The sequence below is a fragment of the Pyrus communis genome, chromosome 7, assembly GCF_041283825.1.
Source record: "Pyrus communis isolate YQ-2024b chromosome 7, ASM4128382v1, whole genome shotgun sequence".
Taxonomy (NCBI): domain Eukaryota; kingdom Viridiplantae; phylum Streptophyta; class Magnoliopsida; order Rosales; family Rosaceae; genus Pyrus; species Pyrus communis.
The window spans coordinates 1,762,606-1,833,595 of NC_142571.1; the positions used below are offsets into that span (position 1 = coordinate 1,762,606).

Here is a 70,990-nt window from a genome sequence, read left to right on the forward strand (position 1 = left end):
CGGACGTCATAAATGGAATTAGGACATCGAAAAACATAATGAGGGACCTCGAGTACGACCACGGGCCAAGATGGGTCGCTGAAAAAGTCTCTGACGCCACTGTGGATGACGATGGAGCACAATACCTTCAGCGGAGGCGCCTATGCTCCACGCGCCGGCATAATCGGCCCTTCACGCACGCCCACACGCATGCCCACGCGTCACTCACGTGCGGCCTGGGCTGGGGTTCCCTAAAGTTTGAGCCTGGGGTTCATTGGGCCGAAGGCCCGATTTGCATGGCCCAAAAGCCTAGTTTGGGTCTCAGGTTTAATGGGTTGGGCTAGCCAATTAGGTTGGACAAAGGTGGTGGGTCGGATTCGACCTGTTTTCAAGCCAAGGTTTGGCCGGTTTCTGGGCACAACTTCAAACACCTATAACTTTTTCAATATTCAACCAAATCGAGTGATTCAAAAACCAAAGTTGTAGTACTTAACAAGATGAAGATAATGGTACCTTGCATGATGGCTAACTCATCCTGGTTTGGCTAGAAAATGCCTCGAAAGTGGCGGTGCTCGCCGGAAAACTAGGAAAAGCTACTCCAAGCTATTTTCTACGATTAACACGTATGTACTACTTAAAACAAGCTTCGATCTATCCTTAAAACACATCCTAAGAGTTTCTAGAAGTTTACCTTCATCGAAAAATTCACAAAAATTGCCGAAGTTCGTCGGGTGAGGGTGCACTGTGGCTGTCATGGTTAAGGTGCCATGTTTTTTGCTAGGTTTCGAGGTTCAACGTCCAAATCTTGGGATCGTTGTAGTGGTGAGAGTGAGTTCAGAGAGAGGAGAGTGAGATCGCAGAGAGAGTGAGAGAAAGATCTCGGGGAGAGCTAGAGAGAAGAAGAGAAAGTGAGGGAGAGAGAGTCCTTGCAAAAAAAAAAAATCAAAAAAAGAAAAAAAAGGGGAGGGGGTCATGTGGCCCCTAGTGACTCACAAAACAAGGTCACTAAAGACAAAACACAAAAATATCCGAAAACGTTTGATGTTTCAAACGTAAAATCTTCGTTATAGTTCTAAATTCGAATCCATGCACGCCTATGCATTTGTGGCGATAAGTACGTAAGAATAATTTAATAAAATTAAAACTACGCGTTTCGACGAGTCGGTCAAACAAAGTCAACCCAAGGGTAATTCGGTAATTTCATAAATCCGTTAATATGAAAATACACTAAATTTGGGATGGGGTTTCACAGAGATGCTCTTAGGAAAAAAAAAATGGCTTTTAAGATATATTAAATGTAGGGTAATGCTAAAGAGACTAAATTTTTAAATCAAATTTTATAAATCAAATGATATGAATTTCGCTAGTTATTACTACAGTTTAGTAGTATTCATTTTTATTTATAAATTTATAAGTGAGAGATCTTACCTTCAGCAATCTTTAATTTTGTGACGAGTATTTATCATAAATGGCTAAAATTTAATCCTCAATTTCATAAATACCAGTTTTTCTATATAATTTCAAATTTAGCCAAAATCACACTTAAAAAGACTCAAATACCCCCAAAATAAAAAACAATATAAACTTTAAAGCCTAAACCCTCTTGGACAAAAGTATGCTACTTTTGTTTTGCCGATTCATTCACCAACAACAAAGTATGCAACTTTTGCAAGCTAATGAATGGGATCTGGATTCACTGGGTAAAAATTAAAATCGGTATATATGAACCTATTAATTATGGTCATAGTTCTTTAAAAAAAAAAAAAAAAATCTAGCGAAGAAATAAACCTCCCTTTGATGCAATACCCACCCATACCACACACAGAGCAACTGAATTTTATGACTTGTCACCGGAAAAATCGACGGCAACTGGATCCACGAAGTTGATTCGGTTTTGGTGGGAAAGAAAATTAAGAAAACCCACATCAATGATAACTCATATAACAATAGAATAATTAAATGAAATCACCAGTAAAACAAGCCAAAGAGCTCCAATCAAACTCCCATTACGGATAACTTGTATTGATTAAAAATATTTACTTAAAAGTTTCTTTAGGATTCAAAGATTTTAGTTATATTTCCATGGTGTTGAAACTTACTTTCCAGTAGTCAAGTCAGTGTTTTTCGATGACAACCAAAGAGTATGGGAACTTTAAGGATTTTTACTTGCGAATGACGTCGTGGCTTGTCATAACACATTTATACCTTTTTGGTCATTTCAAATATTCATAACTGTTTTACATAAAAGTTTACCAAACATTATCATTTGCTTTTTTTTTTTTTTTTTTTTCCCAAAAGCATTTTTACAAAAAAAGTTTACCAAACACTATACTATTTTATTTCATAGATATTTATTCTCACAGTACAGCAGAAACAACTTTTTTTTCAAAGTAAGCAATACCAAACCAACCTTCATTTTAAGAGTCGAGAAAACTCAGCATTTTAGTGTGAGCACACAAAATGGCTTCCACATTAAAGGATAAGTTTAGGCTATATAAATTGTCTTTCGTAACACTCATTGTGAAGTTAGCACTCCCCAACACAAACAGAGCCAAGATTCAAAAACTCGAATATCTAAGCCCTAATTTTCCCAAAAACCTCAGCTCTTTTTAAAACCCCAAAAACCTAACTTGGGTTCTAGATCAGCGAGCGAGTGGCAATGACGAAGGTGTATGGAACAGGGCCGTACGATTTCAAGCGCCACCATGTCGCCGAGTACCCGCTCGAGTACCCGGTCGAGGCCAAGCCCGGTTCGGCGCTTCCTAGCTCGATAACGCTGTCGGAGATTCAGCGGGACCGGCTCACGATGATTGCCGCCGATAATTGGTCCAAAACCCTAGACGCGTCGAAGCCCAAGAAGCCCTTCGAACCGGAGCTAGTGAAGGTGATTTATCGGACGGAGTTGTCAGTTGAAGAGGGTCAGAGAAGGGCCGTCCCGTCACAGAGGGTGATGATTCTGGAGGTCAGTCAGTACTTGGAGAACTATCTGTGGCCAAATTTTGACCCCGAAACCGCGACCTTCGAGCACGTTATGTCCATGATTCTCATTGTCAATGAGAAGGTACTGTGTTTTGTAATTGTAATTTTGATGTTTCTGTACTGAGATTAGGGTATCTCTGGTTGCTAAGAAGCTGTTGGCTAGAAAACTAATCCAAGTAGTTATTTTTCGGGTTAGATAGTGGAACGATTCTTTCATTTTTCTGGTAGTTGGTCCCCAAAAGTTGGTCCTGAACGTTGAAATTATTGATATGTAGCATTTATAAACTGGTTTAATGGTTATGCATTTCTTGGTAATATTGCAACTAACAATTATGATTGAACTTGTGTATCTCAACTTTGGAATTGCAGTTTCGAGAGAATGTGGCAGCTTGGGCGTGCTTTTATGACCGGAAAGATGTGTTCAAAGGATTCCTTGAGAGGGTTCTTCGGCTTAAATCGGTTTGTGCTCGTTTTATCTGATTGCCATATTTCCTCATGCATGAATAATGGTCAAGAAGATTGCTTCCTCATGTATGAATAATGGTGAAAAGGATTCTACTTTAATCCTAATTTCATTATCAAAAAAATCAGTTTTAGTGACGTGTATTTGGTGCTATGAAACTTAAGTGACAATCATAGTTTGTGCATTATAGTATTGGTATATTAATATAGTTGGAGTGGTTTGTGTGATTCCTTCTTCATGATGATGAAACTTTATCAAGGACAATATATCCTCGAGAGGAAAAACCAAAACAAACTATCATTTACCTACATCAGAAATACTACAAAACGCTTTGAAGACATATTAAGAAATAACATCATGCATTTGAAAATATAACATAAAATGAGCTCTCCTTAAACTCTGAATCTCTGATGACACTGATCCCCAAAGGGAGGCGCACAAGCAAACCCTCTCCAACAATTAAGCCATCTTCTCACCCAATAGTGCTTTTGGATTTTGGCTTGTGCTGGCATGTTCTTATAGTAGTGTCCCACTTTCTGTTCTCCTGTCTATTTTTTCATATGATTTTGTCCCAAAACTTGTACCTGGTGAGTTTTGAAAAGTGGAATGGAGAAATCTACAAAATCTCTATTGTTTTTCTAACTCAATACTCTGGTGATTCTCTCCATAAGTTTGTTGCGTTCATGCATAGCAATCACACCATGTTTGGTTTTTATATGTTGACCTTTGGTAAGCTTACCTGCTGGTGCACAATTCATATGTTCTGTATATGATTACGGACATGGTTGCCATGCTCATTGCATTTTAATCAATTGTGGTCCACTTTGTAGCTGTTTCGTTTCGTGCTTGCTTTGAGATATACACTGGTAGCTTACTTAAAGTATAAACAGTATCAAATTTGCATGATGTATGATGAACCATCTGGTCATCGAGGATTCAGAAACTGATAGATGCTAATATTTGACTCAAGGTCAACAAAGTTGCTTTATGGCCATAAATATAATGTATGTATGCTAGATTTTTTATTTTTTGTGTGTTTTTTTAGGAGAGGAGGGAAGGTTACTACGGAGATACATTTAATTTGAATGACTTCTTCAGGTGTTTTATGTTTCAGACTTAAATTGATGCTTTTATGTTTGCAGGGAAGAGAGTTAAGCATTGCTGAGAAGACAAATTATTTAGTGTTCATGATTAATGCCTTTCAGGTATGGTAGCATCCTAATGTTTGGTTTTATACTTTATCCGATATGTCTAGTTCTAGAAAGATTTGTGGGTGGGCTACTTCCCATAGAGGGGTTTATTAGTTTTTACATCCATAAGCATCAGTGTATTTATCCTTTCTCTAGTTTGTTAGTCTGGACAGTCTGTTTCGTAAGTCCAGAAACATTCATAATTTGCTTTTGTCAACTGTAGCTTGCTGTTCTTGTCTGCTTGTTTTATATTTTCAAATTATTCGTCATAAAATTTATCTGAGCATAAAAATTTATTCAAGTTCTGGTTTTGGCTTCAATGCTGACACATCTTATCTTTTTTACATAAAGAGATAAGATATCTTTTGTGCACATCATCTGTTGTTAATAGTATATGATTTGACCTTAGTAGAAGTTTAGCTCGCACACATGGTTCAGTTATCTTGACACAGCATCAGTTTTGTATATTGGTCATATGTGTAATGAGATTAATCACTGAATGTAGTTATAAACATACAATTAAGTCTTGATGCACTTATTTCGTTTAAGGATATGAATATTGTAGTGAAGTACTCAATTGATTTGGGTGATGCGGCAAAGTACTTAATATTATACAATACTGATTTATTTAATTTTTTTTTTTTGTGACAGAGTTTGGAAGATGAGATCGTGAGCGATACTGTCCTTAGGTTAGCAAGTTTGCAATCTTGGCACAGTCTGTCGTACGGTCGTTTTCAGGTAACACATATGTTGTCTATTTTGAAAATATGTTTCTGTTATCATCCGAATTTTTATGTGACCTGTATTTTATCGTGCTTGATTTTCATTTTCATTCGCAGATGGAACTTTGTTTTAATCCTGATTTGATCAGGAAATGGAAAAGGATGATCAAGAGGGAGGCCAAAGAGGCTGCAAAACGCGGAGATGCATTTGACCCTTCAACTACACTTGAAGTTCAGTTCTTGAGAAACCTCATCGAAGAGTTCCTCGAGGTTGTATTTCACACTAATAAATTCTGAGTAGTGCTTTGTGGTCTTTGATTGTCAATACTGAGGCATTAATGAAACTTTTAATTTTATTTTCGTGCCTGTTCTAGATACTTGATTCCAAGGTTTTAGCCCCGGATCCTAGTATGAATGAAGATTATCACCTTGCTGGTGCTATGCGTGTCGATGATGCTTGTGTTTTGTACTGTGAGAGGTTTATGGAATTTCTTATTGACCTCTTAAGCCAACTACCAACAAGGAGGTATATTTTGCAAATATGTTCATTTCCTTCCCCCTCTCTGTTTGATGCTCAATTTTTGAACAGATAGTCAGTTTTATCCTATTGCCATTATATGTTTGGATCATGAGAGTTAGAGCTGTCAGTCCTTCATGCCCTATAGTTTTTCTTCTCTATTTATTACGTTGTTTCTATCTTCTTGTGATTGTACATTGTTTCTATCTTGTTGTGATTGTAGGTACTTGAGGCCGCTTGTTTCTGATGTGGCTGTAGTTGCCAAATGCCACTTGAGTGCTCTGTATAGACACGAGAAGGGGAAACTCTTTGCACAGTTGGTCGACTTGCTGCAGTTTTATGAAGGATTTGAGATTAATGATCATGTTGGGACACAACTGACAGATGATGAGGTGCTTCAATCTCATTACGAACGCGTGCAATCTTTCCAGCTACTTGCATTTAAAAAGGTTCCTAAGGTCTGTATATAATCAGAGAAATAAAGAGACTCTGGTTTAAAGGAGTTGCTGCATTCTTTTCTGTGTTTTCCTCTATAGATTGGTGCTAGCGTTCTGAATATTTCTCCCCTTTTTGCTTGTAGTTGCAAGAGCTTGCATTGGCTAACATTGGTTCGATTGACAAGCGCAATGATCTCTCAAAGAAATTGTCTGTTCTTTCTCCTGGTGAATTGAAGAATTTGGTTTGTTCAAAGGTATGTATGACATTGATAGGCATGCTAGTTAAGATTCCATAGTTTGAAATTTTTTTCCCTGGATTGGTATTTATTTCTGCTAGTGAGTACTCAAGTGAAGATTGTCTGTCCATACCTTTTCTGTTTTGAGGACATACATGTTGCAATCTGTGTTTTCCTTTGTCTCTGAATTAGCTAATTACTTGCTTGAGGAATGTCAGCTTTCCAATTTACTGTTCTCCATTTTCTCTCTTTTCTTTTCGGGTGTGTGCTGAGTTATGAACTCATCACTATGGATATTGTAAACTTCTGTTTTACTGATATATTTTTCTGTTTTGCAGCTGAAGCTGGTTTCAAGGGATGATCCATGGTCTGAAAGGGTTGATTTCCTTATTGAATTCATGGTTTCCTTTTTCGAAAAGCAACAGTCTCAAAAGGAAAAAATAAATGCCCTTCCACTGTACCCAAATGAGCTCATCATGTGGGATGAAAGCCTTGTGCCAAGCATCAATTACTCTGGAGAAGGTTGTCTGGCCCTTCCAAAACTGAACTTACAATTTTTAACATTACATGATTATCTCCTCAGAAATTTCAATCTCTTTCGTCTCGAATCAACATATGAGATTCGTGAGGATATTCAGGAAGTTGTTCCGCATCTTCATGCGTACATTAATAATGAAGGAGAAACTGCTTTTCGTGGTTGGTCAAGGATGGCAGTGCCGATCAAAGATTTTAAGATCAGTGAGGTAAAACAGCCAAATATTGGAGAAGTCAAGCCAGCTGCTGTGACAGCAGAAATTAGTTTCAGCATTTCTAGTTATAGAGGACAGATGAGATCAGAATGGAATGCTCTTAAAGAGCATGATGTCCTTTTTTTACTTTCTATTCGTCCTTCCTTTGAGCCTCTAAGTGCAGAAGAGGATGGCAAGGCAAGCGTGCCCCAGAGGCTTGGTCTTCAGTATGTACGGGGTTGTGAAGTCATCGAGATTCGTGATGAAGAGGGAATTCTAATGAACGATTTTACTGGAAGGATTAAACGGGATGAATGGAAGCCTCCAAAAGGAGAACTGAGAACTGTGACCGTTGCTTTAGATACAGCACAATACCACATGGATGTCAGCAACATTGCTGCAAAAGGCACAGAAGATGTTTATGGGACATTCAATATATTGATGAGGAGAAAGCCCAAGGAAAATAACTTTAAAGCAATTTTGGAATCCATTAGAGATCTTATGAATGAATATTGTATTGTTCCGGACTGGTTGCACAACATTTTTCTGGGGTATGGTAATCCTTCTGCTGCACAATGGACTAATATGCCAGATCTTTTGGAAACTGTGGATTTTAAAGATACTTTCCTTGATGCAGACCATTTGAAAGAATGTTTTCCAGATGATCAGGTTTGCCTATATACTGTATTTATTTCTGATGTCTCTGGAATTTTTTGTTTGTCTGTCTGTTCTCCTGGAGGGTGATCTGACTAAAGACTTTCTTGTTTACATGTTCACTATTTAGGTTTGTTTTATTAGTCCAGATGGCACAGAAAACTTGAATCCAAGGCCTCCTTTTCGAATAACACTTCCCAAGACGATGAGAAGCAACACCAATGCTCTTCCAGGGAATAAGAAATCTACTAATGATGTCCCCATGGATAATTCCAATAGTGAGAAAGAAAAAATTGTTGTTGAAGCATACACACCTCCTGACCCAGGTCCGTATCCCCAAGATCAGCCAAGGAAGAACTCTGTTAAATTTACACCCACTCAGGTAGTTATTCCTTTTTTTAACCTTGTGCTGCTATATATTATGATCATGTACAGTCTGTTTTCTTTTATTGCAATATACCAACTTGTAAAATTGATGTAAAATCCTTGGATGAATAAGAAACCATTAATAAGAAACTACATTATTAAGGTATAGGTAATTAAGCTTTTTTACAGTTTCAATGATTCTGTTCAAATCACATGGTAACACCATACTAGTAATATGATATATGAATTTGTAGGTTGTTCTACTTTTAGATATTTTTCCCATCTTTTAGTTGTGAAGTTAAAGTAACAAACTTTTAATTGGGAAGCAATGTTTGTGCCATTTAGTCTCTGTATTAATAATTTCTAATCATCCTTGTTGTGTAGGTCGGAGCAATCATCTCAGGTATTCAGCCAGGACTAACAATGGTCGTGGGTCCACCTGGTACAGGAAAAACTGATACCGCTGTCCAAATTCTGAACGTTCTTTATCATAATTGTCCGTCTCAGAGAACATTGATAATTACTCATTCAAACCAGGCTCTAAATGACCTTTTTGAGAAGATTATGCAGGTTCATATTTCTATCTTTTAGGGTGTTAATTCCTGCCTATAGCTATTTTCTATGTTGTCACAAGCTTTTAATATTTCCCTGTTTGCTGTTTTAGAGGGATGTGCCTGCACGATATCTTCTTCGACTTGGGCAAGGAGAGCAAGAGCTAGCAACTGATCTGGACTTCAGCCGACAAGGCCGTGTCAATGCCATGCTTGTGCGGCGCTTGGAGTTGCTAAGTGAAGTGGAAAGGCTGGCTAGATCACTCCAGTTGCCTGAGGATGTAGGTTATACATGTGAAACTGCTGGGTACTTTTGGTTGCTTCATGTTTACTCGCATTGGGAGCAATTCCTTGCTGCTTGTAAGGAGAATAAAGATAAAACATCATTCGTTAAAGATCGTTTTCCCTTCAAGGATTTCTTCTCCAACACACTGAAACCAGTCTTTACTGGTGAGTCATTTGAGAAAGATATGCGGGCAGCCAAGGGTTGCTTTCGTCATCTGAAGACCATGTTTCAAGAGCTTGAAGAGTGTAGGGCATTTGAGTTACTGAAGTCTACTGCTGATCGAGCAAATTACCTGATGACCAAGCAGGCAAAGATAGTTGCCATGACATGCACTCATGCAGCTCTAAAGAGAAAGGATTTCCTTGAGTTAGGTTTCAAGTATGACAACTTGCTCATGGAAGAAAGTGCTCAAATTTTGGAGATTGAAACTTTCATACCAATGTTGCTCCAGAGGCAGGAAGATGGTTATGCTCGGCTTAAACGCTGTATCCTGATTGGTGATCATCACCAGTTGCCTCCTGTTGTTAAGAATATAGCATTCCAAAAGTACAGCCACATGGATCAGAGTCTCTTTACTAGGTTTGTACGTTTGGGCATTCCTTATATTGAACTTAATGCCCAGGGTAGAGCCAGGCCAAGTATAGCCAAACTGTACAACTGGAGATACAGAGATCTGGGTGACCTTCCATATGTAAAGGAGGGTGCCATATTTCATAGAGCAAATTCTGGATTTTCCTATGAATACCAGTTGGTGGATGTGCCAGATTACAATGGCAGAGGTGAATCTACACCTTCACCTTATTTCTTCCAAAATGTCGGGGAAGCAGAATACATTGTCAGTGTCTACATTTATATGCGTCTACTTGGGTACCCTGCAAGCAAAATCTCCATATTGACCACTTACAATGGCCAGAAGCTTTTAATCCGTGATGTTATCAACAGACGTTGTGCTCCTTATGACTTCATAGGCCCTCCCAGCAAGGTAAGAATAAGATCACCACTTTCACTATGCAATTTGCAGATGTCATTGACCTTTAAAATGCGTTAGAATGCGAATGTATCAAATTGAACATCAGGCACACTAATGAAATACAAACGTAGTAGATGTTAAAGAAATAAGAATTGAACAGTCCATTTGTGAAATCTAAAGGTCTGTCAACAAGTTGGTGTCTCTGTAGGCTAGTTTAGTTCTCGTTGATCCCTCGGAACAAATGGCCAGGGACCTGTAAAGTGTCTTATACGGTATTGTTAAGGCATTTTGGGCTTTCTGACAGTTCTGTCAGAAATAAGTTTCATTCATCCTTACTCATTAGCTCTGCTAACTTTGCAATTTTACGCTGTGTGATCGCTTTAGTAAACTATTGTTTCTGTTGACCTTTGTGATCTCGTTGGTAAAATAATGTTTTAATTGTGCACTGTTATCAGGTTACAACAGTTGATAAATTTCAAGGTCAGCAAAATGATTTTATACTGCTCTCTCTTGTGCGTACTCGCATTGTGGGTCACCTTCGTGATGTTAGGAGATTGATTGTTGCAATGTCTCGTGCCCGACTGGGTCTTTATGTGTTTTGCCGTCGTTCTTTGTTTGAACAATGCTACGAACTTCAGCCTACATTTCAACGTCTACTTCAGAGACCTGATCACCTTGCCCTTAATTTGAATGAGATTACATCAAACACTGAGCGTCACGTTGAAGAAACTGGTCCTATTCATCTTGTCAGCAGTGTTGATGAGATGATTGGTATCTACCAGCAGCTTTATGAGGTATGCTTTCCTGTGGTGCATTCAATTTTCCTTTTTCGTCATATTTTGATTTGAGGAGCAGATGGTGAGCGGGTAAATATTAAAAATATCTTGATTAGTGGAGTGCCCTGTGGACCTGCGTAAGTGTATCATCAGTAGTTATGAATTTCAATCCCATGCAATTAAAATCAAATTATAAATTGGTCTCCTAATATGAATTTCAGTCTCAAGGTTTCTAAGCCTTCACTTTCGTATGTATTCATTATTTAAACATCGCGGTCATCTCCCTATATCTGATGCCCTTAAAATTAACTACCCTCCAAATTTTAAAATATATTATTTAAACGTTTCTAAGCCTTCACTTGTGTCTGTATTTGCTAAATTTCAACAAATTTGACTTGCCATCACCGTGCCATTTTTTATTTGTGTTCAGTAGAGTGAAAGGTCCATGCGATTTAACTCAAAATTTACTAATTGACTGGAATTTTCTTAATTCTTTTTTTCAGGTTAAGTTTCATCAGTACATGCCTTCTTCAGGTCAAGTAGGTGAACTCCTTCCGATTGATACAGATGCGCACCATCCCATGGATACAGATATGCCTTTAACTTCCGAAGGGGCACCAGAGGATAATGCCCAGCATGGAAGCAATATGGAAGAAGACACTAAAGGCGATGTCGTTGCCAATGGCCAGAACACAGAATCATCATTCGAGAACCATTCAAATGGGGAGACAGATGCTAAAGCTAGCGTGCCACCCGAAAGCAATTCTGATGAAACAGAATTGGAAGGGTAGTGCTCGACAGTGGTCCCATTTGGATTTTATTGTGTAATCTTCAAATCTGCTAATCTACTCGAGTCAAGTGCAGTCCTTTCGTTGTATGGATGCCACTCATGAACGCCGCAATACACCTCAGATTATGATGCTCTGGTAGCTAGTGAGCCTGCAAGTGATGACTAGCTTGTGAGCCAGTAGTAGTAAAGAAGCATAGTCTCTCTAAACGTCAACGGCCACACTTGTGCCGTGTGGGGATGTTTGTTGGCGCTTGTCGGACGAAGAAGTGGATTCTGAGGTTTGGAAATTAATTTGAGAGTTTTTCTGTAGTGTCCCAAATGTATGCAGAAACCATAGGAACTCTACGTGTTTTTGGCTGACTGTTTCTAAATTAGGTGAAATCCTTCTGTAGCATTGACACAACTGTATCTTTGACGATCCTTACGATATATTAGCTTGCAACTGAATGAAGATGTAATGTTGTGGGATGGACGTCATTAGTTGCTTAGTTACTTGATTACAGGTTGCGTTTTAGTTTCTTGATTACTCGTTGCATTTTCCGGCAGCTATTTCCGGTCATGCTATTGCCATATGTTCGTTATGGTCAAGAAATTCATGATGCTACAACTTGGACCACAAACCAAACACAGGAACGTAACCCGAAGCACAGACGAAAATATAGAAACACCATATTTAACATGGTACTTAGGCATTAACAGTGCATCTTTCTTAGTGTTAAAACAAAATGTGATTTGGCTTTGGTAAACAGAAAGATTCCTAGATATCAGGTGCGGCATCATCTGTTAATAACGTTAGAAAGCATGCAACTTGCCTTCTACAATAGAGTTTTACACAAGTGCAATTGCATGTGGTGTCTTCAAAATAGTGTGGTGTCTCGCTATCCCAATTTCTTAGAACTCGACAAATTTGCCCTCATTAAGAACTCTACTAAAAGCCAAAACCATACCCCAAACAAAAAAACTGATGAAGAGGTAACTGACATAACAGTAATAGACATAGATTATACCAAGCAAATTTTCACAAATCATAACAAAAGAATCCTTATATACTCTTAGTTCTTCATATGTAGAGGAGAGTGTACAAACATTGCTTCAAAAACAAACTTTTGGTTAGGAATTTGGTCATATATATACTCTCCAACTTAAGCCATAAACCAGCTGTAGTAGTCTCATCATCCACCTCATGAAGAACTTTGTTAGATAGTGACAACATGATTACACTATGTCCTCGGTCTAAAGCGTCTTCTTCTTCTTTATGAGACCAATCTTTTGGCAATGCTTCCAAACCCTTTAGCACCTTAAGCAACCCTTGTTGAACTAGCACATTTTGTATCTTCGCACACCAAAGGCTAAAAAATCATTCATAAAGAGTCACTTGGGAGCAAACCAAGGACCTGACCGCTAGACCAACAACTCTTAGGTTTCTCTTAGTACAACATTTCTTAGTGATTATTCAAGGAAATTGAACACCAAACCTATCTCATTTCTCTATCATTACCCCTCACCCTTCAATTCCATCACCAATTAGGCTATAACATTTGGAGGATCCAAATAACATTTCTCTGTAATGTTCTAATAACAATTTGGATACTTTTTTTTGTTTTAAAAACAAAAATAACAAAATATCTAGTTGGCAATAAACATATCATATTATCATATTCTAGTGCATGTCAACAGAAACAATTGGCATTTTTTTTAGAAAACTTTAACGACAAGCTACTCGTACTGTTCATTTTAACGAAAAATCACATTTTTATACTAAAAAGTTAATCATGGTACTATTCACTTTAGCCTTTATTTTGCCCTTATTGGTCAATAGAAACAATTGGCATCTTACTAACTATTCTTTCAATTTTGCACCATCGAAATACCTTCCAAAGTATTACAAATAGTTGGGTACATCACGTGTCACAATACAAGTTGTTGAATACTTGAAAATTTTTTTTGCACCATCGAAATACCTTCCAAAATACTACAAATAGTTGGGTACATCAAGTGTCACAATACAAGTGGTTGAATATTTGAAAAAAAAAAAAATTCAACCGCTTGTTCTATAAGACTTGGTGTTCCAGGCATACCGAAAATTTCTTTTACAGGAGAGCAGTTAAGTGATGACATGTTCTGTTGGCGCCACACAGACCTAAGGTAGAAAGAAAACAAAAATCATAACTATTTTGAAAGAAAAATTAAAAATCAATGTAAAAATGAATTAAATGTCAAAGCCCTGACCTTACAGAGTTACTCGGCGACACCAATTCGCGGTTGTCAATCAACCTCTCCAAGATTTGGTAGTGAGTACCAATCGAGTTTCCCGCACCATTTCGGTTTCGATACGACCTCACGCACGAGGTGGGCGCGGGCAGATGCGTTGTATCAGGAGGAAAGGCTGAAGAGAGAGTAGTACTGTGTCGACGGGGGTTGCCGGGTTGGTGGGGGTTTAGAATTTTCTTTCTTTTTTGTTTGTTTACGGATAATCATTCTGGTGTCTTCGATCGAGAGCAACTTACAAGGAATGAGTTCAACGTCATGTGGCATTTTGTATCTAATACTGAGTTGTCATATACAAATTTCTTTTTACATAGTAATGTAATATTGAATCGAGACGCCACGTGACAATAAATTTGTTTTAAAGGGCATACCAAGTCAAAATCACCCAATTTCTTACCTATTTACAACATTGCCATTCTCCCTCAGCAGAACGCAAATGCGTTAAGCGTACTCACATAAATTACTGTAACAAACAAAACACAACGAAAATTTGCAAAGGGAGTCCAAGAAAACGTACACAACAAGAAACTAAATGAAGCAATGTAATTCCAATCTGAATTCATATAATACACAAATGTGTTAAGCTGAGCCCGACAGAGCTTTAAAAACTACGTAAAACGAAGAAATAAACGAAGTCGATGATTTCAAATTACGATTGGTTAACACATTGAATGTCTAAAGTTTTGAGCAAACTTGAATGCATAAAATTGCTCTCCATGCCAATCCTTCAACACCAAGCCTAGCATGATCACTATAAATAGAAGTCATGAGGTGAGGGTTAGAGCATCAGTTCTGAACAGCCTCGAGCCGAAATTCTTAAGTGGAATTTCTCCTTGACACCATTCACATATCTCTCCCTAAAGTTTATTTCTACAAGGAGTAGGCAAGAGAGAACTACGTCGGTTTGATCCATGTGCTAGGGCACATGGTACGTAGGCAATCTAGCTGGGCTAGAAGCAACTGAGTCCTACAAGTGGTGGCACTCGTGCTTACAAACAAAGAACGCTCGTAAGAATGAGATGGTAGTCTGGGATTCGTTAATTCCACTAGGTATAACCCTATAAGAATTCCATATTATATGCTTGATTTTCTAACATCCTATGTTAAGCTCCTTGAGAACAAGTCAAAAGAGAAAGGTAACTGGAAAGATATTACCATAGAATTTCATAACAAGTAGACAGAATAGTATTTGTTCAAAAACATAAATGTTTAGCCAGGCTCGATCTCAATGATGAGCCAGAATGGAACTTAATAATGACATAAATCCACTTAAACCCTAACTGAAGTTGAAATAAAACCACCACCAATTATCATACTAAATAACAAAAAGCACTACGGATATCACCACAATCCTTCATCTGCTTATATATCTTCACAAGGTCTTGACTGTTGATCATCCAAAGGAATGTCCTCTTAGCACAATATCCTCATTCAGAATGATAGATCAATCTGTCCAGCCCGTTTGTAATCCAGAAACGATCGCCACATCAAGCTTTTCAGGATCAGATAACAATGTAGTGTCCTTCAAGAAATAAAAGATGATTAAGCGGCCAGTGTTTACAAAAGATACAGTGTTGGATATGATATGGAGGGGGAATAAATACAAACCTTGGTCAGGGCTGAGAATTTTTTGGAGCACTTCTCCGGAGCAGCAGTTGTAACTTTGGTGCAGGCTTTTTCACCCCCACCTCTTTGTGACCCAGATCCAATAACCACATTAAGCCTTTCGGAATCAGATGATAATGCAATGTCCTTCAAGATACAAAAATTGATAAGAGGACCAGTCATTACAAAAGACTTAATAATATGATGTAGAGAAAGAAAAATTATAAACCTTGGTCGAGCCTGAAATTGTTTTGGAGCACCGCTCAGGAGCAGCAGCAGCTGCCACTACCCCATGCGCGCTGGTGCAGGCTTTTTCACCCCTGCTTTCCTGCACGAGCATTGGGGAAAAGTTCAGTAATTCCTATTCTGAATCATAAGCAGCCTCTTCAACATCGTAAACTTCTCCATCCTCATCCACTTCATCATCACCAAACTCGTCAAACGACCTTATATCAAGCTGGTAGCGGAGAAGCCCTCCAATACCCCCAAAACCTCGACAGAATTGTGACCCCTCTTGTGATTTGTTGGTGACAAACTCAAGAGCACAACCAAAACGCTTGTACTCATCAGCAAACCATTCCAACAGTGACATCTTCACCTGAATCTTTAGCTCTCCTTGGCTGGCAGGATCTTGAAAGTTGCTCATATTTTTTTCCTGCTCCTTGTCGAAATATTTCACAACAATCTCATCAGTCTTTGAATTCTTTAACACATACCTATCAATCTCCAGATTTTCCCACACAATAAGTGTCTTAATTGCTCCCATCTCCAAAGCCTTTAGCGTGTCCTCTACGCCAACAACATACTTTCCTGTATCCTCATTAACCTCTTTAAAGTATTTCCCTAATAAGATCTGCTCCTGTATAAATTTCACATTGGACAGAAATTCAGCAGACAGCTTAATAGCCTGATTGAATCCATCCTCTCCTCCATAAGAAATATCCACCACTTTCAGTATTTTCGCCTGCAGACGGGGATCAAACTTAACCGACTCACTAAGCTTAGTTTTGAAATCAGCTGATCCAGCCAGTATTAATCCTTTAACATTGGGCTGGTTAGTGGCTGGATTAATAAACAAACTTTTGGCAAGCTCTGCTGTCTGGATAACATGGTTGTCGCGTGCTTCCTCTCCAAGGCGAGCAAATCGAAGAGCTGATTGCCCACCTCTTCCGTGTTTCTTTGGCAGGTCAATGCGATACTTCTGAAGAACCTCCCTTACGTTACCACTCAATGTCCCGAAAAGAGTCCCCCTACCATCCATGATAATGAAACCAAATTTTTCACCACATTCTAAGAGTTCATTCAGAGCTTCGGTATGGAACTTGTTGTCACAGAGGTAAAGAGACACATTGATCGGCTTCAAGGGCTCGAAATCAAACGTGACCTTCTTTTCATTGCCATCTTCGGTAGCAATGATTCCGGTAAACAGAGCAAGGCCATTTGGAGGAACCTTGTTATAGAGCTTGAGCCGCTGCTGAGCTGATGTAATTGCACCTTGAACAGACTGACGATTCACCCTACTTTTGATATTCAAAGCTGATCCTAATTCATCACTAAGCATCTTCGTAACTCGAGGTATTTTATCACGGGGAGGAATGATGAGAGAAATCATACTGGTGCCATTGCCCTTTGCAGCTTCAAGTCCCTTGATCAGTTTCTTAATTCTCCATAGCTCAATGTTCTTATCAGGAGTCTCATGAGCATCGGCCATCATGAAGATGGATCGAGTACGAAAACAGTTGGAGCAAACAATTAACAGCCTGACCTACAACAAAACATTATACACACACAATTAGCACGACGACTTCAAGATCGAACTGAATTTATCAGAAGAAGATAAAGTCACCAAAAACAAAAATTTGAAAAAGTAAAAAACTCAAATACAAAACCCGTACGGGAAGCCAAGCAATTAAAATTGGAAGGAGAGAAATAAGCATTAAGCAAGCAGCATATAATTATATACATGAGACTATTAGATGATATTCACAATCCATCCCTACAAACTTATGGATGATATCTTGCCACAAAATTAGGTTATACTGATCCAGCCAAAAATTAAAACAATTATAGCCATGAATCTTGATTGCAAATAAATTCCTGATCACGTCTACCGCACCCATTCTCGAAATTTATTGCATTCAAAGCCGGCCTTGATGGCAATCGAAACACTATGTGAACATGTTGTACACAATGCTTACTGTTTATATCTGTTATATGCCATGCATGTCGACCATACTGTATATATTTTACTTTCGACAATGTTATTTTTTAGGAACAATATTAGAAAGTAAGAAATTAGACTGCTGAAAAAAAAAAAAAATCCCTAATCAATAATTCAAACCTACGTACATAATCTGAAGAAGAAGAAGAAGAAAATCCTAAACAGAACGACGAAACACAAGAAAATATGAGTAAAAAGAAGAAGAAATTCGAAAAAAGCAAACTGACCGGACGGATACTGATACTAAACGGCGGCGGCGGAGCAGGGAAGAGAGACTCAGAACAGTGATGATACAGACCCAACACCCCTCTCTTTCTCTTGAATTTCTCAGAGCAGTTACGCTCGCCAGAAGGTGTCTCACTCTTTCCTTTTTCCACTCGGAATCCAATTACTTGGTCGTCAAGTCACGGCTGTCACGCGGTAGGTCTCCAACCAAAAAAATAATAATAAAATAAGTCCACGCGGTTGGTTTTCATGCGTGATCCGATGGGTTTTTGGGCCGAAACTGGATGGGCTTTAAAACCTCGGGCCAGTCAAATAAACCCATTTCAAAGAGCTCACTTTTTTTTTTTTTTTTAATCTAATTGGAAACAATTTTTGTTTATTTATTTTAGATCAATCTAAACTATTTTTTAGTTAATTCTAAATTTTTCATTAATTTCTTGCCAGGAGGATCCTCGTCGGATCCTTATTGTGAGGATCTCGGGGAACCTCCAATTACATCCGTTCATCGTACATCGTGTGATCAGAAATCGTTATAAATTTTTTTTATTTAAAATTGAATATAAACAATACTAACAAAAACTGGCTGCATGATGTACGATGAACAGATGTGATTAGAGGATTGGGCGAGGATCCTCTCTCAATTTTTGGGGCTACTCAAGACAAGTTGGTCATGTTCTTGCCAACGCGAGAGTTTTAAATTATTATTTGATAGAGTTGGACAATTTCGGGGATTAAAGGGAGTATATATGTAATTAAGCATTTAGTCTATCTCCAAGTTTGAGTTTCAGATAGTAAGTGAGATCAAGTTTGAATTTTAGAGAGATTTAGCCTTTAGAGTATCCACTCATATGTTCTCTTTTAAAATCAAATTTTAGCTTAAAATTTAAATTTTATTTTGGATGTAGAAGTTCCCTATAAAAATTTTAAGGCCATCGTGCCATTGAATCTAGGGACTAATAATTTTGTTTTAAATTATTATTTTTAGTTCAATTTGATACTTCTTAAAAACTGAAAAATCTTCGATTATCTTATAAATATTTAACACGCATTTCAATAATCATCTAACTTGTACCAATATTCAAGGATTATTGAGGTGAAAATACTTGATTCATAAAAGTCTTGACATATTCTACTTGAGTATACGACAGTTAAAAAACAAGAGTAACTTCAAGTCACACCTCCTACATAAGTACATACGTGCAACGCACCTTGAAGTTGTGACATTTGTAGACACCAAACTTTTACAAGTATGAATCAGAAGTTCAATTATGCAAAAGAAAGTCAAATTATTCTACAAAGAGATAAGTGGATCTAAAGCATTATCTCTTGTTGTGTATAATTGTAACTAACTTGTGAAGAAAGCTCCAATGTGCATACAATTGGGGTACGAAGCTTCAAGTGGGTTGCTCACACAACTTCTGATTAAAAGCACCGGGAGAAAGAAAACCAATAAGAAATTCCAAAGCTCTGCCAAATTGCATTACAGTTTCCAACTTTAGTTTCGTCAACTTCCTCCAGCCACACCACAAATTCAAAAAGCACTTTCCAGATTCTTTATCATATTTGTGAAAAATTATCAAGCCCCACTCACACGAGCTAGTTCCTTACCACCAAAACAAAATTACCACATACCACATAAAGTAATCTTGTGATATCTGTTTGATCAAAATCAAGCTTCTACATCCATTGATCACACAAACATATTTTGGCCTTTCCATACATTTTTAGAGATCGCATTAGAGGATTAATTCTTGTAAAGAATTTACCCCATAAATCGCAACCCTATTCACTTGTTAGATGTAAAATTTTTTATTTCGTACATGTATTTTTCATTAGTTTTCAAGAATTTGCGTGTTTTGCAGTATGTAAGGATGTGGAAACAAATAAAAAAAAATTAACCAAGATTTTCTCAAGCCCGTACAAGATAGAAAAAAAACTAATTAAGAATTGGATAAAAACAGTATTAGTGGTAGTATGAACTATCAACATAAAACTACCCCTTAATTAAAACAAAACCTAATTAATAATTCACGCCAACTGAGGGGAAATCAAGATATTATTCCAGCAGCTCATCAACATCTTGGCAGCTCTGTACCGAATCTGGAACGTCGTTGCAATCATCAAACAATGCCGTCAAGTAATTAGTAAGAAGATCATCGTCGGACCCATCAAAATTAACGTCGCCAAAAACACCCTCCGCCGCGAAATCAATGCTGTCGGCCAAGAAGTTATCGATATCATCAGCAGCGGCAGCACTAACTGGATCGATCACCGTGGAAGAAGTGGAAGATGTAGAAGTAGATTGTTCTGAAGCCTCCGGCATAAACTCCTCGATATAAAACATCACGTCATCCTCAAAACCCTCGAAACCCTTGCTTGGTTTCGACTTCTTGAACGATGTTCGGTGATGCAGCTTCGTGGAACTTTTGGGTCGACGCGGTTTCTGTTCGTCGCGCTCTCTGTTGGACGCTGACTTCACCATTATCGTCGGATCTTCACTCTTCCGTCTACCTACGTACGCAGACAAATCACGAAACACGAACACGAAGAAGTCTGAACTCTCAACAAGCAGAACGAGTTGCCAAGTTTTGCAAAAGTAAACAAAATAGATGGATCGTGTAGGTATATATATAGGAATTAGTAAATATTCTTTTAGGTTTTTTAGATATTTCCACGAAATTTGAAAGACAGTTTCTAATTTGTCTACATTTTTTCTTTTTAATTTCCTAAATTTGGTAGGAAAGTGTTCTTATGTCGTTTTGAAGGAAACTGCACCAATGTCCTTATGTCGTTTGCCGGATACTTATGACGTGGCTGAACTCCATTACTCCAACAAATATAGAATGAGTAATACTATTCATACCATGTTTTTTGTATCACATTTTCATACCACCTTAGGTGGCATTTGATGTAGATAACCACATCATTTGAATTAATTAAAATTTTAAATTTAGCTCATTACTTAATAAACTAATAATTAAGAAAAACTAGTTACTTAACTAATGATTGTGGTATACGAGAAATCTTTTTTCTTGATTTCCTTGGATTTTGCAAATTTTCAAATGATGTGAAACCTTTCTGAGAGCTAGAATAGCCCATGAACACACACTTGGTTGCTTGAGGTTCCAATTTGTCTCGGTGAGCAGCTTGAATATAAACAAAACCAATGCATCCAAATCTTCTAAAGTGTCAGAGATCAATGGTTCTTCCTTTCATGACTTCATATGGAGACCTAGAGTTCAACACACTACTTGGCAAGCTGTTAATTATGTAGGTGGCTGCAAGCATTTCTTGAGACCAAAACCTTTTAGGCACATTCACTTGAAACATTAGAGATCGGGGTTTTTCCAATAAATCTCGATTCTTCTTCTCGGCTACACCATTTTGTTGTGGTGTACCCACACAACTGGTTTGGTGCATATGCCATGTGTGCTTAAATAATTTGACATGATATTGGATGTATACTTAGTGCCATTGTTTGACCTTAATGTGTATTTTAGTAGAGAAATGATTTGTAACTAGCTTGTGAAAATCTTTAAAGGCATCAAACACTTAACTCTTAAACTTCAAAAGATACAACCATGTAACCCTAGAGTAATTATCAACAAAGATAAGATAGTACCTATAACCCTCAACTGATTCAAGCCTAGAAGGACCCTATACATAAGAATGAACTATTTCAAATAACTTGCTAGTTCTAGACTTGGATGTTACAAAAGGAAGCCTAGTGGCTTTTGAGAGTTGACATGTTTCACAATCATGGGAATCTTTACAAATATTTGGAAACAAAACATACAATATTGGTTACGAGGGGTAAGCTAAACGTTGATGCCAAAGTTGGTGTTCTTGTGCAATGCTTAAGCTGACAATAGACTCTTGGACAACATTGACATCCTTTGATAGATAGTACAAACCATTCAAGTAGAACCCTTCACCAATCTTCTTCTTGGTTCCTTGATCTTGAAAAACAACATTGGGTGAAAATTGCAAGGCAATCTAGGGTATTTGTGATTCTTCCAACTGACAGAAGTTGGAAAGGGAAAAAAGGAACAAAAAGTTCAGTTGACTTCACCCTATCACCCATTAAACTGATTTTCACTTTGCCTAAGACACGCTCCCCCTTACCATTAACTATAGACACATGTCTAGCTTCTTGTAAAGGCTTAAAATCATGCAAGCTAGAAGATTTACAGGTCATTTGGTTAGTGGCAGCAGAGTCTATAATCCAACAATCATGAAAAGTATTTACATTAAGAGCTGTTGAGAGAGCACTTATAATACCTGGGATATCTCCTTTCTGCACACTTTCTGAATCTACCAAAAAATTGGCAAACTGGCCAAGTAAAGTTGTCGGATTCTTAGTTGCTTTGTCTTCACTCTCAAAACTTCCTCTCTTTCTTTGGATATAAGCAGCAAACTCATTAATTAAGGCAGCTGGAATTGAGGTGAAGTTTACCAGTCCATCAGTTGGTGTGCTGGTTGCATGGTATGCTTTGGGTGTTGAGGGACCCTTGGCATCTCTGGAGAACTTGTTCTCTTTCTCAAACTTTGGTCTCAGTTTTGGGTGTAAAATCCAGCACTTTTCTCTCACATGCCCACTTCCATTGCAGTAGGTGCACTTCCATTCATGCCATTCTGATCTTTTTCCTTTGAACTGCTGCTTGTCTCCAAGCTTGTGGTTGACAGAGAAAGCTCTAGCCTTTGAGTTATGCTTGATATCAACTTCCATCACTTTCCTGCAAGTTTCATCTCGTTGGACAGCATAGCACACACTCACAAATGAATGAAGCTCATGAGTCATTAGGAGATGGCGGCGAAGGTTTTCATATTCAGATCCCAAACTAGCTAGGAGTTGGAAAACCTTGTCTTCATCAACTCTCTTTAAGAGTATAACGGAATCAGTAGTATGTGGACGATACAGATTGAGTTCATTCCACATAGTCTTCAAGCTCCCAAGGTGTTGAACAAAGGCTTGATCACTTTGCTTCATACTAGCAAGGTTCTTTTTTAGTTGGAAAACTCGAGTAGCATTGTTTAGGCTTCCATACATCTCTTTGATGGCTTCCAAAAGAAGATGTGAAGATTTTGAGTACCTAAAAAGCTCAGATAACTTGGGCTCCAGGAAGTTGAGAACCCAGGACATGACCAACTGATCATTACACATCCATGCATCGTACGTAGGAGAGGTAGATGCATGAGGTTCAATGTTACCATTGATGTATCCCAACTTCGATCTTCCTCCTAGGGCAAGAGTCACAGCCCGAGATCAAGAAAGGTAGTTGAATTCATTTAGCAAAACTGAGCATAGCTTTTGATTTGGAATGATTTCACCATGAACTACGTTGAGAGATGAAGTAGAGGAACTGGTAGCCTTTGAAATAATCGGATTGTCTTCTGCCATAATTTAAAAAAAAAAAAAAAATAGAAGAAAGAATAACAATGGTGAATCAATCAGAGGTAGGTCGATTAAGGTTCATGCTCTGATACCATATTAAATTCTTGCTTAAACTTTTGGTATGTATTTCATCATATATTTGATTTACAAGTGGGGGCTCTTATAGAGAGATCGAGCAAGGCTGAAAGCCTTTGGACAAACTAGGGCAACATACCACTGAAGGAACTAATAGATAAAACAGGTAGCCCTAGAACAGATAAAACAACTAGCCCTAGATGCAAGTTACAAGATAGATTGATTGATTTGTACTAGTTACAAGCAACTAAAGTGGCGGCTGCAACTCAACACAGCTAGAGAGTTGCAGATGCAACTCAAATGCAACTTGGGCCCTTCTGTCCTTCTTTTAACAATATCAAACACCTTCCCTACAATTTTTAGTGTCGAAATTGTAGCGAAACCATAGGCCCATAGCTAAAAAACCTACTTTCTTAAGATTATGAGGTTCATTCAAATGTGAAATCCAATCCTGGAAATACAACATCCCACTTTTCCTCTCTTGGAGATTCCCCAAAATATTCATTCTTAATTCTCACACATCCAAAACAAGATCAGGGCTAATTTAGTAATATGACTCATTTACAAATAACTAATTTTATTGACTCACTACACATGCATCACTTGTGACATTCTCCTAGTTCTTTCTATAGGAGAAGGGGGTTTGTGTCAAGACACTATGAGATGTGAGCTAATAACTAAGAGCATCTCTAAACAATAGCAAAATATCTTGGAATGAGCATTTTCATTTTCAATGGTAGGGAAGTCTTGTGAAACACTCATTTTAATTGAAAAACGTAAAAATGTAAATTTTTTTACACCTTCAGGAGATGGACCCCTCTATATGAGAGAAAAGTACCTGGAATCTCAAATTTTCATTTCTCCATTAAAACTCATATTTACACATTCTAAAAATGCAAAATAAGATATAAATCTAACCTTTATATCTCAAATTTGCATCTCTATATTGAAAATGCTAGAAGAATGCCACTATATTGTGAACTAGTGGCAAAGACTTCTACTAGTTTGATAATCAATTCATTGTCCGTAATATTTTAGAGAACAAGGAAATATAGAGAAAAACGAAAGAGATGGGGAGGAGAAATCAAAATGTATTTTTGTTCCTATTTGAGTGCCTATTTATAAGTGTAGGATTTACATAAAAAATGTCCTAACTAATTACATATTACATTGACTCTAAAGTGAACAGCCACATAATAAATATTAATTACAACAATAATTGTTTTATTTTTTTCAGAAGAAAACTGATATTCAAAGAGAGAAAGAAAAAAAAAAAAAAACAGATTTTAAAATCAGGACTCCATAAAATCAGTTTCAGATTTAATTTTTCATTTTCACATTTTCTCTTGTTTCTATACCCAAAGTATCAATCACTCTTCCGTCCCAAAATCCAATATATGGGATCTCTTGACTTCGATAAAATATCGCTCGACTTTTACATTGCGGATTCAGTGATTCAGTCTCAAAAATTATCACTGAAAAAATGTAAAAAAAAATCACTTGTAATCTCATTGCTTCGTGACGAAGAAACAATGCTGTTGAGTTTGGATTTATATATCATTCCTTCGGAAACATGCAAGCTTAACCAATGGCCTTTTAAGATAGTCGGATCCAATAATTTGGTTTGGTTTGTAGTTTTTTGCGGATTTGGAAAAAGAATAGCAGGTAGTTAAACATCTGATAACTGACAAGTTAAAGTTTAGATTGTTTCTTCACAATGAATTGAGCTAAGCTCAAAAGAAACAGTTTCTCCACAAATTCATACATGAAAAGGTAATGGCAAATATCACCCCATGTTACTACCAACAGAAAATGTTGCTTACTATATTTTGAAGAGAGTATAGCAGGTAGGCAATAATCTGATAAGTAGTGTCATGTTCTTGCGTCTCCCTAGGCCTCATAACTAGTGGCAAATGTATATATTTTGAAAGGGTAAGATATGTTGGATTTTTAGATCGTCGAGTTCGCTTCATTCTAACGACACCGATACTGTTTCCAACTTTAACACCTGCCCAATCCGTCAGGTGTGGGGTTTTACCACAAAAGATCTCGATATTAGTTAAAGTAGGGTAATCCTATTTAAACCCATTGGATTTCTTTGAACCCCGATGTGGGACTTTAACAAGATATGTTTTAGATAATTCATGAATTCATATTCAAAAAGCGCATATACTTTACTAAGGAAAGGCTGATTTTACCTTCTTGATATCCAGCGACATTTGGAATAAACGAGGCACTTCTAGCTCGATCTCTAGCTTCATATGCTCAAATGTAACAGCAGGTTATCATATAAGGATTCCTATTACACCAATTCCAATCAAAATTAAAATTCAATAACAACACATATAATAACCGAAAATCCGCAGTGAGTATGCTAACAATATAACTTTCCTACCACTAATTTCTAGAAAGGCATAGGATCATAGATTCATATTACCTCTTCGAAACGCTGAACTGTAAGTAATGTCCTGCCTGTCACAGTCATACCACACAGTTTCATCAAACTTCAGAACAAACCACTTTCTTCAACAAAAACCTCAAATTTCTATAATTCCAAATTGCCAAACCAAGAAAGCTCAAATTTTTTAACACTTCAAAATGACCAAACTAAACAAGTCTACAATTTTGATACTTAAACTGATGAAATTCTCAAATGGGCAATCATCAATCAAGGCAAAAACAAGCGGAAGGAGAGTTAAATGGGCAAAAGGGAGCTGACTCATGTTGCGGTGTTGGTCGTAGTCGATGCCCATCTCAACGAACAAGTGGTTCATGGTTGGCGTTGAAGCGGTGGTCTCACTCAGCTGCTGGACAGCTCCATGGTGGCTTTGATTTAGTGTGGAATTGGAGGGTTTGAAGAGAGGAAAATAGAGTTGGTGCTCTCTCATTTGTGGGTCTGGGAATTGGGCAAGCAGTAAAACAAATATGAAGGATAATTGTCTTTTTTTTTTTTCTTTTTTTTCTTTTTTTTCATTAAAGGCCTAAAACCTTTTTTATGAAACGACTTTGTCCTAGTTATGATTTTTTATTACCAGGTCCAAATGACGTTGTCTTGGCTTGGAGAAAACAAGTAGTCCTGCTAATTTCCTAGAAAAAAATACAAAGTAATCCTGGTACGTTTTCCAACCGACTAGAGGGATGGCTAGTCGTTCCTGCTTCTTTTCTGGCTAGAGTAAGGGCGGCCGCCTTTCCTTGTGCCTCTATAACTTTGCCTTTGTTCATAACGATAACATTTTAGCATACTCCAATATCTTAACTCATTGTGCTAAAACGTAAAAGCAATCAATTAACAACAATATACTTTGTCCCATGTTTATAGAACTAGCTAATTCTTATAAACTAGTCATACTATTCTGTATAATTTTATATGGATAGGGAAAATGGAATTAGCATTGAACTAGAAGGCATTCATATATTGTGAGGAAGGGATTTAGCATGGCTAATGCATTTTGTTACTTGGATAGCATGATAGGCTTCAAAGTAAGATTTGTTGGAAAGTAGGGATGGGATCAAATGGGTATGGGCTTTTTTTAATTTTTTAATTTTATTTTTCTACTAGAACCCATTACACCCATCTCTCAATGGGCTGGATATGTCCATATCCATAGGCCCCAACACACTGGACCGACCTTGGAGAGAATTTCCATCAGGAGATGAAGGCATGATTGCTTGCATTCTCACATTCATTTCATGTTATAATTTTGGGTAAGTATGCTCATATCAACAGAAATCAACATAATGAGCACAACAGGAAGATGTATACCAATTAAAAAGTATTTGATCAATTTTTCTTGAGTATCTATAAACATTTAGCGCTGACATATATTTGACCGTTAAAATAGATCTAACGACTTTAACTGAGTAACTCAGGATAGTTGAATCAAATTCAACAGTCAAATTTGTGTCGCCACTAATTGTTTGTAGATACTCAAGAAAATTGATGTATGATGTCTATGTATAAGTAAAATCACAAGCACAACATTCCCTACATCAATATGGCACTATTGCCTTAAAAGTAACTAGATTGAGCTTGCAATAACTCTAGTTGCGCCAGTAATTTTGCAGTGGTTGATTTCAATCTGGAGTCACCATGCTGCGCTAGATCAATCAGCACTACCTGAGCAGACTCCGCGTATGTCACTCGGTGTTCCTCAACTCCGAATATCTTCTCCAATATCCACAGTGCTTTCTCTTGAGCCTTGATGCTCCCGGATTCGAGGACTTTTATGATGGGCTGAATTCCTGACTTTTTGGCTATGTAATTGCTTCCGTTTTCCCAAATGTCGTCGTGCAAGAGGGTTGCAAGGACACTCAGTGCGGCTTCATCCGCTTCCCTCTCATCACCTTCCAATATTTGGATTATAGGAGGGATAGCACCTGCCTTGACCAAACAAAATGTGCTTTTCACAAAGCATTTTCCATCATGAACTTCACAAACAGCATCTTGAGAAGGAGGAACGCACAACCACCTTGATTTCCTCGACTTCCTTAGAGATGATGAATTCTGTGAAAATTGAGCTAGTGACGTTGCAGCCCTGCATTTAGCAACAGGCGATCCACTCGAGAGTAACTTTACAAGCAAAGGAATTACACCTTGTTCTGCTGAATACAGTTGTAATTTCTTATCAGAAGGACTTGTGAACCGAATCAATAGACCTGTAATGCTTTCTGCTAACCAGCATGTCTCCTGTGTTACAATTTCGGATCTTGGATTCATTATGGATACCATTATCGGTACCAAATTCTCTCTCTTTAATAACTCCGTCACCTTCTTGTCACTAATGGGAAGATGGCTAAGTATGCCAACTGCAGCAGCTTTTTCACTGTCAGATGTTGATGTTGAGATGATATTGATGATTCTTCTGACATAGGTTTCTCCTAGTTGGTCTGTCAACTCTTCTGTTAAATCTTTTGAAAGAGTGTAAAACAAATTCAAGGCACTGCTCCTGATTTGAATGTTAGTTTCCATCAGGAAGGGTAGGAGAAGCTGAACGGCACCATTTTCTTTCATCCTTCTTCTAACTTTTCCTGCTCTGGAATGAGAGGCAATGCTATTAAGTGCTTGTAATAGGTGATTTTGAATTACCGGACTGGTGAGATTTAAAAGTGAGAGCATCTGCTGAGCCACATTTGAGTTCACAAGAATAGATTCTGATTGAGCAATCCTTGCAAGAATTGCTGATGCAGGCTCCCGAAGAGTCATCAGTACTGATGTCACAGAAAAAAGGAGCTGAAGCAAGGATGCTACGATGCCTGAACTGATCAACCGCTGGATATTTTCTGTCAGGTTTGACAGTTTTTGCAAGGCACTTAAAGCAGATAATTTGGCTTCGAGCTTGCCTACACTAAACATTCTGACAAGGGGTTCAATCGCACCATTTTCCCCGAGGGAAGCTCTACTTTGATCTGTGAGCTCCATCCTTGAGAGTGCTGTTGCCATCAGGATCTTACTCATGTCCGAACCTGCAAAGACATGATATGGATAGTTTGTTAAGTGCCCCGAAATTTGCAGGATGGTGGAGGTTAAACCTTACCAACAAGAAAATGGAGATTAAAAGACCATGATCTCTGTAATGTTCATTGACAAAACAAAGTTGATCTATACAAAGACACATTTATGTGCTGAATGCCTCAGCTGTATCACTGTAAGATGTATTACAACGAAATTGTATCCTACTAAATTTGCCGGTTCAGCTTGAACGCTAAGACCATAAACGGGAGGTCAAATCCAAATTCGAGGTGAACTGTGATTATCGTTTGGTTAATACCCTGATTGAAATTAAGCATACGAAAAACAAAACAAAAAAACTAATTTCGCTCAGCTATAAACCACAGATTCAAGCAAATTACACAAATAATCAGTTTTTCAGGGTTACAGTTTTAGATTCTACTGCCCTGTGGTTAGATAATCATCAAAACAAAAGGAGCTGCAAAAGTGAGAGGAAGCTTTGCATCACCTTCTTTTAGGTACTGCACTAGCGGCTCAAAGTAACCGGCCTCTGCCATATGAAGTGCATTCTGAGTATTGCTAGACAATGCATTCAACAACTTCCCTGCGTTATGTGAAGCGACACGATCATCCCCATTTAACAAGGCAACCAACATAACTATACACCCTTGAATCCGCCCAAGCCGGCGCCTGACTGACTGAAGATCCGAGAGATACAGCAACAACCCCACAGCTTCTTTCCTTTCTTCTTCATCTCGTACCAATGATTTCACGATCGCAGATAAAAAACCAACATCTGCCATTTTCTCCTGCACACTACTTTATAAAGTGAGATAACAAATTCACATGGAAATCATAAATTTAAAATCAAGATTGATATGAACACAAAAAGAAGAAAATTACCTTATTATCAGCATTATCTGAAGCAAGGCTGCTTAACAATCGAATAATACATAGCCGATTATCTGAATCACTCGAACTCAACCGATTAAACAGAATCGGAATAACACCTTCATTAGTAATCCATTCATCTCCAACCCTTTTGTCTCCAATCAAATCATTCAATTCCAAAAGTGCAAATTTAAGCTGTTCATCATCACCATACTTAATTTGCAAAGAAACATCATCAATACCAAAAGAAACCCTTTTCTCCTCCTGTATTTCCTCTTCCACTTCCACTTCCATTTCCAACTCACTAACAAGACCAGAACCATAACTAGTGCTCGCAAACGAACTCACATCGAACCGTGTACTTATCAAATCCTTGTGTAAGCCCCCAATCTTGTGCTTCAAATCTGCAGACACTTCTAGACTTGCCAAGAGTACTAACCCTAATGATCTCCCAAGATCATGAGCTACATCCTCAACTTGTCTAACAAATGATTTTGTCTCTTGGGTTTTCAGCAAAGCCTTGGCTCTCTTGAGCTCTGACCCAAGAGACTCAACAGCTTTTCTCACTGGTTGGTGATTAAAAAACTTGGTATTCTCCATTAATCCATCAAGAATTGGAGCTAATTTCCCAACCAAGATTACAAATTCAGTCACCACTTCTCTTTGGGTTTCTGAGTTTTGAGCTAAAGAACTCACCTCAATCACCAATGCTTTAATCTCCATCACAAGTTCTCTAAAACCTCTCTTCTCCTCCATATTCTTCCTCTCTCCTCACTGCAAAGAAACAGAGCAAATTAACAAAGATACACCCAAGAGAGAGATTTGTGACGCTACAGACGGTTCGAATGGTCGAAATATATAAACGAATGGGAACACAGAGAAGATACAAGGAAAAGGTATTGAAATCGACTTGCAAAGCTAAAAAGACTTGAAATGTTGATTTCTTGGCCGTCTTGAATGGGGAAATAGTGAATGGCAAGAAGGCTTGGAAGTTTGCAGTTTGGATTTATGTGAAGAGGTATCAAAAGGGTCAGCGTCAGTCTGCTTTGACTAGGCTGCTAATTAGTTATTAATGTAATGATAATATCTCCCCCTTCTAGTTGTTGTTCTTACACCATTGAAAGAAAATGGTGGAATGCAGGAGAAGCAGTCAAACGTTGGCAATTACTTCTCCGCCTGTTTTTGGTTCTCTCATTCTTTTTCCATTTGATTGCTTTGTTGGTTTTGTTATACTATAATTGTATTCTTTACAAAAAAATAATTATATAATATATATATATATATATATATATATTTTTAAAAGAAGTACGTCATTGAGGTTTATGTTTGCATCAAGCCGCCGGAGCTTTATAAACTTTAATGTGGCTTTGAATGTGTAAAGGGCAGTTTGTGAGGTTTCGTGGGTCAACTGCTACGTATGTGGCTGCTTTACCTGATAGATTTTTCAGTATGACCATCATATACATTACGTGTTTTTATATAAATTATGAGATATGTGTATTAAAAGGTTAATAACTTAAAACTTTAAATTTTTCACCACTTATATAAAAACATGTGGTGTATTATTTATGTTCCCGTCATAACTAAAAATTTCTCGCTTTACAGAGTAGTTTACTAGAAAGAATCCAAATATCTCGTTGGTAAATATTCTATGGGAACTTGTGAACTCGTTACTTTGAGTTTTGACAAATTGCTTTGATTCTCATTTCTTTCACTTTAGCAATTGAGAAATGTTAAGGAGACTCAAAAAATCAACTCATGTTTTTAGTACAATATTTCATAATATTGGTATAGAAATTGACGTTATATTGTGATGTGGCAGATAATCCATGAAGAGTCATCTTAACATCTCTCTAAGGGCTGGTTTGGTATTGTTATGCTTTGAAAAAAAACTGATTCTGCTGTGCTGTGAGAATAAGCGGCTGTGAAATAAATCAACAGAGTGTTTGGTAAACTTTTTTGTAAAAGTGTTTTTGAAAGAAAAAAAACAGTATTATAGTGTTTGGTAAACTTTTATGTAAAACAGATATGAAAAAAACCGATTTTTCAAAGCTGGGTTTTGTAAACTTTTATGTAAAACAGCAGAGTGTTTGGTAAACTTTTATGTAAAACAGTATTATAGTATTATAGTATTACAATAATACGTATATAAGTTTTGTCCCGTCCAACTAGGCCTGGCAATTTCTGACACGACCCGATAACCCGACACGACACGACACAAAATTAACAGATGTTTGGGTCGACACGATAACGAATCGGGTCGTTATCGGGTAACCTGATAAGCACCTGTTAAGATAACGGGTTGGTTCGGGTATACACGTGGGTAACACGATACACGATAAGCAGAATATTATTTTTATAATTTTATAACCCTAAAAAAATACTGTAATAATTATATACATTAATTTTACAATTTTATACCCCTAAAAATTATAATAAATATATATATATATATATATATATTAAATTAACTATAAATTTTATAATAATTATATATACTATAATAATTATACCCCCAAAATATTAAGTCTATCTATAATAATTATATATATATATATATTAAATTTTATAAAAACTATAATAATTATTAATTAATAATTTAATATGCATGAATATGATGCATTGCATTGCATCCATTGAAATTTGATGTAATTTGTTTCCATTCAAATTTCAATAATGAATTTCTTGCCGTTGCCAACTTGCCGCCCTTTTTGAAAAAAAAAATGGAGGGAAAATGAAAATGTTAAGAAAAGTTGAAAATGAAACAAAAAAGTGAGGGAATTAGGGAAAGATGTTGGAGGGAAAAGTGAAAATGATAAGAAAAAGTTGAAAAGGAAACAAAAAAGAGAGGGAAAAATGAAAATTAATAGAAGTGGTGAGAAATTTTTTTTTTTTTTTTAAGTTATTAACTTTTTATCACACACATGACTGTCATGACATATCTCACTATTTTTATAATGACACACGTGACACGTGATGTATGTACTATTCCGTGTACCAGTCAATTATAATTTATACGTACAAAATAAATAGATTTAAATCTACTTAATAAATATATATATACACACACACACACACGGAACTTGATTGATGGCATACGAATTCTCCAAAACTAATTTCAACGATCCCAACCGTCAAACTTGTTTGTATATGCTTTGAGATCACATCAACAAAAAATCATAAAAAATAAACATTCAGAGATCAAGTAACGGGACAAAGCTTTTCAACGGTTATAAACGAAAAATCATGATTTAACAGTTATTTTAACTCCGATTTTGATGATTGTTTATAACTACACTCCTTGACCCTATATGAATACAATGAATGAATTCGATCTTCAATTTAAAATATTTACACAAGTGGATACCACAAAATCTTATGTTATACTTAATGAAAGTATAAATAAACTCTAAGTGTTAGTCAATCTATCGTTTTACAAATTCTCCAAAACTAATTTCAACGATCCAAACCGTCAAAATTGTTTGTATATGCTTGGAGATCAAATCAGCAAAAAATCACAAAAAAAAAAAAACATTCAAAGATCAAGTAACGGGACAAAGCTTTTCAACGGTTATAAACGAAAAATCACGATTTAACGGTTATTTTAACTCCGATTTTGATGATTTTTTATAACTACACTCATTGACCCTATATGAATACAATGAATGAATTCGATCTTCAATTTAAAATATTTACACAAGTGGATACCACATATCTTATGTTATACTTAATGAAAGTATAAATAAACTCTAAGTGTTAGTCAATCTATCGTTTTACGAATTCTCCAAAACTAATTTCAACGATCCAAACCGTCAAAATTGTTTGTATATGCTTGGAGATCAAATCAGCAAAAAATCACAAAAAAAAAACATTCAAAGATCAAGTAACGGGACAAAACTTTTCAACGGTTATAAACGAAAAATCACGATTTAACGGTTATTTTAACTCCGATTTTGATGATTTTTTATAACTACACTCCTTGACCCTATATGAATACAATGAATGAATTCGATCTTCAATTTAAAATATTTACACAAGTGGATACCACAAAATCTTATGTTAATATAAATAAACTCTAAGTGTTAGTCAATCTATCGTTTTACGAATTTTCCAAAACTAATTTCAACGATCCAACCCGTCAAAATTGTTTGTATATGCTTGGAGATCACATCAGCAAAAAATCAGAAAAAAAAAACATTCAGAGATCAAGTAACGGGACAAAGCTTTTCAACGGTTATAAACGAAAAATCACGATTTAACGGTTATTTTAACTCCGATTTTGATGATTTTTTATAACTACACTCCTTGACCCTATATGAATACAATGAATGAATTCGATCTTCAATTTAAAATATTTACACAAGTGGATACCACAAAATCTTATGTTATACTTAATGAAAGTATAAATAAACTTTAAGTGTTAGTCAATCTATCGTTTTACGAATTCTCCAAAACTAATTTCAACGATCCAAACCGTCAAAATTGTTTGTATATGCTTGGAGATCACATCAGCAAAAAAAAACATTCAGAGATCAAGTAACGGGACAAAGCTTTTCGACGGTTATAAACGAAAAATCAAGATTTAACGGTTATTTTAACTCTGATTTTGATGAATTTTTACAGCTACACTCCTTGACCCTATATGAATACAAAGAATGAATTTGATCTTCAATTTAAAATATTTACACTAGTGGATGTGGATATCACAAAATCTTATGTTATAATTTATATACTTAATAAAAGTATGAATCAACTATTTGGAAAAGGAGGTAATATATTTTTATATGGTATAGTATTATTATTTTATTTCTTTTCATAATTATTTTGTTTAACTTTTCATAATTGAATGATTTTTAATGTTTGCTTTTTCTATACTTAGTTTATGCGGAAGAGAGTTCTGACGTGAAAAATCTTACTGAAAACATCTTCAACATAACTCTTGAAGGCAATAGATCAAGCCAAAGTTCCAATACAATTTTATGATGATCGATGTAAATTGAAGGTTTTGTAAATGGAGGTGTAAACTTTTGAGAAAGACTTACAATCTTAAAAACAAAAACTCTTTATCCTTGCACCTTTAATATTTGTAATAGATTAGTAGTGTATGTATTATTTTTTTTATTAGGCTTTTATTTTCGAGTGTAGACATAGTACTTGAACGAGAAATGTTTTAATGTTTTGAAGTAATATTTATGTGACAATGTGTGATATGTGCAAATTTTTAAAAAATATATTTTTTTCTTAACGGGTTGGGTCACTTTACCCGTTGGGTAAAGTGACACGACCTGTTAAGGACCCGTTAGGATAACGGGTGTGACACGACACGACCCGTTAAGATAACAGGTGTTACATGAAAACGACACGAACACGATAGACACGACCCGTTTGCCAGGCCTACGTCCAACAACTCTATTGTTCACTTCTATTACACGTGATTGACTAATAAATTCTTTTTTCCAGTTTTGTCATACTTTGTTTTTAATGGAAAAAAACAATCTTTTTTTTTTTCTTTTTTATAAAAGAATGGTAATGAATTAGGTGAGTCCAACTACGTATAAGATTTGGTCGTCGAATTACAATAGTAGTCTTCCTCTCTAAATCTGAACAACACTATTGGAAAGAACCAGAACTCCAGAAATAGTCAGTAATTACAAAACAAGCTACTTTTTCCCACTCATAATGATTAAAACCCCTGATAGAATAACTGCGTCCCCTATCTAAGTTGATATCTCCCTACTCATTAATGAAAAACTATACATGCACTAAAGCATACGCACAAGATAACAAGCAAGTAGCATAATTCTAGAGAGTAAGGAGTTATTCTCGAAGTTTGACTAATTGTTTCTTATGGCAGTCGCTCAATTTCTAGAAGATCTGCTTTTAAAAGACTCAATACATATTCTAGATACTATTGTGATTTGATTTTGGGTGCGTTACTTTCGAACTTACTTGAATTTCAAATTGTTTGTAGAGCGTTCGCGTGTATCACTCAAATATGACAAATTTCGTTTGGACTTTCTTCGCATTATTATTGTGTGAAATGTAAAGGTTTGAATGAAAAGTATGAAGGTTTGGATTACACCATGGAGTAAGGTAAGGGATTAAAATTCAAACCGATTCCGTGTTCAATTTATTTCAATACTAAATGGAGTCCCCACATTAAATTGTTTTGAAACTCTGGACCAAATTTTCCAATTAGTTACTTCCATGCATGCATGTCCCAAATACTATTTATATTGATGATTTTATAGGCTTGAGGTTTCTTTAAGGGCTGTTGGGACTTGATTCTAAATAAAATAGGACCATGTATTTGTTATGCGTATATATATGTATAAAACACGGCACTTGGCGTGCAACACTTCATGGGCTATAGACATGCTTGCAACACTAACGTGGTGGTTAGTTTGCTACTTTGGTGGTGAATGAATTGACACGTGTATTTGTTGTACTTATTGGTTCTTCACAAAATGGAGAATATGAGTGTTCTTGTGTTTTGTATTAGTTTTTGCTAGATACCCTTCTGGGTTTCTCCAAAGACTTGAACTTGCTTCTTTTTCTAGCTTACATTTTTAAGAATGAGTTTAGTATTTATAAGTGATCGAGTCTTTGTATCCTCAATATGAATCCGTAATTTGTGGGAGTGAGTTTTTATTTAGTTTAATTCAAGCTAATTGATTTAATTTAGTTTTTGATTAAATCGAAATCTTTGGTTTAAGGAATTAACCCATGATTGAAAATTTTGGACCTTGGTTGTTTTGCCCTCTTCTTAGACTTGATGTGCTTTGTTTACGGAGCTTCAAATATTGGCAAGTGTTGCTTCTAATAGCCCACTTTGCTTGATGAGTCAGGTGCCACATGTGTTGTGTAGAATCCGTGATTTTTTTTTTCTTCAAGTACATCGATATTTTTACATTAAGAGGAGAGGGAGTTTGGCTAAGCCACACAATGGGCAATCTAATTTGGTATCGAATTAGTCATCTATGAGATTCGAACCTAAGACCTCCCACTTTCATATGAATAGGAATACCATCAAATCGTAATACTGGGTAGCATACTAGTCAAATGGACCAGTGAGCTTTTACTAGTCAAATGGTCAAATTTTATTGACCATCGCAATTCCGATGTCAACACTCATCTTATCAACCTTTTCTTTTACAAAGTCTCAAATAATCTCCTTTAATTATGAGATCCCTCAAATAATTTTATTTTTCTCAAATAATATTATTTGAGGGACACCTTTACAAGAATCACCTCACATTGTTTTTTCAATAATCCGAGCCTTTTTTTTTTAAATATCTTTTCTTAGTTGACACGCCCCAATCCAGATATTCAAATAACACCTGGATGACACGTGCTGGCCGACACCCAACGGTGATGAAAGCTATGAGTGTGTGAAACTGTGGGATATAATGGAATAAGAAATTCAAAAACTATGCAAGCAGTAACATTCACAAAGCAGATGCAACACATAACAAAACATAAGTAACTGTAATCCCATTTAAACACAAAAGAAATAGAGCATTCAACGTTCACAAATTTGAATAAAGATACGTAAATATGTTCAGAGCATACCACTACACGGAAGTGCTAGAGAAAGTAAGACATCAAGTAACAAATGATCATAAAAGGAAGCCATACTCAAGAGGAGGGATGCAAGTCACTGGTAGGGAAATGCCTCGATGCTCGGATCGTACTCTTCGTCACTATGTCCTGAAGGGGCGCAAAACAGAAAAGGTGAGTGGACCATAAATTATATTAATACTAATAATACAAAAACCAATTTATTTCTGAACATACTAACCCTCTGTTTTGAAAATATATATAATACTACATAATAGGTTTTTCAGAAAGCATAAGCATGCCATGAAATCATTCGTAAAATGGTGCAATCATTGCCCGAAGGGAAATCCATGAATCCAATCAATATTGTACTCTCTAGGGGTAGCATAGTTGCCAAAAGGCAGTATATGTCCATCACCCGAATGTGAAGCTGTACGACACTGGGTTATACTAGTGAAGAAACATGGTAGGCTCCATTACCCAAAGGTGAAGTTGTACGGCTCCGGGTTACCCTGGAGAAGAAAATATATACATCACACACTAACACTAGTTGTGGCTAGTGAAGCTGTCCGACACTGCTTTCGGCAGTGAAGCTGGGGGTATAATATACACTACTCATCAACTGTGTCATATGGCTATAGACATCTAATACCCATGTTGTGTGATGTGTTGTATGATAACCCACTAGATAAGTACCGAAAACATACCTTGAAATTCTCATATCAAATCCCCGGAGCTCAAAAGCTCAAACCTCGTCTCATAAATCCATAGTAAGTCATATCCGTAAATCCATGGAATCTCATATTCGTAAACAAGAAAAATTAATCATATTCAAAATCCATAGAAATTCATACACACAATTCCAATAATTCATAACCTTTAGTAAAACGTAAATTTGATAAATTATAAATATTCCGTAAAAGCAATTTAAAGAAATCATAAATTCTCCGTAAAACATATTATAAAACATTCTCAAATCATGAAATATGAAATGCATGCTAGGCTGATATTTTATAAAAATATGTGAGTTTAGAAGGGACCTCGGGTTCCCCCACGCCTGGCCTTTTGGGCCGCTACCCTGTAGCGGCTCTCACCTTATTTGTTTTGCGCCCCCTCAAGCCATAGCGATGAAGAGTACGACCCGAGCATCAAGGTGTGTCCCTACTACTGACTTGCATCCCTCCTCTTGAGTATGACTTCCTTTTATGATCATTTGTTACTTGATGTCTTACTTTCTCTAGCACTTCCGTGTAATGGTATGCTTTGAACATATTTACACATCTTTATTCAAATTTGTGACTGTTGAATGCTCTATTTTTTTTTTGTGTTTAAATGGGATTACAGTTACTTCTATTTTGTTCTGTGTTGCATCTGCTTTGTGAATGTTACTGCTTGCATAGTTTTTGAATTGCTTATTCCGTTATATCCCCACAATTTCACACACTCATGGCTTTTGTCACCCTTAGATGTCGGCCAGCACCTGCCATCCGTGTGTCATTTGAATATCTGGGTTGGGGCGTGTCATCAATAATTTTGTTTATAAAAATTCACCCAAATTGGAAAACCATTTGGATTCAAATGTAATTATCTTGGTGGAAGCACCGCATTGCAAGCATCATCTATGAAAGAAGACTTGCCTTATCTCTGGCTGAGTCGTTTCTAGGGTCATCAAGCTGTTACCTCCTCCAAACCTAATGCCTATATTGTATTGAAATATGGCACAATGATTTACGACGTGAGTTGAGAAAGCACGATTCTCCCTTTAAATAAAAATATTGATTAATTTCCTTTATTTCAAATCAAGGGGTACAAAGGACTCTCCCGTAAAATATAACTACAACGGAATAATACTCTTTTAAGTACTTAATGTAAAAATACTTCCTCGATAGTATAATATATATAGATGCTTGTTGTAACTCCTCTAGAGTCGAAAGCGACCACCATTTGTTCATAGCCACTCATTACCCTACAATCTTTCTCGTAAGTCTTGTGACATAATACAGGTGGTTGTGTATCAAACATATACTCCTCATAAATCCTGCAACACAATACAGATACATGTATATTAAACAGGTATTTTCTCATTTTTCAGTGAGTCAAATTATTTTTTTATTATATATTCTAGGTCCTATTGTTATAAAAATTGTAAAAAAATTGTGCAAATTGGTCTGGGTACATCATGTGATTGGTGGATGTGAGAGCCATTTATTAAATAATTCAATTGGAAAGGATTTGACGTTGCTGTCAAAAGAAACGCCTGGGATGGGAGGTGCGCATCGGTTGGAAAAAATTTGTTGTTTTTTTATCCTATTTAACATTTTTGACATTTTTTTTGAAAATAATCTTAAATTGTAAGGCTAAACACTCACCGTGTCCTCAGCATGTATACACCCAAAGTGTCCGATGGTTATAACAATGGACTATTTGTGTCATACGGGACACAAACAAGTTGATTAACAACACGCTAAGGCTAAAACACACAATGTCCTTAGCATAAGTACCCAAGGGTCTGGACGAAATAGACTCACATGGATATAACACTACACTATATATAAGGACTAGGGCCATAATATAATCAATGTATCTCAAATTGCATTGATGTGTTAGGATTCATTTTTATTTGGCACCATATTTGTTCTTTTCTTTTTGTTGAAACTTTTATTCTTCATTTAGAGGTCTCTTGCAAAGTTGGGTTCATGAAGATTTTGTTCTTTGTAATTTTTTCGAATCAATAATATGAGATAATTAATGCTATTTCCCAAAAAGAAAATAGTAATTTACAAATTTTCTTTTACAAGGTTCAAACTTGAACCCCTCAAAAGCAGCAAACAAACTCGATCGGTCGCATATGCAACATATGTACGTCCAATCAGTTATATGCGTCATCTTTCACATGAAACTCCGCCACGTACCCACCAGACCTGCCAACTTCTTCACCTCTCTCTCTCTCATTTGCATGCACATCAAACCCCTCTCTCTCCTCCCTCGGAGTTCTTCTCACTCTTCTTCCAACCTCCAACCTCCAACCAAATCAATCTATAACTAGGATAGAGAGATCATGAACCCTGAAAGCCTGATAGCTTCAGCGGCCATAAACATAGGGTTGGCTTTTTTCATCCTCACCCTCTTCTCGGTCCTCAAGAAACAACCCTCAAATGCCCCTATTTACTATCCTCGCCGCCTCTCTGAATCCCACCGCCAGAGCCACCGCCATATTCCCGACTTCGATGATAATTACGCCTCGTCGTCCGTCGGTTTCCGCCGCTTCCTCCCTTCTGTTACATGGATTTCCCGCGCGTTTCGCGTCTCCGAGGATGAAATCCTGCGATCAAATGGCCTCGACGCACTTATCATCATTAGGCTCTTCAAACTCGGGTTCGTTTTATTTTTATGCCTATGACATATTTACTGATTTGTCCACTTAATATAAGTTGGCTAGAAGGATGTGGTCTTCTCTATACTCAAAATCGGATTCTTTTAATTTAGATTAACTTAGTGTAACACGGATAATAATTAAATACATAAGTGAAAGTTCCGCTTAATCTTGAATTCTTAATGTTCGTTTTATTCTTACTAACGTTTTCTGCTTCTGTAAGATATATGGGAGATTAAAAAAATGCATTATTTAATAAAATATGCTGTGAAAACACAAGTTATTGAAAGAAAAGTTAATGCATTGGTGCAAATGGTGGATTGGTGGTTAGAGCGTTCATCTTCAACAAACTGCGTTTCGCGTTCAAACTCTCGCACTCCTTCTAGTGAATATTAGTTTAGAACATCGCTTGTACTCAAAGAAAAAGTTAAGGCATTAGTTAATGAGGAGAAAAGGCAGATTTTTATACGGACTAATATAGTTCTCGTTCTATATACAATACCAATATATAGAACTATATTGGTGTGTACAAAATAGAGGTTGGAGAAATCAAACGCATGATAATTTGAGATTGATTGGGTTCGTTATTTCAGTTATTTCTTTGGCATCTTTGAGTAAAGCATTTGTTGTATAGTTACAAATTGTAAGAATTCTTTTATGGCTACGGATGTACTTATATGAAATGTGAACACTGTAATTAACTATATCTTGATATATTTTTTTCTTTGTAGTATCAAATTCTTTGTGGTATGCTCCCTTGTTGGATTGGCGGTACTTGTTCCAGTAAACTATAATGGCGGTCTTACAGCTATGAGCAACCATACCTTAGATTCGTTCTCAATATCTAACATTAGTCCGGGTTCCAACTGGTGAGACTGTCTTAGTCTTGCAGTTGATTGGATTCTGTCACAATTACTTTCGTTACCAAGTTTTCCAACTTCCACAGGCTTTGGGTGCACTTTTCATGTCTATGGTTTATATCTCTCTATGGCGTATACCTATTGCACAAGGTGAATGTTACACTCTTACAATCCATATATTCAAGAATTAGTTAGTCTCTAAGAATAAGAAGCTATTTGTAATTAATAATGTTTGCTTCTTGGACCCTTAACACTCAGATGAGTTTACGTAACAGGTGACTTCCTGCATCGTTTCTTCTTCAGGAATATAAGGAGATTTTGGCTAAAAGGATTCAGCAACTTCTGAACATTAGGCATCAGCCTAATCAGTTTACTGTTCTGGTTCGGGAAATTCCTTTCTGCAGCGAACACAAGTCTCGTGGATGTTGTGTTAATAAGTTCTTCTCTAAGCATTACCCGTATGTGTATCATTCTTATCAGATTTTGTATGATGGAAAAGAATTTAAGGAGTTGATGGTAAGGCTTGAACATTTTCATCACGTTAGCTCCCTGCATCAGTTTACTATGTTTTTATCCCTTGCACTCCGTTCTTTATATTTCGAATGTGAGATTAGAAATTAGAGAATTAACTTCCTGATAATTGTACGTGTTTATGCCTTCCTGATAATATGAGATATCATGGGATTGTTTGCGAGGAGGGTTAATGATTAAACACATAGTAATAAGGACAATGGTTCATATTCTTGATGAGGGTTAATGGTTCTGTATTTTTATGGTAAATTGTCGAGTGTTAAAATGTGGAACTATGATTTGTTGTTAACGTTTATAGTTCTTATGGTTGATTATCCTTCTTTTAGTCTTACTGTATCATATATTTGATCGTCCTCTAATCAAGATAATATAATGTGAGCCATTGCTGTAACTGAAAACAATTTATGATTGCAGAACCAGGCAAAATCCATTGAAAAAAAGATAGAAGACTTGAGAAAGCGGTTTGTGGTCAAGAAACATAACAAAACCCCTTTGCTCTTGAATCCATCCCATGAAGATTCAGAGAAAATATTAGTCTATGAGGAAAATCTTGAAGAACTTCATCACAAGATACACCAATTACAGTGTGAAGATATGCTCCACGAAAAGGTGATTATCAGTGATACTAGCCTTAATAACCCATCGTATAAAATAGTTTGGGAACATGTATGTTCTCTAGTTATTCATTTGTATATCTATCAGATGCACATGCCAAATAATTTTTATTATTTTAGTAGACTACTTGCTATAAGGAATATGTTCCTTTTCCTTTCTCTCCTCTCTCCACCACACACACCTTACACAAACAATTATAACCATCCTGTCACGCTCCTCGTTGTCTTCCGCTTCAAAACAAAACAAAAATAAAAAAATGTCACAAGTCGTCAGCCTATTGTTATTCCACTAAAAAAGGCCTAATGTTATTGATTTTCTGTAGTTCTTTCCATACCCATAGCTTACTTTCCCTTCATTATTGACAGTCCAGAATCATTTTCTCCCCTATTTTTACATAATCGTATACATTTAAGCAAACTAGACTCCATAAGTAAGTACAATAACCATCCTGAGTTCTTTTATATTTGTAGGAGTTGCCGGTCGCTTTTGTTACATTTAAGTCTCGGTTGGGTGCAGCCCTAGTTGCCCACTCTCAGCAGCACTCCAATCCGCTTCTTTGGATCACTGACGACGCTCCAGAGCCCAGGGATGTATCATGGAGAAATTTGGCAATCCCAGTCAGAGTTTTACCACTCTGCAATTTTGGAGTTATTGTTGCAGCCTCCCTTCTTACAATTTTCTTTGCCATCCCAGTCACTGCCGTCCAAGGAATTGCCAAATTTGAGAAATTAAAGAAATGGTTTCCTCCTGCCATGGCTTTACAGTTGATGTAAGATTTTCCTGTCGTTCTTTTTGCTTGAAAATCATGAGTGCTTGTTGAATCTTTGACTTATGGAATATAGGCCTTAATCATTGTTCTAAAAATCTCCGCCTAGCACTGTCTAGGCCCCGCTTAGGTGCTAGGCGATTGGGCACTGTTCCGATTAATGCCTAGGTATTTGAAAATTAAGAAAGCGCGCCTAGAGCTGCTGAGGCGCCCGCCTATGTTGTGACTCACTTGGACATAAAATAGATGCCTTTCATTTTGCATTTTTTTTTAATAAATTGTAACAGAATTGTTGAATGCTTAAATGAATACACATTATATGCATGTTCCCCATGTTTTAGTTATGTTCCAATACTTTCTAATATATGTCATTCTATTTTGTAGTTTAGAATGAAATTATATATATTTTAAGTATAAACACACTTATTTACACAAAATATAATAGATTTACTTAAATCCGACTAGCGCCTAGCGTCTTTTAGAACTTTGACCTTAATTAATGCAGCAATCTGACTATCAATTCATAACTTTTGGAACATTATATTAAACATTGAAATCACTAGTATAAAGATTTGAAAGAAAAATAGTTTCATCGATTTCATATAGAAGCCAATACATGCTATATTTAACAGTTGGAAGTTTGTTGTTGGTTAACAAAAAATATTCTCTTGAGCTAGCCTTGTAACGAAAGTAGTCCAGACTCCAGCCGTCCAATGAAGCAAAAAGTTGTCCTTAGAATTTTCGTATATTAGTGAATTGAATATTCATGGTTCTGAATTCAGAGCTTCTCTAAGCAAACTTTGTACTGCTTTTGTTATAGCTAGTGTTTATGATTTTGACATCTTAGATAATGTTGATATGTACAGACCAGGGTTAAGCTCTGTCATAACGGGATATCTTCCGAGTGCCGTTCTGAAATTGTTTATCTACATTGTTCCATTTGCGATGCTCGGATTGGCTAAACTATCAGGATGTATCTCAAAGAGCAGGGAGGAGATAAAAGCATGCAACATGGTTTTTTATTTCCTAGTTGGAAACGTCTTCTTTTGGAGCTTGTTATCTGGCTCTTTATTAGATGAAATTGGTGAATCTTTTACTCACCCAAAAGATTTCCCCAGTCGCCTTGCTAGAGCTGTCTCTGCTCAAGTGAGTTGTTCTTAAACTTTGTAATATTCAGTTTACGTATCGTTTTATTTGACTGTCTTCATAATTTTCAAAGATATTTCAGTGTTGCTTTTTTCTTAACCTTGTATAAATTTTAAGTAGTTGTGGATTCTCAGATTATTTTTTATTTTTTCTTTATTGACTTCCACTTTATTTTTTATGTTTCAGGCAGATTTCTTTGTGACATATATTTTGACAGATGGGCTATCGGGGTTTTCGTTGGAGATCCTTCAACCTGGATTGCTTTGTTGGGATGCTATAAGGTCCTGTACATATGGTCGTGGAAAAGAGAAAACTCCTTATCTTTATTCGTTACCTTACTTCAGAATCATTCCTTTGGTCTCGCTGTCTGTGCTGATCGGTACAGTATATGCAGTTGTGGCACCACTTCTGCTCCCATTTTTGATTGGTTACTTCTTGCTCGGCTATGCTGTATTCATAAATCAGGTTAACTTCCCCAATTTTGCATACATTATCAAAGTCTTTGTTATCGTTCCTATGAATATGTCTGTTCATGTAAATTCACTGCTCCTAAATTCTTTTGGTTCGTTTTTTAGGTCTGCTTTTTCATTTCTTCTCCCACTTAACATTTGTAATCTAAACAAAATTACGGAGAAACAACGAGACCAAGATTTTCATCTTCTTTTCAAAAAGTGCTTGCGAATATACTTAATTTATTTTTATGTAATTGGAAGTCATGTGACATCCCACATCGCTCAGGGGAGTGATCCTTAAATATATATTCTCATCCCTACCTAGCACGAGGCCTTTTGGGAGCTCACTGGCTTCGGGTTCCATCGGAACTCCGAAGTTAAGCGAGTAGCGCGCGAGAGCATTCCCAGGATGGGTGACCCATCGGGAAGTTCTTGTGTGAGTTCCCAAAAACAAAACCGTGAGGGCGTGGTCGGGGCCCAAAGCGGACAATATCGTGCTACGGTGGTGGAGCGGGCCCGGGAAGTGATCCGCCCCGGGCCGGGATGTGACAATTTGATATCAGAGCCTAACCCTGGCCGTGGTGTGCCGACGAGGACGTCGGGCCCCTAAGGGGGGTGGATTGTGACATCCCACATCGCCCAGGGAAGTGATCCTTAAATGTATATTCCCATCCCTACCTAGCACGAGGCCTTTTGGGAGCTCACTGGCTTCGGGTTCCATTAGAACTTCGAAGTTAAGCGAGTAGCGCGCGAGAGCATTCCTAGGATGGGTGACCCATCGGGAAGTTCTTGTGTGAGTTCCCAAAAACAAAACCGTGAGGGTGTGGTCGGGGCTCAAAGCGGACAATATCGTGCTACAGTGGTGGAGCGGGCCCGAGAAGTGATCCGCCCCGGGCCGGGATGTGACAAGTAAAATCTATGTAAAAGCTACATTTATCCACTCAATATAGGGTGTCAAATACTTATCATTCTAGAAACATTTTCGCATTTAGATGCAGCCTAAGGTTCAGGTGTCAGAATTTTTATTGGCACCTTTTCGATGCTTTCATTTACTAGCTTTTGAAACCGTTACTTGTCATAGCTCTTAGAAAGCTACCAGCAGCACAAGTTGAAAGGGAATGTGCCAAAATACCTTATCAACCTTACCGTAGGGGAACATGGGTCAAAACAGGCAGTCTAATAGTCAATCTAGTGCCTTTGGGTTGCGGTCCGCCCCGGAGGTTAGACCGCTTGTGTTCAACTACAAGTACTGTATATTATTTGCACCTCTGACTTTAAAAACTTAATTCCTAAAACTTATTTTGTACCAAAGCTGAGCATTTTGTGCACTTTGATATCAAGTACAAGTGTTATAGACTTCTGATATGTTGCAGATTGACGATGTTTATGAGACTATTTATGAGACATGTGGACAGTATTGGCCTTACATCCATCATTATATTCTCGTTGCAATAATTCTCATGCAAATCACTATGATTGGTCTTTTCGGACTGAAATCAAAACCAGCTGCATCCATTTCCACAATTCCTCTTCTGGTGCTGACGTTGATGTTTAATGCATACTGCAAGATGCGTTTTCTTCCCGCATTCCACCTTTTATCTATTCAGGTATATTTCTGAAATTATTTTTGTATATTTAGTGATTTTTGATGGAAACAACACTTACATATTGCAGCATGTTTCTTGAATCAATCTGTTAACTTGCTTTGGATAAAGCCGTCTTTAAGTATTTCCTAGGGTGCATTTTTTTTTTATCAACTAAGAATGATTGAATTTTTCATAGTCTTGAGTTTGTCCAAATTTTTAACTTACATTGAATTGACACTTCCTTTCAGAATGCCAAGGAATTTGATGAATTAGATGAGAAGTGCAATCAGGTGGAGTTTAACTATGAGAATGCTAGCACTGCTTATTGCCCCCCTTGTCTACGTCCCTTGAATTGCATGGAACCAGGGTCAAGCCACACACCGCCCTTAACTACTTCATCATCTTTTTAAACTCAAGCTCCCCCAATACTCCTCTTTTTTCGATGTGGAAAATCAGGTGTAACTGCTTTTTACGTGTTTCATCACCAAGTCAGAAGCTTCTCGCAGTGCAAGGTATTGACACATATAGCAAGGCCCAGAGACAGAAATAGATATATATAGCTGCGTTCAGATTGGTTCTGCAGTACATAGGTAGGTGGAAATATGTACTCATCCTATTTTGATAACGTCAATCTTCCGTAGCGTAGTAACAACATTGATGATGTGATCAAGTTAATTCCTTGTTATAGTTGAATAACCTATATATACCTTGAGTTACAAGTTAAAGCAATAAAAGATGTTAGTCGATCGAGTCATGCTAGTATGGTTTGGCTGAAGACGCATCTTCCGTTTGATGGTTCACTTGATGCATCGTCTTTCTTTTACATGAAGAAATTTGTAAAGAACCCCAGAAACATACTTCGAAATTTTTATATACATATTTCTCAAACACAAGAATGGATAGCATATGTGTTGTAGTGTAGCCCGTGAGAAATGACACACCTTGGAAAGGGAAATTTGTATATGTTGTTTGACTGGTGAGCATGAAAATGTGAGTTGCATGTCAGTTTAGTACATTAAAGTTAAAACTTTTGACTTATACCATCAACTTCGAAGTTAGGTTCCTTTCAGTAGAGTACTAATTGTTGAACTGCACTGGTAACCAGAGATTTCAAAGTGTTGCTCCCAAAGGTTTGGTTAAGGGCATGTGCTTGTCTGGGAGAAAAATCGGCGGTATGACTGCCAGTTGAGGATGTTAAGTGATAAATAATAAGGAGTTTTAACGAAAAATCTGTGGTACTGTTCATTTTAACGAAAAATCATATTTTTACACTAAAAAGTCAAACTTGATACTATTCACTTTACCCTTTATTTTGTCCTTATCGTTAAAACTCAAAGTTTTCAAACCATTTTCATTAGTTTTCCTTAAATAATAATGTAAGGGATCCAATCTTGATAAGTTTAGTTTAAAAATGTAACGTGCCCCTACAATGTCCTACCAAGGGGGAATAATATAGTGATGAACATATGACTGAAAGGGCTTCAACTGGAAATGCGTAAAATCAGGAACAAGCCCATGCATAGCCCATATGGGCTTCAGTAGTAGGCTATCCTATGTGTGAATCCTAACAGTTACACATGTTTTATGTTATCCGATTTATATTGTTCACGTGTTAGGCTTAAAAATTTGTCACACGTGAGGTGGCTTTGAGAGTATTAATCTCTCATCAGAATGGACCTTGGTTGTGTTTATAAATAATTAGGCTACTCCCTATTTGCCAATTGATTTTATGGTAAAACCTCAACTTCTTCCAAGTTTTCTTAATTTTTAGTGTAATTATAGTGGATTCTAATTCTATTTTCCCGTTCATTGTACTAGACTTTCAAGCTTGCAACCTTGTTTTCAAGGTGACTCAAATGCTTGAGCATGTGCACCAAACATTTTAGCTTGCAACAGAATTTCTAATTATTGAAGAGTACGAAAATACTACACTGGAAAATTAACCAAACATATTACAAAATCTTTCCATTCCTACTTGTACCTAGGTCTTTTGCAATAAAATTTAACACATGTTGTGAAAAGATGCAAGTTTTGGGATAGTATGAGCTGCTGACCTGTCTCTCTGAATCTCAAAAAAAAAAAAAAAAAAAAAAAAAAAAAAAAAAGAAGCAGCTCATATTTATTTCATTATTAAAAAATGGCTCTTTGCTTGCTTGCTAAATTTAGCAGGTACTTCGTTCTTTTCTTTTGCCACTCACCATATGAGTACTAATATCAGGAAATACCAATGTGCTCCTGATCTCATTCCTAAGGGTTGAAGTTGATCCTTTGGACTGAAGGAAAAGTAATATATATTTTTAATTTATTAATGCAAAGCTTGTATTACAAAGTAGCTACATAACAGCAAAACCAAAAGTACAACAACACAACACAAAATCTAAAGATAATAAAGTTACAATCCATGTAGGACTTTATTACATACTCGTAAATACCTTCCTGCGCTACTCATCTCTTATTTGGAAGGGAAAACTAGCTAGTCTAGCTTTAGGGAACAATGGGAGGAAATGGCTTCCCAAGGAATGGATGTGGAGGAAATGGCTTCTTGAATGTTGGAATCGGCTTCTTGAAGACAGGATCGGGAAATGGCTTCTTGTAAACTGGAATTGGTGGAGGAAATGGCTTCTTGAATGTTGGAATCGGCTTCTTGAAGACAGGATCGGGAAATGGCTTCTTGTAAACTGGAATTGGTGGAGGAAGTGGCTTCTTGTAAACAGGAATAGGTGGTAGAATTGGCTTCTTGAATTTTGTAAGTGGAGGGAAAATTGGCTTCTTCGGAAATGGCTTTACTTCCACAACCGGAACCGGCGGATAATCCGGCTTCTTAAAGGGAGGAATCTTGAAGACCGGAACTGGTGGAGGGAGTGGCTTCTTGTAGATTGGGATGAGGGGTGGCAATGGCTTCTTGAAAAAGGGCTCTGGTGGAAATGGCTTCTTTACAATGGGAATCTTGGGTAGAGGTGGCTTCTTGAAGAAGGGCTTGTGTGCAAGCACTTTAAATTTCTCTTCTTCATTGACTTCTGCGGCTTCTGCTTTTTGCAACCCTTCATTATGGACATAGTATAGACACAGAGACATGCATAAGATTATTACGTAAGAGGAAAAAAACAAATATATGATTAACTAATAACGAAGACTATATAAAAATGATTATTAAAGAACTACTACTTAATCACACATTAGACTAATGGTAAAGGGAACTAACATTAGTTTGGAAATTGTTTTTTGCTATATATCCACGCAAGTATAGGGAGATTTAATTGACGGTCCACTCAGTAATGTATTTCAATATTTTGAACCGTGTAGTATTTACTATTTAGGTCTTCTAAAAAAAAATTAACATTGCTAAAAACCATGTAAATACAAAATCATATAACCACTAAATTAAATTGTTGTCATTTTAATGTTTCTTTGAAATACTTTGTTTTTCTTAAAGTGAACTCTCTATATATGTATATAGATTACCTGAAAAAGTTTTGGCTGCTGCTTGTTCTCCAGCTACCTCAATGGTCTCCCCATTGGTATAGCAGAAGCTTGCAGCAAAGAAGCAGAACCAGAGACCCAGAAGAGCCCCTTGGAAAGCAACAGGAATCGGCATTGAGAATTAAGCACTTTCTAATGCTACCGCTGGAGATACTAACAGTGCAAAAGTGCTTAATCCAAACGTGTCATTTGGTTTTGGTGCTTTTTATCAGCTCCTCGGGCCTTGTTATATATAGCATGTTTGATGAGCTGCTTAGGAGGCTTAGGCCTTGTTGATTAATTGAGGATTTGACATTAATATTGGAAAACGGTGCTTGGACAGTAGAATGATGCAACGTTGCAGCAGTGTGTATTAAATGATACCCAACATCTCATAATACCAGCTAAAAAAATAATATATTTTGTCGTGTTCCTTCACTTATTTTATAACATGTAAAATACTGGTTTAAATATTGACATTGGAAAAAAATTCTCATACTCACCTGCTTTTGCAGCTCAATGATAATTATTATTATTGAATGGGATTCTACATCCCTAACTGTTACCAGTACTATTTAGCTTTTTGCTTTTCCAATTTTGCCAACCGGAATTAATGCTGGGAAAGACTTATTTGAGGCCTTTTCAGATCAACTCTGTTGAAATATAACTTGGCCGGTGTGCGACTATCAACCGAACATTTTCTTTTATCAACGCTAGAGGATTTATTTAAACTTGAGAGTTGGAACATTTTCTACTTTCTAACACTAAGAAGAAAAATATCATAACACTAATTTTTTTAATGAAATGATAAAAACGGATTAGGCGAATCGAACTACACATAAAATTTAGTTGTCGGACTACAACGATAGCCTTACTCTCTAAACTCGCACGAGAGGGTTAGAAAAAAATCAAGATCCCAAAATTAGCTATCAACTAGAAAATAAGTTATTTCCCTTGAATTACTTATTCCTCATCCCAACAGATTAGCTTATCAACTCCCTGAACAATATAATAAGGCATATTTGATATTTAGGATTGAATTACAATGGATAACCCATTATATTTAAGGCATATTGAAGGTTTAGGGTCTAGGGTATAAGAAGAAAATTTATACCTTCAATACTATATGCAATGATTACTCGTTAAGAAAACTTATACTTTCAATCCTCCTACAAATTGGTAGGATCCAGGTCCTATTTTATCCCCTCAAAATGAGACCTATCCCTTGCATGTAGCGGTTTTGTACCTATATACAAGGTATATTCACCTTGACATTCGATATACCTTTCATTTTGTAGGGATTAAAAGAGAACCAAGCAAGAGAAACTTACCCTTTCGGATCCTACCATTTTGTTGGAGGATTGAAATGTATAAATTTTCTTAATTAATAATCCATCTTTTATGTTTAAGTTGAACACAAGTTTTTCATTTCTTTACTTCAACACACTTTGAACTTGAATAATCTGAGTTATTTATTTCAATCAATTCTACAAACCAAACGAGGTCTAAGAATCTTTTGTGAAAACATAACATGTGATACATGGTCCCATAAAAATAAATATATTTTGGTTCAATCATTTGTTCATATAATCTCAGTAAAAGGCTTTACTGTAAGTTGGTCCCATTTTGGCATTTGGATGTTAAAGTTTACAAACCAAAGCATAACTAGTGATGCTTCGAGGAAAAAAGGTTAGTGATGCTTAAATTTAATTGTTATTTTTCCATGTTGGAAGAGGTCCCATGCAATGCATATTCGTATACGTTCCATCCCCTTGTTTAGAAATGCTGGGAAACGATAACTAGGAACTATCTTTTATTTTCTTTCCAATGTCTAGTTTGAGTTTCTGTACTAGTACACAAAAATATTTTTGAATGTCTTCGATATTATTTACATTAAGGAGTTAGAAAGTGTAATAAACCTTATAATGGGCTAACCATAATTATTGGTCCAAAATTTGCGTTCGGGAAGAATCGAAACTAAGACTTTTTACTTACAAGTGAAGAAGAATATTATAAACACGAAAAAATTCCTGAAACAAGAATATGTGTACAAAATATATATTGTATTAATTAATGATTTTGGGGTTACAATCTCTTTGTAATTTGATCCTCTGATTCGATCTCTGTAAGGTGTTGATTTGTGGATGTGCGATTGATCCAAGGGCCGTCGAGGCTTGATCTTGGATGAACAGTTTGAAGTTTCTTTAAGGATCGTTGGGGCTTGATCTTTGAAGGTTGATGAACGGGTCTTCAAGGGGGCTTTTGGGCTTGATCTTGAATAATGGTTGTGTGGATTTCTTCAAAGGGCTTTTGGGCTTAATCTTGAAGAACGATTGGATGTGTGGATTTGTTTAGGTTGTTGATCCAAAGGGCCGTTGGGGCTTGATCTTAGGATGAACGATGAACACTTTCTTCAAGGGTCGTCGGGGCTTGATCTTGAGTTGGTGGAAGTTCTTTAAGGGCCGTTGGAGCTTGATCTTGAAGGAGGATTTGACGAAGAACGAAGAGTGCTTTCTTGATCCTTCGGGATTTGCTTGAGAGCTTTAGAGTTTTAAGGCTTCAAGGTTTTGGTGTGATGTAAATTCCTCCCATTCATGAATGCCTTAGCTTCCTGTTTATAGAATTCCAAAACTTGATTTTTGGATTTAAATAATCAGATGAAATAAATCATTTCTGCTAGGTATTGACACGTGTCCTATTTGATGACTTTTCCGATTTATTTCGATTTTTCGTTGAGTCACACGCTACATGTAAAATTTATGTAACACGTAAGCGTTGAAATTTTAATTATTGGTCAACCTTCATTTCACCAAAATTTCAATGTCTACAAATATCACTAGTAGTAAGTATAGTAATTTTTTTCAAATTCACCTTCAAGCATATAATTAGTGTTCATCCAAGTATCTAATAAGTTTCTTTCAATTTATTTAAAAGATATATAGAAAATAAAAAATTGCCTATTTTCTATTTAAATGAGAGTCACGACTTAGGCGAGTTCTTAGATGGTTCTAGGCAAGTCTAAGCACACACCTTTTATTTTTTAAACGCCCAAAGATTATTGTGGCGGTAGCCAACCACCTAGGTAGGGATAGGCGGGGACTGCTTTTAATGAAAAGTAAATAAGTGTTTCATACTTATTCACGATCCCTTAATTCACGAACCAAATGGGTCCTCAATATTACTCCTAAATAAAATTTGAACTAAGCACATTTGTTATAGTCAAGAATCAAGATTTTAGAATTTGTTATAGAATACAACCTGTGCTCTGTTCCTTCCTCATACAACACTCGCAGAACTTCAAACAAACTCTGTTTATTACCTGTTCACAACTCGAAAACAAGAAAACCGTATGCCGATTTACTGAAGCTACCAAATGCAATCTAGAGGTCTAAGCAAGAAAATTGGACGATCAATGGTTTGTTATCAACTTCATTGATCATCTCTAGTCTCCACTAAATGGTTGAATATATCGATCCAATCCATTAAACAAATGTCGCCCCCGGAATTAATGAAGGTAAAGTTACAAAGACTTTCCGTGTCTGTGTCCTGCATTCTATCTTTGCAAATCGACACTTTAAGAGTTATCTGGGGTTAAATCCCAAACTCATTTCTGTTTCAGCTTAAACAGACATCACTAAATTTGAATGAACTCAACTCCAGGTACTATCGCATTCATTAGTTCTATAACTTTCTTATAATTTTCTAATACCTGGTGAGCAGGAGCTTGCAGGCGAGTTTGAGGTAGAGGCAGTTATCCAAACAAAGATGGCTACGAGTGATAATGGCAGCTGAAGAACTGCAAGGATAAGTGCAATACAGCATGCTCTTGAAAACTCTTCCTATTTCAAGATAACATCTCTGAAGCTTGCTTAGATTGAACTCAAACACAACCATATTTCAAGACGACGTCTATTTTGAAATCAATCACTACAGCAAAACTGCGAACAAAACCAGCTGAAAAGAGCATTCAAGTTTAATGTTTCAACAGAGATAACGATCAGAATCAATATGGAAGCATATCAAGAAGACGATGCCTTATCCTCCAGCAGATATGCCTAAGTCAGGATACGACTGATCAACAACACATCAAAAAAAAAGCCTATAGGTCAGATAAAATGACAGCGAAGAAGAATATGCAAGCACAAGCAACGCCAGAAAGTTTAACAAACAGTAGAAACATGGAAAGGGATAGTACTAATGTTTCACATTGAAGAAACAAAACAGCTATAGTAACAAATTGAAAAATACCAAAGCTTCAGTATTGATTCAGTTTCCAACTTGAACTATAGATAATTAATTATCTACACTGCCAGAGACAGCTGAATAATAGTTTAACAGAATACAAATTCATATCTGTTTTAAATAGGAATAATCAGGTTTAGGATAAATACTCAAACAGTTAAGCCTTCACTTCCACTTGTTTCGGTCCTTGCGGCAAAAATGCGGGTATCACATTATGCACGGTAGATTTTTTCTTGTTCTCGTACAGTGGATTTGAGGTCAAGATCCTCAAACCCGAATTCCCCTTGATCTCCAAAACTTCAGGCAAGCCATTTGTACACCCCTTTGACATCCCTACATCAATCCGAATTGCTCGCTCGTTGCAAACACCATTAATCCCAAACTCTTGAATGGTATGACCCATAATCATCCTCTTTGCGCCCGGAATGGTAGCTAAAACATGTTCAAGTGCTGAGCAATCACATTTATCCTCGTATTCATGCGAAAATTTCCTCAGCCAAACCACAGAATTAGCACCTCGACAATACTCAGGCGCGATTCTTCCCTTCAACCCATGAATCCACTCCCTCAGCTCCTCATTGATCTTCTCCAGACCATATGAAACGTGTTGGCCCAAAAGCCCGCCGTGGACGAAAACAGAGTCCCCCACAACCAACACAGCCACATTGTTGGACAAGAACCGCGCCGAAATTGGACCCGATGGCCTCAATGCTGCAATTCTAGCCCTAAACCCATGAGCAAACTCGTCCTTCACATTCTTAAACCCTAACGGCACCCCATCAAAGGGATCCTTCGGCTTTTCCAACCCTTTACAGAGCGATTTCATTCGGTTCCCAATGCAATACCAGTCGGCCCAAACCCTGAACTCATCCAAACCCTTGCGGGTCACAAACCTGAAATCTCCTTCCACGTTCATGATCTCGTGGTTGCCGTGCATCGTAATCACCGTGCCGCCGCCCCTGGCGGCTTCTCGTTTCAATTTCTCGAGATAATAGAGGATTTTAATCTCGTCGCCGCCCCGGTCCAGCACGTCGCCAATCTGGACCACGGTGGTGGACCCTCCGACCCATTTACCCGACTCCGGGTCAACCAATTTAGCAAGCCTTAGCGATTCCTTGGTCTTCTCCAGGTCGCCGTGGAGATCGCCGATCGCGACCAACCGGTCCTGCGGGGGGTAATAGGTTTGGAGTGGTGGGCGCAAGGGCAGGGGATCGTTGGAGCTGTGGCAGGCAGTGAGGGCATTTTTGTGATTTTGAGGGGAGGCGGGAAGGGGATGATTGGGGGTTTGGGGCAAGAGGAAGAGGCCGCCGCTGACGGAGAAATCGACGAAGGTGTCGACGAAAGAGGAGAGGAGATTGGGAACGTCTTTGCATGACGTGAAGGAAGAGTCCTCTGGTGGTGGTGGTGGTGATGCGGCGTCTTCCTTCATTTTTCCGCCACTGAGTCTTTTCTTTGCCGGTCCATGTAAAGACGGTTAAAAGGGGCTCACCATCGGTGATTTTGTTTTAGAATCGAATACCCTTTTAAAATGGCTGAAAATATTTTTAGAGAAAATATGCTTCTGAAAAATACATTCAAACGAGCTTTAAAAGTTTTTGGGAGAATTACCTCAATTATTGGTCATTAACAGTTTCAAACTTTATTTTTAAAAAGTTTCAATGTCATACCGTATCTTCGAATTTGTTGCAATGTCATACATTTTGTCAGTTGACTATCAATTTCTCTGCTAAATGCTGACGTGACACACTTTCTAGTAAAAAAACTCAAAAAATATTATTAAAAACTTAAAAAAGAATCATTTAATATTTTTTAATTATTAAAATAATAATTGATTAAAGAAAAGTTATTAAAATTAAAAAAAAAACAAAGTCCACCCCATGTTTGTCTTCCCCTACTCCCCGTCAACCCAGAAAGAAGAAGAAGAAGAAGAAAGAAAAAAAAAAAATCATCTTCATTCTTCGTCTTCTTTCTTTTTGGGTTGCGTGGGATGAAGGGAGAGAGGGTGGAGGGAGGGGGAAGACGAACATGGGTGGGTTTTATTATTATTATTATTTTAAAATTTAAAAAATATTAAATGATTTTTTTTTTTTTTTTTTAGTTTTTAATAATATTTTATTAGCTTTTTAATAGAAAGTGTGTTACGTCACAAGCTACGTCAGCATTTAACGGAGGAATTGATAGACAACTGATGGAAGGTATGAGATTGTAACAAATTCGTAGATGAGGTATGACATTGAAACTTTTTAAAGACGAGATATGAAACTGTTCATGACCAATAGTTGAGGTAGTTCTGTGTAATTTACCCAAACTTTTTTTTTATCATATCTGCATTAAAGCCAGGGGACATAACAAAGCCAATTGTTAATTGATGACTATTAGGATCATCAGCCTAATCAACATCGATATGACCCTTCAAATCAAGCAATCCATACCGAAAATAGAGACCAAGATGCAAAGTGCCTCGGGATACTGTAAGGGACCCAAGGGTAATACTAGGTAGACTAAATTTATAAACTAACTTTACAAACTATGTTATGTATCATCAATAAGAAATAAATCATACCATTAACTTTAATGTCATTTATGCATAATTCTCATGAATCTCATTTTGTTGTGGAACTGTTACTACCACTCCAAACTTTCTACAATTAAAAGAAAATACATTTTTTAGAAGTATATGATGAGATTTTTGGAGTGGTAGTAACAGTTCCGCAACAAAATGAGATTCAAGAGAATTGTGCATAAACTGACAAACCTGAATTGACAAAATAGGCAATATCGGACTAGTGATGCAGTGTTTACAATCTAACATATGAGCTTACAGCAAATCTGTAATGTATATGGAGTCATGGCCTGAGTGACAAACCAACCTTGATGTTGATACTTAATATGTGAGCAAGAATTCCCAATTCCCAATTCCTTCATGTCAAGTGCTTAAGACAACCGAGTAGCAACATCTTGAACAACACCATGTCACTAGTTAATATTATATCATCAACTCATAATAATAAGACAATGACAACTTGCCATCATGCTTAACAAACAGCAAGGATCTGCATAAGACGATTTGAACCCCAACTGAAGAAGAAATCTGGTAAATCGTTCATTTTAGGTACAAGGAGCTTGTTTTAAACCGACCTCTCCAACTTGCAAACATAAACAAGATGAACATCATCATTAAAATTTGGTGGTCGAGTCATTTATACCTCCTCTTGTAAGAAACCATGCAAGAAAACATTCTTGACGTCAAGTTGTCTCAATATCCACCCAAACGGATCTTGATTCCATGAAACTTAAATAGTGAAATCCGGGGGTAGGATTTCATAATTTTGTTCTGATTCTACTTGTCAACTCCTGGCAATTCAAGATCAACTTGGGCATCATATTCATGATACGCATTCGAGTAGTGAATTTTCTCAATTAAAAGATGTTGATGCACAGAATCGGGTTGATCTTGGACCACTAAATCCGACCGTAAATCACACACACGCACAAGAACACAACGATATATCATGGTTCACCCTAAGTTAGGGCTACATCCACACTAGTGTCGATCCGGTTTCACTATTTAAAATGAAAGTTACATTGTATATGGAGGCTTGTTGCTAGAGAGGCTAGGATTTTCTCCTTTTCTAAAGTGAGGGTGAATAATCCCTTTTATAGAACAAGGGTTTTCTCTCTTGTTACATACATCAGGCCTAAGTAGTGAGGCTTAAATATTGATGCCCAATCAATGGTACAACAAAAGAAATTGGTCGTATTGAAACAAACAAAAAAGTGGAGATGGGGAGGAATAGAGCATATAATAATGTGTTTTAGCTAATTCTATTAGCTTTGGTTATACCGATTGCTACTGTTTTAGTGGAAGTCTTTTTTCTGCTAGGAATATTGCGAAAAGTCCATTGCCTAACCAAATAGGAGATCAATGGTCGAGGGATAGCATTATGGTTTATATTGAGAGAGATGTTTTTTTTTTCTTTCATTCATAATGAAGCTATAATGCAGCGTTTTCAATTTTTGTAACTTATATTGTTATTTGTTATATAAACTATGAATGATGAAATTATGATTTAATTTTTAAGATTATTGTATGTCTAAAAAATTGTTTGTGAACTTTTACATGTGACCTTCCGAATAATTTTCTATGGATCCAGGCCACTGCAACTTGAGGAACTTGTGGTTGAAAACCAAAAGCATTGAATCCACCACCATTTTGAGAAGTGCCCTGATAGTTAAAGCCAGACGGAAATCGCTTGCCTTTACCTTCAAGCTTAAAGCTATTTCCTCTGAAGTTATAGTAAGTACCAGATCCCATCTGCGAAGATTAAGCCAATGGTGTAGGAAAACCAAATGGAAAAAGTGACGACTGATTGCTAGAGGGCATGGAATTAGGGAATCCAAAAGGCTGAGATACTTCTTGTGAAATAAGTAGACGCATCCCATTTTTTGTTCCAAAAGAAGAACCACCATCATACCCACAATTAGTGGTACGAGCAATCATAGCAGCCATAAGAGGAACTTGCTTATTAGTCTCTTCAAGAGTGGCTTCTTCAACCCTCAATTTGAAAGAAAAATTTATCCTAACTAAGAACATGTGAAAACATTTGAACATATAAGCAAACTAATAACACATTAAAGTAGGCATGCATTCAAAAAAATTCAAAAAAAAAAAAAAAACCCATGACTTTCAAAGCCTAGTGAATGGTGAACAAAAAAACTCTTTAACAAATTAAAGAGAAGAGAGAGTTTGAGTTTCATTACCCTTGAAAGCTCATCCTTGTTTACACTAGGGATTCGCCCAAGTGGAGGGCCTTCCAGTCACCTCATTTGCTCCTTGGATGATTGCTTCTTTGCTTCTCCTTCGCTCCTTGAGGATTTGAGGAGAGGAACTCCAAGAACACCAAAAGTTTGGTGTCTCTAAGTCTGCACACCAAGGATGAGGTGCGAAGATGAAATGGATGACTTAGAGGAAGGAAGATTGCTAGCTATTTTTCTCTAAGTGTGGCCGGCCTCTTTGGAAGACAAAGCCAGTTCATCCAACTTGAAATATATTATTCCAGGAATAATCATAGCAACAATATTCCTAGTAAACATTGTATCTATATTTATACTGCATAGGAAAAGAAAAGTTGAAGTTGCAACAGAGGCTACCGTGTTACCTCAATCTCTTTGTAGAGTTTCGCACCTGGAACTTCTAAGGACGACAAATGGATTTAATGATAGCAACTTACTTGGAAGTGAGGGTTTTGGCTCAGCATTTAAGGGGACGCTCTCAGATGGGATATATGTTGTAGTAAAGATATTCGATTTGTAGCTAGAAGGGGCTTTCAAGAGTTTTGAGAGGGAGTGTGAAATGCTAAGCACTATTTGGCACCAAATCTTATCCAAATCACTAGCTGTTGCAGCCAATTAGATTTCAAAGCCTTAGTATTCAACTACATGCCTAATGGGAGCCTTGAGAAGTGGTTGTATTCTTAAAACTCTTCTTTTAAAATCCTAAAGAGGTTGAATATAGCGGTAGATGTTTTTTTGGCATTGGAATATCTGCACCATGGTTATTCAGTACCAATTGTCCATTGTGGTCTGAAGCCAAGCAATATACTACTAGATGATGATATGGTTGCACATGTTGCGGATTTTGGCATTGCAAAACTCTTGGGTTTCGGGGATTCCATGACTCGAACCTGACCCTAGCCACAGTTGGGTATATGGCTCCAGGTGATCTACTTGCTAGTTTAATATCTTTCAATTTCGTAATCATGAAGAACTAAACTTCTAATTTTCTTTTGTATATTAATATTGCAGAGTATGGAATGGATGGAATTGTTTTGACACAAGGGGATGTGTACAGTTTTGGCAAGGACGGATCCACATAGGGACCTAGAAGGTCCCAGGACCCGTCGGCGATCCTAAGTCGCTGCTACAAATTTTTTAGGGACCCCTCGTACTGGAGCATGAGGTATGTGCAGGTTGTAGGTTGCAGTGACTGTCTTCTTTTCGAAGAAGATGACCACGCACGTAGAAGAAAGAAAATAGGGACCCTTTCTGCCTCTCTCCTCCTTGCTTCTACATGGTCTCATCCGTTGGTGCCACCCATCCTCCAACCTTTCTCTGTCGTCTGGCGGAGGCAGTACATAAGCCCAAATTTCCCCAAATTATTTCAACCATCTTAGTAATTTTTCTTATGGGTGAAATTTCCTTCATAAGGTTAGTAAGATGGATATAATCTGTCATGGGTTGGTGAAATTTGGGGGTGGAGCTACCATGGCTTTGGGAGAATGGGGAGGGAGGCAGTTGGTGGAGGTATGGCAACTTTGTTCTTAGTGAGAGAGAAGGTGAATGTTTGAAAACTAGTAAAAGAGAAAAATGGTGTGTTTGGTTAGAAAGATAGTGGGAGTGTGGGGAGAGTTTTATTTGACCGGTGTTTTAAATTTAGTGGTTCGTATTAAATAATCAATAACTTAGGTACTCCCTAATAACTTGTGAAATCTCGTAATGGACGTTTGAATTATGATTTTATAATTTGTAATATTGTTTTGCATATAATTTTTGAATGAAATGTATCGTATTTAGATTTTCAATGTTATTTTTGTCTACAAATTTTTTGACCTTTATAAATAGGACCCCCTGAGTTTAAAATCCTAAATCCGCCACTGAGTTTTGGTATTGTAGTCATGGAAACATTCACAAAAATGAAGCCTACGAATGAAATGTTTGTTGAGGAAATGAATCTAAAGCAATGGGTTGCAAATTCACTATCATCAGAAGCAATAGCTGAAGTTGTGGATGCCAATCTACTTGTGACACAAGAGGAAGATCATGATTATGTGGCTAAGATAGATTGCTTATCGTCTATTATGCGATTAGCTCTTGCTTGCTCTGTAGAACCACCGGACGAGAGGATAAACATGCAAGAAGCCGTAGCCATGCTCAAAAAAATCAAGATGAAGTTTTTGAAGGATGCTGCAAGGAGTGTGCAGTAAAACCGCTCTCGTTTTCTGGCACTTTGAGGGAGTTCTTAATTAATGGATCCTGTGTCTTTTCATGCCTTTTTTATTTAGTTTGAGTCCTCATTTGATGCTGTTGTATTTGAAACAATTATTGGCTTGGAGTTTACAGTGGAGTCCAGACTGATTGATCCAAAATAATAATTTCATCCCAAATTATATATATTTTTCTATTATTTCAACCCCATTAAACTCACGCCAACAACTAAGACCAAATTGGTCTTTAGTTCATGTCATATTTAAAACCCTTTGGTGTACTTGGCCCATAGTGTGCAAGCCTTTTCTCCATCTGCCATTTAATGCGCAGAAGAGAAAGCATAGTTCACACTTCATATGTAAACCCTTTGCTGTACCTAGCCTATAGCGTGCAACCCTTTTCTCTATTTACCATTCAACACATAGAAGATAAAGCATGCACAATTGCATGCAACTCTTGAACGAAGACTTCCTCGCCGTTACGGAAAGCACAGTCACAAATGGTTGCTGCCATTTCATTGTAGGATTCACAAAGTTACACATACAAAATTGTTGCTAACTAGTAATAATTTGAGCCAAACGCAACATGAATATTATTACGAGGAAAAGAAATAAACAATTTGGCAAGATAGATAAAAACTGAATGACTACGGGTTGGTTTGGTATTGTTGTGATTTGAAAAAAAACTGCTTTTGCTGTGTTGTGAGAATAAGCAGCTGTGAAATAAAGCAGCAGAGTGTTTGGTAAACTTTTTTGTAAAAGTGCTTTTGAAAAAAAAAAAAAAACAGTATTATAGTGTTTGGTAAACTTTTATGTAAAACAGATATGAAAAAAAATCGGTTTTTCAAAGCTGGGTTTGACAGCTTTTTGTTTTTGGCTTTTTTCACCCAAAACTGTGAAAAAAATCTGAAGCTGAATGTTTACCAAACACAAAAACAGCTCCCAACTTTTTATGACACTAGCTTTTTTCAGAATCACCTCAATACCAAATCAGACCTACATCTTGACTGACTTGTGGTATTAATAAAAATAATCTTAAATATTAATATTTTCCAACAATTTCACAAGTATTGGTATTTATTTTGATTTGGACTTGCAACAACCTGAAGCATTTTATAGTTAAATCACTGTACATATAATTTGCTCGATAACGCATCAGTGGGCCGCCATTTAAATGTAGAGGATGCACAAAACTAGTAAATGGTTTCTTAAGTCTTTATCACATATCCTTTTCTATCATATATATATATATATATATATATATATATATATATATATATATATATAATTAGGACAATGGATTAGAGATACCCATATATAGTAATATTTTACAAGTAATAATATAAGGGGTCGTAGTCACTATTTACTTCGGCCTCAAAGTATTTTTCTTCACTAGTAAATAACAGGTCTTAGGTTCGATTTGTTCTTATTGTAAATATATCATTATATCACAAACATGATAATAACCATAATAATAATAATAATAATATAAAATACAAGGGGTCATAATTTTATGTGGTATAGGGTTTAATCAGAAATTTTTTGGTCCTACAACTACGATTCTATTACTGACACACCCCGATCGAGATCAGGGCATGCTGGCCGTCACGTGCAAGTGACGTAACCATGTGCACAGTGCGGAAGCTAATAAAATAATAATGAAAATAGTAATACGAATAAATAAAAACTGGTTTTACATAAAGTAATAACAAAAGCAAGCGTAAGTGTGACGCTAAGTTCAGAGCATAAAACCTAAAGCAGTCCAAAAGAAAAAGACGCAACAATAGTACACCCGAAGGTGGCCCTACTCTGGTGATCGTCTGTCAGAAATGTCGGGAAAATCCTCTGGGAAACCACCAAACCTGCTAGTCAACTAGAACCTGGAGGGGCGCAAAACAAAAGCGTGAGTGGGCAAAAACAAAGCTTTTCGAAAACCATTTAGCAAATAAGTTCTAACCCTTCGCTGTAAAACCTGTATACTTCCCAGAAAATAGACATATATATATACCAATCATGCTCTAGAATATGCCATGCCAAAATCTCAAAATGAAATGCAAGTGCTCAGGTAAAAATCATATCAATATCATATAGTCTGGCAGCCGGAGTCACCTAATGTGACCTGTACGGCTGAATCTAGAGCTCAAATCTCAACCTCAATAACTAAACTTGCACACGAGTCGGAACCACCTAATGTGGTCTGTACGACAGGCCTGGGTGTAACATATATATACGCTCAAGTGTTACGATCACGTGAAGGCTGGACGAATAATCGCGGGTCACCTACGAGTCGGAACCACCTAAAGTGGTCTGTACGACAGGACTATGCACCTAACTTGGATCGAAGCTGAGCGTGTGGTGCGGGAGGTGAACATCACGTGAAGGACTGTGCCCAACTCTGGGCGGGAGCACTACCACCGGGGGTGCAGGTTATGAGCTCTCTAAGCATCTCAAATCACTACTGAATGTAAACATGAATAACACTTACCTGGCACTTACCAGTGCGTCCGCAGCACCAAATATGCATATATATAAACAATTAATAATGCAACTAATCATGCATAACAACCGGCAAAATAAATATGGCATATAACGAATAAACGTCTTGAAATCACTTTCTGGGAAAAATATAAGTATATAGGTATATACGGAAAACCAAAAGCCCACTCACTGGTATGTGGAAGGGTCGTAGCCCCCCTGCCTCGAGTGACCACGCTCATCCTCGGGATAAGATTCACCTATATGCGAAACAACTACAAAAACGTTAATTTTAAAACACATAACCAACCTTTAGAAATAACTTCTCATACAATGCTCAAATGGGGTGTATGAATACACCAACGTGATCTACTCAACCTCAGGAACATCCCCATATTTTTAAAATAATTTTTCACCTTCGCACGCGCCCCCATGCGCCGGCCAAGGCACGGCCACACGCGCCCGCCACGCGCAGGCACGTGCCTGGCACGCTGACGCCGTCAGGAATATTCCGTTATCCCTAACAGATTCCGTCAACGGCGTTAGGAATATTCCGTCAGTTTTGACGGAATATTCCGTCGTCTTCTCCGGCGAGACTCCGGCGCCGTCACCGGCGCCGGAAAACCGGGAAATATTTAAATCGTCCTATTTTCTTCGTTTTTCAACCAAATTTCACAAAATTGGTACCAAAATGAAGCTTACGACGAGAGGAACACAATCATAGTACTTTCAAGTGCTAAAATTCACAAAATCTCACCTGTAAAATCACCCCAACTCCAGCCAAACTCGAAACTCACTAACCCGACGTCCAAAACCTTCAAACGAACCACCCCGAGCCTCCTAGGGACCTCACCAAGCTTCCTACAAGCTTGAAATTCCCAAAAACATGAGAAATTACGTGTGCATGAACAGTACCCAAAATCGGGTATCCCGAGTTCTACGTGAAAACGAAGGTATCCTTACCTGAAATGGGTATGGTTGGACTCCTACGAGCCTCACGAGCATGGATATGTGCTTGGTTTCTTCGATCTGTGAAGGTTTGGTGAGTTTGTGTGTGTGTCCGTACGTTTCAAGGAAAATGGGAAAGGAATGGGGCTCGGGACAGGTGCAGGGATAGGGGAACAGTGAGGGTGAGTGTGGGGAGGAGTGTGTGGTGCAAAACCAGCCACACCAAGCCAAAAAGAACAACTACACAACGAAAAATCAAGCTAGGGGCAAAATCGTCTTTTCACGCGTACGTTTTTAAAATTCTCGAGACGGGCTGTTACAATTACCATGAATACGAGCATCTCCAATGCACCAAAAAGTTATGACTCATATTTTATATTTGAGTTTAAATATGAGTAAAATCATCTCTGATGCACTTGAGACTTAAAAAGTTATATTTGAGTTTCTAGTCCAAGTGAGATCTAAATTTAAATTTCAATATGAGATTTTAATGCACATATTTAAATTGTCAAAACTCAATCCAATATTTTTTTTCTTCTCTCCAATACAAACACTTAAATTTTAAAACTCAAAATATAAAAATATAAGTCTAAGAATATAAACTTTGCATAAGAGAAGAAAAATCAAAATACCCAAACTCAAGATCATTTTAGGACATGAACATAAGAATTTTAACAAGATATAGCTAAGTTGACGATGCATGTGGGTGACTTCAGTGTTTCCACAAACCTATTCAACAAGATAAGCGTCCCATTAAACAAAAAAAAAATATATATATATATATATATATTTTTTTTTTAATATTTAATTAGTCAAACGATAGATTTTCTTTTTGGCAGTCTTAATCAAAATATAATTTCAAAGTTGAAAAGTTGAAAAGATTACCTTTGAGTTCCCATTTCTTCTGAGTTCTTGGAACTCAGCACATACAACAATGGCGAGAACTCGTTTCTCCTCTCGTTGACAACTTTGCTGCTATTCCAATACTGCTGTGCACACATACCTTTTTTAATAACGGGTTCCGCGGGTTCCGCAGCAGCATAAATCAACATCATCACAGAATTATTTCACAATTATTGGTATTCATTTTTATTTGGACTTGCAATAACGTGAAGCATTATTATAGTTGAATCACTATACATATAATTTGCTCGACCATTTGAATGTGGAGGATGCACTAAACTAGTAGATGGTTTCTTAAGAATTAGGACAATGAATTAGAGACACCTATATATAGTAATATTTCACAAGTAATAATATAAGGTGTAATAGTAACTAAATACTTCGGTACTATTTTTTTTTTATATTGTAATTGAGAGGTATTAGGTTTCCTCACCCCTTATAATAATAATAATAATAATAAATAAATAAATAAATAAATAAAAATACAAGGCGTCATAATTCTATGTGGTATAGAGTTAAGTCAGAAATTCTTTGGTCTTAGAATTCTATTACTATGAATGCAAGCATCTCCAGTGCACCAGAAAGTTATGACTCATATTTTATATTTTAGTCCAAGCATGAGTAAAATGATCTCTAATGCACCTGAGACTTAAAAGTTATATTTGAGTTTCCGCTCAAAGTGAGATTCAAATTTAGATTTAAATTTGAGGTTTGAGCTTTGAATCTAACCATCTTTAATGCACATATTTAAATTGTCAAAACTCAATCCAATATTTTTTTTTTCTCTCCAATACGAACACTTAAATCTTAAAACTCAAAATATAAAAATATAAATCTAAGAATATAAACTTTTGCATTAGAGAAGAAAAATCAAAATACCCAAACTCAAGATCTTTTTAGGACTCAAATATAAAAATATTAAAAAGGACATCTAAGTTGACGATGCATGTGGTTGATTTAAGTGTTTCCACAGATTAATTCAACAAAATACGCATCCCATTAAACAAAACAAAAAATGGAATTTATTTATATTTTTTAAACGTTTAATTAGTCAACGATATATTTTGGCAGTCTTAATCAATATATAATTTCAAAGTTTCAAAGTTAAAAAGACTACCTTTGAGTTCCATTGCTTATGACTTCTTGGAACTCAGCACATACAATAATGGCAAGAAATCGCTTCTCCTCTCGTTGACAACTATGCTGCTATTCCAATACTGCTGTGTATACATACCTTTCTTAATAACGGGTTCCGCAACAGCACAAATCAACATCAGCGCAGAATTATTTCACAATTATTAGTATTCATTTTGATTTGGACTTGCAACAACGTGAAGCATTATTACAGTTGAATCACTGTACATATAATTTGCTCGACCATTAGAAGGTGAAGGATGCACTAAACTAGTAGATGGTTTCTTAAGTTTTTATCATATATCATTTTCTATTTTATATATATATATATATATATATATATAATTAGGACAATGAATTAGAGACACCTATGTATAGTAATATTTCACAAGTAATAATATAAGGTGTCATAGTTACTAAATACTTCGGTAGCATTTTTCTTTATTGTAATTGAAAAGTATTAGGTTTCATCACCCCTTATCGTAAATATATCATTATATCACAATAATAATAATAATAACAATAATAATAATAATAATAATAATAATAATAATAATAATAATAAAATACAAGGCGGCATAATTCTATGTGGTATAGAGTTAAGTAAAAAATTCTCTGGCCTTAGGATTCTATTACTATGAATGTGAGCATCTCCAATGCACCAGAAAGTTATGATTCATATTTTATATTTAAGTCCAAACATGAGTAAAATGATCTCTAATGCACCTAAGACTTAAAAATTATATTTGAGTTTCTGCTCAAAGTGAGATTCAAATTTAGATTTCAATACAAGGTTTGAGTTTTGAATCTAACCATCTTTAATGCACATATTTAAATTGTCAAAACTCAATCCAATATTTATTTTCTCTCCAATACAAACATTTAAATCTTAAAACTCAAAATATAAAAATATAGATCTAAGAATATAAACTTTTGCATTATATAAGAAAAATCAAAATACCCAAACTCAATATCTTATTGGGACTCAAATATAATAATATTAAAAAAGATATCTAAGTTGATGATGCATGTGGTTGATTTAAGTGTTTCCACAGATTTATTCAACAAGATACGCATCCCATTAAACCAAAAAAAAAAAAGGATTTTTTTTTTAAACGTATAATTAGTCAACGATATATTTTCTTTTTGGCAGTCTTAATCAATATATAATTTCAAAGTTAAAAAGACTACCTTTGAGTCCCATTTCTTCTGACTTCTTGGAACTCAGCACATACAATAATGGCAAGAACTCGGTTCTCCTCTCGTTGACAATTACGCTGCTATTCAATACTGCTGTGCATACAGACCTTTCTTAATAACGGATTCCGCAGCAGCACAAATCAACATCAGCACATGATTATTTCACAATTATTGGTATTCATTTTGATTTGGATGTGCAACAACGTGAAGCATTATTATAGTTGAATCACTGTACATATAATTTGCTCGACCATTTGAATGTGAAGGATGCACTAAACTAGTAGATGGTTTCTTAAGTTTTTATCATATATCATTTTCCATCATATGTTTTGAATCTAACCATCTTTAATGCACATATTTAAATTGTCAAAACTCAATCCAATATTTTTTTTATCTCCAATACAAACATTTAAATCTTAAAACTTAAAATATAAAAATATAGATCTAAGAATATAAACTTTTGCATTAGAGAAGAAAAATCAAAATACCCAAACTCAAGATCTTTTTAGGACTCAAATATAAAAATATTAAAAAGGACATCTAAGTTGACGATGCATGTGGTTGATTTAAGTGTTTCCACAGATTTATTCGACAAGATACGGATCCCATTAAAAAAAAAGGATTTTTTATTTTTTAAATGTTTAATTAGTCAATAATTTATTTTCTTTTTGGCACTCAATCAATAATAATTTCAAAGTTTTCAAAGTTAAAAAGACTACCTTTGAGATCCATTTCTTCTAACTTCTTGGAACTCAGCACATACAACAATGGCGAGAACTCGTTTCCTCTTGTCGACAACTTTGTTGTTGCTGCTATTCCAATACTGTTGTGTATACATACCTATCTTAATAACGGGTTCCGTAGCAGCACAAACCAGCATCAGCACAGATCAGTTTGCTCTTCTTGCCCTCAAATCCCATATCACCATTGATCCTCAAAACATCTTGACCACCAACTGGTCTACTTCCAATTCCGACATTTGCAACTGGGTTGGCGTTACTTGCGGTGCACGCCACCTTAGAGTGACAACCTTGAATCTCTCCTACATGGGTCTCACTGGCACCATCCCTCCCCACCTAGGCAACCTCTCATTTCTTGTTCAATTGGAATTTAGAAACAACAGTTTTGGTGGTACCTTGCTCCCGGAATTGTCTAATCTACGCAGGCTGAAGTTGATTAGCTTTGAATTCAATGACTTTGAAGGAACCATTCCATCATGGTTCGGCTTGTTATCTAAACTTCAAACCTTCAATTTGTACGGTAATCAATTTTCGGGTTCCATACCAAACGCCATCTTCAACTTATCTGCACTTCAAGTACTTAATCTAAGAAGCAACCAGCTATCCGGTACGTACATACGAACCAATTACCATACAAGCTATCAGGTTCCATACCATGTTATTTATATGCTAGTTTTTTACTTGTTTCCTTATTCCATTTCTGCGGCCAATACATATTGCAAACCCTATACTTTGATAGGTACCATACCAAGAGAAATCGAGAGGTTAACAGTGTTGCAAGAGATATTACTTGGAAATAACAATTTCAAAGGTATGACTCAATCAGCTTGTTACCATGATTATATAACATACTCTGTTGGTTCATTTTTTGACCACGGGGGTCTACTTATTTTACTTAAGTAACAGGTAGCATAGCAAGAGAAATTGGGAACTTAACCATGCTCAAGAGGATATACCTTGATTTTAACGTGTTCGAAGGTAGGGAAGACTCAGCCTTGTCATTTTTTAGTATTATTAGATTAATGCTGGCGAAATCACATTTTTGTACACAATGCACATTGTACCACGTTTCTCATAGAAAGAGGGCGCACTGATTAATAATAGTAGGTTTCACAGAGGTAATTAACATGCTGTGGTATGCACAAATGTGACTTCCCCAACATTTTTTGCATTATTATATCTGATATTTAATATTATATAGAAAACCTATATGTGATTTTTTTTTTCTTCAGAAATTCCAAACTTGATTGGCAGTAAAGATGAGGTGGAGTGGTTGTATGTGCAGGCTAATGCCCTAAAAGGCCCTATTCCTTTGACTGTCTTCAACATGTCCTCTTTGACAATTTTGGCTCTAAACAGAAACAACTTAAGTGGTAGTTTTCCAGACAATATATGCCAACATCTTCCAAGTATCCAGGTGTTAAATTTGGCTTACAACGAGTTTGATGGTCCACTTCCACACAAGTTATGGCAGTGCAAAGAGCTCCTTAGTTTGGTATTGGACTATAATAATTTCAGTGGAAGCATACCAAGAAGTATTGGAAACTTGACCCAGTTAACACGGCTTGGTTTTAGCAACAACACCTTAACGGGTACTTAATTGCCAAGTCCATTTATCTTACTTAAATTAGAGTAACTTATTTCGTTGTTCCAATCATGATTAATTTTTTTTATTTATTATTATTTTTTTGTTACATGATTAGTTTTTTTTTCAATTGATAAAGGTGGGGTGCTATTTTCAATCATGAATGGTTCGAAATACTCAAATACAATAATTAATACTCGATTTAAAAAATAAATATCAAGTAATTTAATTACTCAATTATAAGTCTAGCTCACCTAACTAATGTCAAACGGATAGTATTTGGAGAGATCACTAGTGAGTAATTACTTTTTTTTTGTCCATTAATATTTTACTACATGTTTTATGTTTAAAAAAAAAAGGTTATTTAATTGTTCTTTAGCTTTATAAAGTATGGAATATATGGCATTTTTTATTGAACCAAATCATAAAGTGAGTATACACCTAATCCTCCTCATCAAACAATTCGGACTTTTGAAATTTGATCAAACGGCTAAAGTTATTATAACTTTTAAAGTGGGGTGGAAGGGATCCGGAGAGGATCTCTTTCCTATAGAGCACTCACTATAAAAAAAATATGTTATTTAATTTTTCTTTAGTTTTAAAAGCAGGGAATAGCAACTTAAGCCTAGCCCCTTAGTTTAGATAATATCTTTGTTAAA

General features: G+C 36.5%; 7 protein-coding genes and 2 pseudogenes across 10 annotated transcripts in view; 4 read left to right on the plus strand and 5 right to left on the minus strand.

Moving 5' to 3' along the window:
• Positions 1–2,426: 2,426 nt before the first annotated feature.
• LOC137735144 (uncharacterized) lies at positions 2,427–12,144 on the plus strand. Of its 2 annotated transcripts, none has more exons than XM_068474533.2 (14): positions 2,427–3,040; positions 3,328–3,417; positions 4,564–4,626; positions 5,263–5,349; positions 5,451–5,603; positions 5,708–5,859; positions 6,074–6,308; positions 6,431–6,541; positions 6,862–7,920; positions 8,036–8,287; positions 8,656–8,841; positions 8,936–10,090; positions 10,534–10,872; positions 11,358–12,144. In XM_068474533.2, the coding sequence occupies exons 1-14, from the start codon at positions 2,639–2,641 to the stop codon at positions 11,643–11,645; spliced, it is 4,572 nt and encodes a 1,523-aa protein (XP_068330634.2). In that variant the 5' UTR covers positions 2,427–2,638; the 3' UTR covers positions 11,646–12,144. The 2 variants fall into 2 exon arrangements, with proteins under 2 accessions (XP_068330634.2, XP_088553589.1); XM_088697463.1 differs by having other exon boundaries at positions 2,498–3,040; positions 5,483–5,603.
• A 2,894-nt stretch (positions 12,145–15,038) lies between these two features.
• Positions 15,039–18,142, minus strand: LOC137733147 (eukaryotic peptide chain release factor subunit 1-3 pseudogene; annotated as a pseudogene). 2 transcript variants are annotated; one of them, XR_015963946.1, is made up of 4 exons: positions 17,966–18,142; positions 15,747–17,277; positions 15,521–15,664; positions 15,039–15,434 (listed from the first exon to the last, which is right to left on the minus strand). The product of XR_015963946.1 is annotated as a eukaryotic peptide chain release factor subunit 1-3 pseudogene, transcript variant X2 (transcript). The 2 variants fall into 2 exon arrangements; XR_015963945.1 differs by having other exon boundaries at positions 15,747–17,282.
• Positions 18,143–19,888: 1,746 nt separating this feature from the next.
• LOC137733850 (uncharacterized) lies at positions 19,889–26,681 on the minus strand. The gene is made up of 5 exons (XM_068473044.2): positions 26,153–26,681; positions 25,871–25,905; positions 25,632–25,732; positions 22,245–23,357; positions 19,889–20,474 (listed from the first exon to the last, which is right to left on the minus strand). The coding sequence occupies exons 4-5, from the start codon at positions 23,125–23,127 to the stop codon at positions 20,020–20,022; spliced, it is 1,338 nt and encodes a 445-aa protein (XP_068329145.2). The 5' UTR covers positions 23,128–23,357; positions 25,632–25,732; positions 25,871–25,905; positions 26,153–26,681; the 3' UTR covers positions 19,889–20,019.
• A 491-nt stretch (positions 26,682–27,172) lies between these two features.
• LOC137735135 (U-box domain-containing protein 44) lies at positions 27,173–30,960 on the minus strand. The gene is made up of 4 exons (XM_088697470.1): positions 30,702–30,960; positions 29,786–30,547; positions 29,391–29,691; positions 27,173–28,896 (listed from the first exon to the last, which is right to left on the minus strand). The coding sequence occupies exons 2-4, from the start codon at positions 30,527–30,529 to the stop codon at positions 27,443–27,445; spliced, it is 2,499 nt and encodes an 832-aa protein (XP_088553596.1). The 5' UTR covers positions 30,530–30,547; positions 30,702–30,960; the 3' UTR covers positions 27,173–27,442.
• A 9,347-nt stretch (positions 30,961–40,307) lies between these two features.
• On the plus strand, positions 40,308–47,558 carry LOC137733224 (hyperosmolality-gated Ca2+ permeable channel 2.5). The gene is made up of 10 exons (XM_068472377.2): positions 40,308–40,708; positions 41,438–41,575; positions 41,653–41,716; positions 41,870–42,082; positions 42,512–42,706; positions 43,183–43,481; positions 44,345–44,624; positions 44,811–45,089; positions 46,450–46,683; positions 46,911–47,558. Exons 1-10 carry the CDS (start codon positions 40,392–40,394, stop codon positions 47,070–47,072), a joined length of 2,181 nt encoding a protein of 726 aa, XP_068328478.2. The 5' UTR covers positions 40,308–40,391; the 3' UTR covers positions 47,073–47,558.
• A 1,378-nt stretch (positions 47,559–48,936) lies between these two features.
• LOC137735280 (uncharacterized) lies at positions 48,937–50,389 on the minus strand. Its single transcript, XM_068474694.2, has 2 exons — positions 50,125–50,389; positions 48,937–49,703 (listed from the first exon to the last, which is right to left on the minus strand). The coding sequence occupies exons 1-2, from the start codon at positions 50,255–50,257 to the stop codon at positions 49,147–49,149; spliced, it is 690 nt and encodes a 229-aa protein (XP_068330795.2). The 5' UTR covers positions 50,258–50,389; the 3' UTR covers positions 48,937–49,146.
• A 3,907-nt stretch (positions 50,390–54,296) lies between these two features.
• On the minus strand, positions 54,297–55,914 carry LOC137734787 (shewanella-like protein phosphatase 2). Its single transcript, XM_068474070.2, has one exon. It carries the CDS (start codon positions 55,790–55,792, stop codon positions 54,521–54,523), a length of 1,272 nt encoding a protein of 423 aa, XP_068330171.2. The 5' UTR covers positions 55,793–55,914; the 3' UTR covers positions 54,297–54,520.
• A 3,888-nt stretch (positions 55,915–59,802) lies between these two features.
• On the plus strand, positions 59,803–61,346 carry LOC148695435 (putative receptor-like protein kinase At3g47110 pseudogene; annotated as a pseudogene).
• Positions 61,347–68,767: 7,421 nt separating this feature from the next.
• LOC137733268 (uncharacterized) overlaps positions 68,768–70,990 on the plus strand; it is a 5,070-nt gene continuing 2,847 nt past the window's right edge. The window contains exons 1-4 of the mRNA XM_068472413.2: positions 68,768–69,353; positions 69,486–69,557; positions 69,653–69,724; positions 69,979–70,338. Of these exons, the coding sequence (XP_068328514.2) occupies positions 68,774–69,353; positions 69,486–69,557; positions 69,653–69,724; positions 69,979–70,338 (1,084 nt within the window). The 5' untranslated portion in view covers positions 68,768–68,773. The remainder of the gene's footprint in view (positions 69,354–69,485; positions 69,558–69,652; positions 69,725–69,978; positions 70,339–70,990) is intronic.

Coding starts and splice junctions, on each gene's coding strand:
- LOC137733850 (XM_068473044.2), bottom strand. CDS start 23,127: ATGTGTAATGATCAGTTGGTCATGTCCTGGGTTCTCAACTTCCTGGAG. Junction 20,475..22,244: donor GCAGAAAGGAGATATCCCAG/GTATTATAAGTG, acceptor CTGCGTACGTAG/GTAGACGGAAGAGTGAAGAT.
- LOC137735144 (XM_068474533.2), top strand. CDS start 2,639: ATGACGAAGGTGTATGGAACAGGGCCGTACGATTTCAAGCGCCACCAT. Junction 5,350..5,450: donor TGTCGTACGGTCGTTTTCAG/GTAACACATATG, acceptor TTTCATTCGCAG/ATGGAACTTTGTTTTAATCC. Junction 6,309..6,430: donor CATTTAAAAAGGTTCCTAAG/GTCTGTATATAA, acceptor TTTTGCTTGTAG/TTGCAAGAGCTTGCATTGGC.
- LOC137735280 (XM_068474694.2), bottom strand. CDS start 50,257: ATGCCGATTCCTGTTGCTTTCCAAGGGGCTCTTCTGGGTCTCTGGTTC. Junction 49,704..50,124: donor AGCAGCCAAAACTTTTTCAG/GTAATCTATATA, acceptor TCCATAATGAAG/GGTTGCAAAAAGCAGAAGCC.
- LOC137733224 (XM_068472377.2), top strand. CDS start 40,392: ATGAACCCTGAAAGCCTGATAGCTTCAGCGGCCATAAACATAGGGTTG. Junction 40,709..41,437: donor ATTAGGCTCTTCAAACTCGG/GTTCGTTTTATT, acceptor TTTTCTTTGTAG/TATCAAATTCTTTGTGGTAT. Junction 42,707..43,182: donor AAGATATGCTCCACGAAAAG/GTGATTATCAGT, acceptor TTATATTTGTAG/GAGTTGCCGGTCGCTTTTGT.
- LOC137735135 (XM_088697470.1), bottom strand. CDS start 30,529: ATGGAGGAGAAGAGAGGTTTTAGAGAACTTGTGATGGAGATTAAAGCA. Junction 29,692..29,785: donor CAGATAATGCTGATAATAAG/GTAATTTTCTTC, acceptor AGTAGTGTGCAG/GAGAAAATGGCAGATGTTGG. Junction 28,897..29,390: donor AGTGCAGTACCTAAAAGAAG/GTGATGCAAAGC, acceptor ATGTCTTTGCAG/GTTCGGACATGAGTAAGATC.
- LOC137734787 (XM_068474070.2), bottom strand. CDS start 55,792: ATGAAGGAAGACGCCGCATCACCACCACCACCACCAGAGGACTCTTCC.